Raw genomic sequence first — 65,334 nt, forward strand, 5'->3', positions numbered from 1 at the left:
GTTGTCTTAATTTGCATTTCTCTGATTAATAATGACTTGAAACATTTTTTCATATGGCTAGAAAGAGCTTCAATGTCTTCATCTGAGAACTGTCTGTTCATATCCTTTGATCATTTATCAATTGGAGAATGGCTTGATTTCTTATAAATTAGAGTCAATTCTCTATATATTTTGGAAATGAGGCCTTTATCAGAACCTTTGTGAAAATGTTTTCCAAGTTTATTGCATCCTTCTAATCTTGTCTGCATTAGTTTTGTTTGGACAAAAACTTTTCAATTTGATATAATCAAAATTTTCTGTTTTGTGATCAATAATGATCTCTAGTTCTTCTTTGGTCATAAATTCCTTCCTCTTCCACAGGTCTGAGAAGTAAACTATCCTATGTTCTTCTAATTTATTTATAATCTCATTCTTTATGCCTAGGTCATGAACCCATCTTGACCTTATTTTGGTGTACAGTATTAAGTATGGGTCAATACCTAGTTTCTGCCATACTAATTTCCAATTTTTCCAGCAATTTTTGTCAAACAGTGAGTGCTTATCCCAAAAGCTGGGGTCTTTGGGTTTGTCAAACACCAGATTATTAAAGTTATTGACTGTTTTGTTCTTTGAACCTAATCTATTCCACTGATCAACTAGTCTATTTCTTAGCCAATACCAAATGGTTTTGGTAACCACTGCTTTATAATATAATTTTGCATCTGGTACAGCTAGTATACCTTCATTTGATTTTTTTTTTCATTAATTTCCTTGAAATTCTTGACCTTTTGTTTTCCATATGAATTTTGTTGTTATTTTTCCTAGGTCATTAAAATAGTTTTTTGGGAGTCTGATTGGTATAGTGCTAAATAAATAGATTAGTTTAGGTAGTATTGTCATCTTTATTACATTTGTTCGCCCTATCCAAGAGCATTTGATATTTTTCCAATTGGTTAGATCAGACTTAATTTGTATGGAAAGTGTTTTGTAGTTTTGCTCATATAGTTCCTGATTTTCCCTTGGTAGATAGATTCCTAAATGGTTTATACTATCGGTAGTTACTTTAAATGGAATTTCTCTTTGTAACTCTAAATATTGGATTTTGTTAGTGATATATAAGAATGCTGATGACTTATGTGGATTTATTTTGTATCCTGTAAATACTCAGCTTTTAGAACTGAATCTTAGCTGGTCTGGTTATTTTCAAGATGACCTAAAATTATGATTTTGGTTAGTAGCTGTTATACCTTAGAAACATAAAATTTTAGAAAAAACAATAACGTTTCAGTGCATGGAATCTTAAAGCCATGAAATTTTAGAATCACAGATCCATATGTAAAGAGTATTCTGTAACTCCCTCTCCTAAAGTTAAGCATGTTACAAATCCTACCCACAGGGTCTTCCCAAATGACAAGACTATGTCTTACTCCTTCCCTCCCCTCCCACTCAGGCCCCCTGCAATTTATTGCTTTCTGGTGAATTGTTGGTTTGTATCAAAGAAAATTTCTACATTGAGTGTTCTATATACTTTGAATGAAGTCACAGATCCAAAATCCACAGATCCAAAATCCCACCCTAACAAAAAATCTTGCAACATGATACAGTGAATAGGGCTTTAGACTTAAAGGAAGGAAACAAGTTCTTATTAAGTACCTATTATGTGCAAAGCACCATATAAATATTATCTCATTTAATCCTCACAATAACCCTGGGGAGTAGGTATTATTATTTTCCCCAATTTACAGTTGGAGAAACTGAGGCAGATAGAGATTAAATGATTTGTCTGGGGTCACACAGCTAGGAACTATCCGAGTCTACATCTGAACTCAATTCTTCCTAACTCTAGTCCTAGAGCTCTATATTGTTCTGCCTGAGTTCAAATTCTGCTTCAAACAGTAATTGTTTGATTTCACAAGGGAAGCTATTTAATCTTTGTTTTAGTTTCCAACTATATAAAATGAAGGAGTTAAAACTGTATGGTCTCTAAGGTCCTTCCAAGTTTTAAATCTATGATGCTCTGATCCATTGTTACTATGAGTCATGAAACAAATCATCTCTGGGTATTGGCTAAGGAATAGATTAGTTGATCAGTGGAATAGATTAGGTTCAAGGGATAAAACAGTCAACAAATATAGCAACCTAGTCTTTGACAAACCCAAAGATCCCAGCTTTTGGGATAAGAACTTACTGTTTGATAAAAATTGCTGGGAAAATTGGAAACTAATATGGCAGAAACTAGGCATTGATCCATACTTAACGCCGTATACCAAGATAAGGTCAAAATGGGTTCATGACCTAGGCATAAAGAATGAAATTATTAATAAATTAGAGGAACATAGGATAGTTTACCTCTCAGACCTGTGGAAGGGGAAGGTTTTTATGACCAAAGCAGAACTAGAGATCATTACTGACCACAAAATAGAAAATTTCGATTATACCAAACTGAAAAGTTTTTGTACAAACAAAACTAATGCAGACAAGATTAGAAGGGAAGCAATAAACTGGGAAAATATTTTTACAGTCAAAGGTTCTGATAAAGGCCTCATTTCCAAAATATATAGAGAATTAACTCTAATTTATAAAAAATCAAGCCATTCTCCAATTGAAAAATGGTCAAAGGATATGAACAGACAATTCTCAGATGAAGAAATTGAAACTATTTCTAGTCATATGAAAAGATGCTCCAAGTCATTATTAATCAGAGAAATGCAAATTAAGACAACTCTAAGATACCACTACACACCTGTCAGATTGGCTAAGATGACAGGAAAAAATAATGATGATTGTTGGAGGGGATGCGGGAAAACTGGGACATTGATGCATTGTTGGTGGAGTTGTGAACGAATCCAACCATTTTGGAGAGTAGTTTGGAACTATGCTCAAAAAGTTATCAAACTGTGCATACCCTTTGATCCAGCAGTGTTACTACTGGGATTATATCCCAAAGAGATTATAAAGAAGGGAAAGGGACCTGTATGTGCACGAATGTTTGTGGCAGCCCTTTATGTAGTGGCTAGAAACTGGAAACTGAATGGATGTCCATCAGTTGGAGAATGGCTGAATAAATTGTGGTATATGAAAATTATGGAATATTACTGTTCTGTAAGAAATGACCAACAGGATGATTTCAGAAAGGCCTGGAGAGACTTACACGAACTGATGCTAAGTGAAATGAGCAGGACCAGGAGATCATTATATACTTCAACAACAATACTAGATGATGACCAGTCCTGATAGATCAGGCCATCCTCAGCAACGAGATCAACCAAATCATTTCTAATGGAGCAGTAATGAACTGAACTAGCTATACCCAGAAAAAGAACTCTGGGAGATGACTAAAAACCATTACATTGAATTCCCAGTCCCTATATTTATGCACACCTGCATCTTTGATTTCCTTCACAAGCTAATTGTACAATAATTCAGAGTCTGATTCTTTTTGTACAGCAAAATAATGTTTTGGTCATGTATACTTATTGTGTATCTAAGTTATATTTTAATATATTTAACATCTACTGGTCATCCTGCCATTTAGGGGAGGGGGGGGTAAGAGGTGAAAAATTGGAACAAGAGGTTTGGCAATTGTTAATGCTGTAAAGTTACCCATGTATATATCCTGTAAATTAAAGGCTATTAAATAAAAAAAAACAAAAAAACAAAAAAAAAACAAATCATCTCTGAAATCTTGAAAATGATCACACAAATGGCAGTGGATAGATGACTGGAAGAAATGGCATAAAGCATATAATCAAAGAAATATATGAATGCAAAAAAAGGGGAGCTGGTTACATATTGAGGGTAAGGGATGATAGTGGATAGCCCATGTGCCCCATTAGTTTCCTCATAAAGTTAAGAGAAAACAAAAAAATTCCCCAGAATAGTGGCTTAACTTCTACTATGACCTTATGGTAGTACATGAGCAAAAATGGCACAGAATACGTAAGCAGGGATAAATTGTGATTGTCAGAGGGATGAGATCTATTGTTAGAGTTGAGTCTTGCTACCCTGGGATAATCCACTTTTGGTTACTGCTAGTCACTGCTTTGCTCAAAACCTTAGCCACTCTTGTGACTCTTCTTTCCTTCACCTCTACCCTCAACACACACACACACACAAACACACACACACACACACACACACACACACACACACACACACACATACCTCTAGAATCACAGCCTTATCGATTATGCCTTCAAACATCACTGACATCTGCCCCATTCTCTTTGTTAACATTGCATTCTAATTCAGGCTCTTATCCCCTCTCACCTGATCTCCTAATTAGTCTTCCTCTCTCCAACTGAGCCATCACACATCTGACATAGTACCCATTCTAAAACATGTGTCTGACTGTGGGACTCTACTGCTCAAAAAGCTTCACTGACTCCCTACTGTCTATAAATTATAACAGTCGGGCTTTTAAGGTTTTATGTGGTCTGACTGTACCTTAGCTGGTTTACTTTATTTCTCATTAGTGCCCTTCACTCTTCCTTTGTTCTAGCCAAGCAGAATTTAGCATAACATCTCCTATGATCTCACTTTTGGCCTTCCATTCCAGGCTTGCCTTGCCTTTTTCTCCCCTTCTCTTTTTCTTGTAGGATCAAGTCAGTGTACTCTACTCAGTAAAACAGTCCCTGATCCTCCCAGCTGAAGTACCCCTTCTGACCCTATAGTTCTGGGGACACTTGATCTCGAATTTCTCTTCATCCCTAGAACATTCTATCTTGTACCACAATTGTCTGTGTACTATTTTTTTCTTTTCTTTGAAGGAAAACAGGGTCATAGGCAGCAAGTGACTGGTCAAATCTGGAAGAAGTTGCGTAATTAAAACATTTTATTTGCCTATTTGTTGTTTTTCAGTTCATTGAGTTTCACCTCATTAAAAGCTATGACTTTGTCCATTGTTTTGCATGTTTCTTTAGGAGTTTTCTGTCAATAGTTTTATAGTTTATGATTTTAAAAAATAAGGTCCTTGAGGGTGGAGATTGGTCACAATCAGAACTCTAACTGACATTCACAGAGCACTTTAAGGTTTGCAAAACATTTTTCCAGGCATTATTCTTGTTTGATTGTTACAACAAACCAGGAGGGTAGGTGCTATAGTGATTATTATCCTGATTTTATATATGAAAAAATATACTCAGATATTAAATGACCAGGCCAGAGTTAGACAATTGTCAGTGCATAGAATGTAGACTTGGAGTCAGAAATAGCTGAATTCAAATCCAAACTTCTGATCTTTTTGAGCAATTGATGTCCTCTGGGTGGTATCATCAAGTGAACAACTGCCTCTCCTAAAAGGGAATCCATCTATTTGCACTAATCTGTCTATAGGAAGTCTCCACTGCTAGATATTTCTCCTATGTAGCCTCTAGACTTTTGCAATTTTCTATCATCTTTCCCCAAAACAGAAAGGAAGCCATCTTCAGGAACTCAATCCTTTCATGCCTGAAATTCTTACCTGAGGACTCACCAGAAGTAATTTCTTATACCAATGGAATCATAGGTGCTAGGACTACTCCCTTCCAACCTGCTAAATGAGAATAATGATACTGACACTATCTAGAGTGTTATAAGAAAAGTCAGCCATGTGAGGTGATAACCTAAAGAACTAAGGATTAGTGATGCTACCTTCAAAAAAGAAACATAGAGTATCTAGGGGAAAAAAGGGAAAGTAACAGCGCTGTCATACTTTGCCCTGGCCAAGCCATATCTGACATATCATATCTGCAAACCACATTTTAGGAAGAACATTGATAGGACAGTGAATGCACCAGGATGGTGAAAGGTCTTGAGATTATGCCAAAATAGGATCAAGTCATATTGAATGAGAGTTGGAATTGAAGGTGTTTAACCTGGAAAGAGAAGCCTTAGGGAGACTGTGACAGCTGGCTTCAATGATTGAAAAGGCTGTCAAATATCTGCCATATCATTTAGAATAATTGTGATCCCATAAGAGGCAGGGGCCTGGACTCGGGGAAACTTGAATTCAAATCCAGCCTTAGACACTTAAAAGCCATGTGAGCCTAAGCAAATCATTTAACATCAGGTCTGCTTCAGTTTCTTCATTTGTAAAATGAAAATAAAAATAATATTTGCTTTCCCAGGTTTTAATGAGATATTTGAAAAGTGTTTTTCAAATTTCAAAATGCTATATGAATGTCATTATTTATTATTAATATCATTATTACTTAAAGTCAGTGTACCCACAGTATATAGAGAACTGGCTGCAGAGACAATAAGACCTGGATACAAGTCCAATCTCTAACACACCATGTTCAGGTCATTTCACCTCAACACCCCAGGTAATTCCCCAAGACTGCAAGCTGTAGAGAAAGTATTGTTCTTCCTTTGCAAAGGAAGTTTCTGGTATAGAGTTCCTTACAACAACAAAATAATAAGTTTGATTAAAATGAAGAATTACTGTTATTATCCATATATACAAGGGTATGATGCAGGGACCTGCTGGAGATATCTCAGACTGGCTGGGTCCAATTGTGCAATTTTTAGTGGGAGCATTTACATCTCAGAAATTGGCAAACACAACAAATCAGGGTTTGATTGTTTTGTTAATTGTCTAGGTTTAAGAAGGTGATAGAGAGAATGTCAATAATGCAGATTAAAGTTAAAAGTACTACATGAATACATTTTTCTTTTCTGTTAAACATATACCAGAACAATGGTCTTATTTGCTCCTTGCAACAATTCTCTGAGGTAGTCAATAATCTTCATCATCATCATTAGTCCCTTTTTATAGATGAGAAAAATGAAGCTAAAAAAGGTTCAGTCACTTTTCCCAGGGGCAAACATCTAAGTAAGAGACTGAGGCAGAATTTGAACACCACAGTTTACCAAGAGACCTCTAGACTGTGATGTAAGGGAAAGAGCATTGCATAAGATAGGAGACTATGGAAGTGGAATTTAGCAAATAATGCCAGACTTTTTTAATATATTAATTTTGCTTATCTGTTTTCTTTTTCCTTTTTTTAAAATGATATTTTGTAATAATGAACAGCTCTCTGGAAGGAAAAGGGATGAGGGAATGTTGAAAATATAAAATAAAATATATCATTTATATTTTAAATGAAAGATGACAAAAAAATTTATTAAGCACTTGCTATGTGACAAGCACTGTGCTAAGCACTGGGATAAAATAGCAAAGCAAAATCAGTCCCTGTCTTCAAGGAGTTTACATTAATAGGGTAGTTCTTACATATAAAGGAGTTAAAGGGAATTTTTTCTGGAAAATTGCAAGGGCAGGTAGGTAGCACAGAGGATAGAATGGCTAACCTGGAATCAGGAAGAATTATTGTCCTGTGTTCAAATGTGGTCTCAGATATTAGATATGTAACCCTGGGAACTTAACCCTATTTGCCTCAGTTTCCTCATTTGTCAAATGAGTTGCAAACCATTCCAGTATCTTTGCCAAGAAAACTTCAAATGGGATCGTGAAGAGTTAGAAGTGACTGAAACAATTGAACACAAGGATGATGAGAGACTTAAGTCCTCTACTGAATTAATATTCCAAGTTTCCTGTACTCTGTTGGACTAAAATCCTAAAATTATAATTCATTAACTATAACTGATCCATTTGCTTTTCAACTGTCAGCCAGAGGTTACAATTACCTTAGGACAAAAACATTTATTGGTGTAAAATAGTAAAAATATTTGCAATATAGCATTTCCCCCAAACCCAAGGTAAGGCACTTCACAAATGTATATGGCCAATAGGGAGAATAAAAAAATACCAAGATCATTGAGGAGGGTCAACATGTGAGGAAAGCAGAAAATGGCAGCTTTTGCCTCGAGTGCTACAGACCTTGTGATTTTTTTCTTGCTGCTCTTCATGAAACAAGATGCTTCGTTTAAGTAGAGATGTTTTTTCAGGTTCAAAGCTTCTACTTGCCATTGTTCTCTATGAGGTCCTTGCTTCAATGGTTGATTCTGGTCTGCTATCTCACTGTCAAGCTCACTGACAAACTCTTTCCTGTACAACTAGAGGGAGGCCACTCGGTTCTTCAGAATCTCAGCAGCATCCTTCTCCAGATGCTGATCTCTCTTTAATCAAATCTCTATCTCCTTAAAAAGGAAACAATATCCATGAATCTTTCTCTCAGTCTTTCTCCTTTCTCTCAGTCTCAGTCTCCTTGCAAACCTTGTACTGCAGAAAGCCACAGCTGATAAGGAGAACAAAAATCTCCCTCCTATTCAACCTATAAGATGCATTTTGCAGTCAGAACTTCCTCTGTAGTTTATTTTCCTGACTTGCTACCCCAGGGTCAATTCTTCTCAAAGTGTAGTCAGAGGAATCCTGGGAATATCCAAGATACTTTCATGGGGGCTAAGAGGTCAAAATTATTTTCATAATAATATTAAAATATTTACTTATTAAAATCCTGCCTTTTCAGGCCTTTTCAAATGACATGTCTGTGTGAGGTCAGTTTTTCTTCAAACCAACATGTGGCAAGAGATTGAAGAAAGAAACAGGTATGAGAATCCAGCTGTGTACTAGGAAGCCAAACATTTAAGAGATTTAAAAAAATAGGCAAAACAATGCTATTCTAACTAGTTTTTTAAAATAGTTATTTTTTCATAAAAATATATTATTTGTGTTACATGTGATAGGTTTATTATTATTTTGACTAATTCATAAATAATTATTTTTTGAAATATATTAGTGTTAATTTCTAATATGGTACACTAGTTGTAACCCATATAACACAAAACTCCCTGGGGTCCTCAATAACTTTTAAAAGTGTAAAAAAGTCCTGAGAACAAAAAGTTTGAGAATCAAAAATCTAGTTGACTATCCCAAGTAACTCAACTATTTTTTTTTACCATTTCATGTGCATATGAAATATTTCATGTGAGAAATATGAAATATTTTCATATGAAAAAACTCAAAACCTCATTCCCTTCATAAGCAGTAAAAATGGACCACTCAAGGCCTAATGCTTGAAAAATGTTTGGAAGTCCTCTATTTCATTAAATATTCAATTTTCCTCCTACAGGATTATATTTAGTTTTTCACGGCCTTCTGAAATGTTCTATTCCAAGTTCTTTCCTCTTACATAATAGTGGCTGCTAAGTCATATATGAGAGCAGCTAGGTGATGAGGTGGATAGTGTGCCAGGTCTGAAGTAAGGAAGACTCATCTTTCTGAGTTTAAATTTGGCTTCATAAAAAACAAACAAACAAACAAACAAATAAATAAGTAAATAGATTTAGCTTCAGCCAATTATTAGCTTGTAACCCTGGGTAAGTCACTTAACTCTGTTTACCTCAGTTTTCTCATCTGTAAAATGAGCTAGAGAAGGAAATGGCAAATGACTAGTATCCTTGCCAAAAAAACTCCAAAAGGGGTAACAAAAAATCAGACATGACTGAAATGACTCAACAACAAAAAAGTCCTGTTTGATCCTGACTGTGGCACCTAAGTTATCAGAATTCTTCTTTTAGCCTACTTGTAGTATTTTTTTCCTTTGACCTAGAAATTCTGGATTTTGACTATAATCTTCTTGAAACTTTAATTTTGGAGATTCTTTGGGGTGATTGGTGGATTCTTTATATTTCTACTTTGTACTCTAGTTCTAAGAAATATGAGGTTTCTTTCTTGAAATTTAATATTTCTTGATTTTACTTCTTTAAATATGATGTCTAGGTTTTTGTCTGGTTTTTGATCATGACTTTCAGTCCATGCGATTCTTAATTTTTTTCTCCTCAATCTATTTTCCAAGCCAGCTGTTTTTACTATTAAATACTTTGTTTATAATATTTCATATTGTCTCCTGTGGTGTTTTTTCTTCTTTAAAATAATAATGGTTCTTTCTGGAAGAGAGGTTTCTCAGGGAGGTTTTCTGGAGGCAGCCTAAGTTTCAGTTAAAAGTAATAATCACTCAAATGCAGCCAGGTGTTAAAAGTTCAGATCTTTTATTGCTTCCTCCAAAATAGCCCGGTTAGTTTTCTTAGAGGCCTATCTTTCTGCTTGGTTCTAAGAGCTCTTGCAAATTGTCCCTTGCTTCTGCCTTTGCTTTCTTCAGCCTCCAGCCAGCATCTCCTTGCCTGGGGCTGGGCAGCTTTCTGGAGAGCCTTTCAGACCAGCATTGGTCTCAGTGGGAGAAGTGCAGGAGCCCAGCTACCACAGCTGTGTGAGATGAAGTGAATCTGGTTGCACCTCCGAGAGTGGGCTTCTGCTGAACCGAAGCTCCCTTATTCAATCTAATTCAGCTGAACTCTCCACCGAGCCTCTGTCCACTTCTTGTATATCATCTCCCAAAGGCTGACTCCTCCTTCTGGAGGCAGGGAGTGTGAATTCAGATATCTCATGCTAAACCCTTAAATCTCCCAAACATATGAACTCCAATGAGTACTTAAATACTTCTTACTTATATGAGCTCTCTAAAGGTGGGAAGACAAGCATTGTTTCTATCAGTTGTACTTAATACCTTGTTTCAAGTTCTGGCCCTTAACATCTCGTAGGATCAGATCAATCATACTGAACCACGCTAAATTAGATAATTATTGTCTCTATCAACTCTAATGGCTTAACACTTTGTAAAGATTCCAACAGTCTCCATGGAGTCTTTATCTTCTATTTAGTTAATTCTAATTTTTACTAAGTTTGTTGATTGAGTAAACTTTGGTAGCTCTTCTGTCAACCTCTTACTTCCCTTTCCAATTCTTTCTTTCATAGCTCTCATTTTCCCCCAATTTTTTGTTTAGTTCTTTCATTTAATTTATTAAAAATGTCTAATCCTTTTTTTTTTTTTAACTCTTGCTATATCTTCTCCAGGAATTCTGGATGAATTTATGCCCAACTTGTGAATTTCTTTAAGGGTTTGCTTAGAAAGGTATTTTGAAATCCTGCTTTTTTTTCTCTAGACTTGTTTTTTGACATCCCTGACAAAACAATAGCTTTTGGTGACAGGATTTTTTTTTCTATTTGTTCATTTTTTTCAAGTTTCTTTATACTTCCTGATTTTAGATTTTATGTTAGGGCCAAGCTTCCCACACTGATAGAGAAAATATATGAGCTAATCTTGATGGTGCTTTCTTAAATCTTTGAATCTTGAATTATTCTTCGGTTTTAGAAATACCTTAGGCTTAGGACCTTTAAGCCTTCACTGCTCCCAAAGTAGTTAATGGCAATGTCTGATTGTTTCTCCATACCCAATCTGATTTCTGCAGGTTCCTGACTTTGGTTTGGGGCTGAGCAATATACCTGTGAGCTCACCCTGTTTTAAGTTTCAGTAGACTACTACTAAACTACTGACTACTACTTCAGTAGACTTAGCTACTATCCCTCAGCTGGAAAGTTCTGCTGATCCAGAAGGACAGAAATGTAGATTTGCTTTTAGTCTGGAATTCCTGCCCTGATTATTCCACTACAGTCTTTAGACTGGGCTGAAGGCTGGAAGTGAGACTCTGATTTGTTGCTGGGATCAGAAACACACAGCTGCTGCTAACTTCTGAACTTGACCCTTATTCAGTATACAGCCAAAAGCCTGAGACTGTTCTTTACCCTGGAATGCTATCCCTAGGCATAGTCCCCTAAGTCTTCCTGGGATCCAGAGCTAGGAAGTAAACTATAAGAACTGCCAGTTGAGATCTATGCTGCACCAAGTACAATTTTAAGCTCTTCTGTGCTTTGACCTTCTTTCACCCTGGTGTACAGCCTTTTCCCATGCTGAATTACTCCTTGTGGATGCTTCCAGCCAGACCCAGTCCCAAGTAACTTCAGACTTCTCTGTTTCCCTATGCTGACTTAGGCTGGAAAAATAACTCGTGATTTTTTTTCTCTTGGATTTCCTGATGAGGATTTAATTTGACTGATTTTCTATACTGGTTAGGAAGAAGTGTTTTTGTTTGTTTGTTTTTTTAAGGGAAAGCTCACTGTACTTTTTCCTCTGCCATCTTGACAATGCCTTAAAATTTCTTTTTTTTATATATAAAGCTTTTTTATTTTCAAAGCACATACATAGTTTTCAACATTCACCCTGTAAAACCTTATGTTCCATTTTTTTTCTCCTTCCTTTCTTCCCATTCCCTCTCCTATATAGCAAATAATACAATATAGTTAAATATGTGCAATTCTTCTGTACATATTTCCACAATTATCATGCTGCACAAGAAAAATCAGATCAAAAAGGGAAAAAATGAGAAAAATCAGATCAAAAAGGGAAAAAATGAGAAAGAAAACAAAAACAAACAAACAACAACAAAAAGAAGTGAAAATATAATGTTGTGATCCACACTCAGTCCTCATAATCTCTCTGGGTGCAAATGGCTCTCTTCATCATAATATCATTGGAATTGGCCTGAATCACCTCACTGTTGAAGAGCCATGTCCATCAGAATTGATCATCGTATAATCTTGTTGTTACCATGTAACATGTTACCATGTCTCTTGGTTCCACTCACTTTACTTAGCATCAGTTCATGTCCTTTCCAGGTCTCTCTCAAATCATTCTGCTGATCATTTCTTATAAAACAATAATATTCCATAATATTCATATACCATAATTTATTCAGCCATTCTCTGATGGACATCCAATCAGTTGCTAGTTTCTTGCCACTACAAAAAGGGCTACTAGAAACATTTTTGCACATGTGGATCCTTTTCCCTTTTTTTTTTTTTTTTTTTAAATAATTTCTTTGAAATACAATAGAGACAGTGCTGGATCAAAGGATATGCACAGTTTGATAGCTTTTTGGGCATAGTTCCATACTGCTCTCCAGCATGGTTGGATCAGTTCACAACTCAAATCAACAATGTATTAGTGTCCCAGTTTTCCCATATCCCCTCCTACATTCATCATTATCTTTTCCTGTCATCTTAGCTAATTTGAGAGGCGGTGGTACCTTGAAATTGTCTTAATTTGTATTTCTCTAATCAATAGTGATTGGGGGGGGGGGAGGGAGCTGAAGCAATTGGGATTAAGTGATTTGCCCTGGTTCACATTGGTAGGAAGTATTAAGTGTTTGAGGCCAGATTTGAATTCAGGTCCTCCTGAATTCAGGTGCTCTATCTACTGCACCATCTAGCTGCCCCAATCAATGGTGATTTAGAGCATTTTTTTCATATGACTAGAAATGGTTTTAATTTCTTCATCTGAAATTTTTTTGTTTATATCCTTTGACCATTTATCAACTGGAGAATATCTGCCTTATAATTTCAATAATTGAACTGGGAGACTGTTAAAGGGAACCTTGAACCCCTGAACTCTAATCAACATCCTCCTCTAACAAGTTTGTTTTGAATTTGTCTGTGTGGGAAACTTCTGCTGTGGAAACTCCTTATATATATATATATCAGCAACTTATTTGTTATTTAGAGTTTTGAAGAATAATGTAGGGACACTAAGAGATTAGGTTACTGCTTATGGTCACAGTTAGTGTGCCTCAAATATAGAACATGAACCCAAAGCCTTTCTGATTCACAGAGCAGCACTTTCTTCACTATACTCTGATTTCTTATTCTAATTTTCTGAAACTTAGAAAATAATAAGGGAAAGAGAAGGTAAGGAAAAAATATTTTAGAAAAAGCAAAAAAGAAATTGTCTGGCTGACTGGACTAGTCTAAATGATTTTGTTGAATTTAATTGTTTCTCAAATTGAAGCACCATATTTACATCTAGTGGTAACCATTTGATTATCTGAAGAAAATTTTAAAAAAATAGAAAAAGAAGTTAGAACTTAATATGTTTTTGTGTCCAGGAAGGAGTGGATCTACTTTAAGAAGAAATCAAAGTTGAAAAATGGTCTATGAAAAAGGGGAAATTATGTAGAAATATGGCCATTTCATATCTTCTGATCTAATAGCCAAATTATGCAACAAATATAAAAAATATTGCAGAAAGCATAAGTCACATGGAATTAAGAAGGAAGCATATATAGTTGGAGCCTTATAGACATATTTAGATATGGAAAAGTTGCTAGAGCTACAAAAAGATAAATATGCTGGATTGCAAGTAGGAACAGAAAAACAAGGCTTTCAAAATAGAATTAAATATAATTTAGAAACTGAAAAATATAAGATTAAAACCTTGCCAGTCATCTATCAAAAAGAAAATGAAATATGGAAACGTTGAGAAAGATTGACTAACTTGCAACAGAGCCATTATAGGTCAGAAAAAATACTGAAGACAATTGGAGTTTCAAAAAAAAACAAAAAAAAAAACAATCAGTTAGTGAAAATTGGCAATTAGAAGGGTTTGAATTAGCAAGCAAACATTTATTAAACTTCTACTATAAGATTACATATAATGAATGTCCAGGCACTGGGTTAGATATCCCTAGATATCCCTTCTTATGAACTTATATTCTAATGGGGGTAACAAGTACATGCAAAAATATATGCAGTATAAATATAAAGTTGACAAATATAAATAGATACAAATATGTGAGATACAAGGTAATTTGGGAGAGAGAGTATCAGCAATAGAGGTGAGATGGAATCCAGCTTTGTACAAAAAAAAAAATATTTGAGCACAGCATGGATTAGAAGCTAAATTAAATATTATGTGGGCGGTAATGGGGGGAAAGGATGGATCAGAAAAATGCAAAATTAATTTGCTGAGCTACCTAATCAACCTGAGATTACAGAGTGGGGGCCTTTGTTTGGAGGCAGTTGAGGGACACCTCCCCATGGAGTGTGGGCATATGCCCTGGAAGGACATAGGGATTTCCTATGGACTAGCTGATTTGAACATCTCAATAGCATATAAAAAGGCAGAATCATACTTTCCCAATATGTACTTATATTACCAGGGCAAGTTTTCAAAAGTGCAAATACTGCTACTCTAAGAGCTCCAGAAGTAATCCTTAGGGACTGTATTTCTAGTATGATTTCCCCCCCTTCCCACACTAGGATGTCTCCATTAACAATTAGTCAGACTACATTAGCTTTTAGGAAAGGGATTTGTTGAGAAGGTATAACAAGATCAAAGGGTACAAAACATTTTCCCTAAACCTGGAGTGCAAGCTCTCCCTATACACATGAAGTTCCTAGGTCAAGTGGGCTCACACCTAACATTACAATAATGAGGCACCGGTTCTGAGAATACCTGTAATAAAGGAGTACATGCTGCCTCCTGAACCTGGGAATCTTTTTCCCTTTTCTTAAAGTCTTCATGAAGTTTCTCTAAGTGGCACATCAAACAGACTGCTGGACTGCAGTCAGGAAGACTTGAAATCAAATCCAGTCTCAGACACTTACTAGTTTTGTGACTCTGGGCAAGTCTCAGTTTCCTCATCTGAAATATGGGGGTAAGCATAGCACCTATCTCCCAGGGTTATTGGAAGGATCAAATGAGACAATATTAGTAAATTTTGTAATTTTGTAAATTTGTAAAAAAATTTGTAAAAAAAATTTGTAAAAAAAAAAAAAAAATTGTAAAAATTAGTAATTTTGTGGACCTCAAAGCGTTATATAAATTCCAGTCACTAATTATCACACCATTATTTTAAAACATGAAGCACAATATCTGGCATATTTAAGCACTCTATAAATGTTAGCCACGATGATGGAGCTTCCTCCTAGACAAGTAGCCCAGCTGGCCTCTAAGGGTTTGCACTTCAGTTAGGAGGTGGCAATGTTCTTTACCCTGCCCCAATGCAGACCCTTTCATAGGTCACTATCATTTTGGTGGACACCTTCGTTTCCATTCAGCTTCAATTACTTAGCAGAGTGCCTGACATATAGAAGGAATTTAATAAATACTGGTTTACTAACTGACCAACCAGTAGTGGAATTTCTAGATTTCTCAAATGTACTCCATTTTTTAGAATACTTGCTTGCCTAAGGTCAGAAGGGAATACAGGTACCATTGGTTGGGGGAGGGGGGAGCAAGGCAATCAGCTCTCCCCTATTTAGTAGGCAAACCAAAATAGCCCTCCCTCATCCAAGCCAAGAAAGAGGAGGTCACCTCCTCTATCAGAGTACAGTGAGTTCCAGTTAAGCAGCCAAGTCCAGTCCTCTAAGCAATAGTTATCCATGTCCAACAGGAAATATTCTCTACCCAAGTGTCTTCCTCATGGTTGGACTGGAAGTAGGCAGGAAATATTTGCACATGCTAGACCACTCTACCTCCATTACACAAACAAGTTGATGAACTGGCTCATTCTTGTTCTTCCTCTTGCCTTCCTCACACTCGTTGAGGAAGTATCACTTAGTTGCCTTCAAACAAAGATCCACACCCTGTAATTTCATCAAGTTCATTGGTACCTAGTAACATTGATCAGAAATTTCCCTGATCAATTCTCTTACAGTTAATAAGAAATTCATGGAGAATAAATATGAAAAAGAAATAGAAAAAAGTTAAAAAGAACAATAATAATTATTAACATTTATATAGAATGTCAAAGTTTGTAAACTGCTATACACACAGAAATGTGTTCAAAACTAGCTCAACCAGGAGCTGATAGTAAAATTTTTAGTGTGAGTATTTATCCCTTGGAAGTTGCCAGACACTCCATATCACAAAACATTGGTTCAATTTTGAGGCAACTAGGTAGCACAGTGGATATAATATTGATATTGGAATTAGGAAGACCTAAATTCAAATATAATCTCAGCTATTTACTAGCTATGTGATCTGGGAAGTCACTCTGCTTTAAAATGAGATGGAGATCCTTCTCCAAATTGCTGATTCCAAGTGAAATCATAATGAGTTAGACACAACTAAAATAACAACAAAAAAATCACAAACTGAGTTATTGTTTTGTTGTTTGTATAGAATTTTTAAAGTGATAAAAAAATTATAATGGTGTAGATTAAAAGTATACCATGCATACATTAAAAAAAAAACACATTTTCCAAAACACCACTGATTACCGTTCACGAGTCTCTACTATTGTGTTTTCCAATTAACAATCATCCAGTAAATTAAATCAGCTTTTAGCAGACATTAAGATAATATAGTAAGAACATTTGCTATAAAACATTTCCTCCCAAAACCACACTCTCTCATTAATAAACATAGTACTCACGGAAAGAAAGGAATTAGAATATGATATATTAATAACCCACTTGTGTAAAATACATATGTGGCAAAGATATCTTACAACTTAAGATCTGCAGAGTTTTGAAGTCCTTTTGTACTTTCTAAAGACCTCACAAAGTTCAATAATGTTCATAGCATCAGTGCTTACCTTAGTAAGTTCTTCATAGGACATGGCATCTTTGCTGGACAAATCTATCCATTGAAATCTTTGGACTAGTTTCTCAACAGGGAGCTCTTGTTTCTTCTACTTCCAGCTTCAGGCTCGGTTAAAATACTCAGCTGGTAGATTATATGATGATCAGTTCTGATGGACGTAGCTCTTCTCAACAGTGAGACAATTCAGGGCAATTCCAATGATCTTATGATGATGAGGGCCATCTACACCCAGAGAAAGGACTGTGGGAACTGAGTTTAGAATATAATATAGCATTTTCACTTCTTTTGTTGTTGTTTGCTTGAATTTTATTTTCTTTCTCATTTTTTCCCTTTTTGATCTGATTTTTCTTTTGCAGCAAGATAATTGTAAAAAATTGTAAAAAAATTAAAACATTTTAAAAAAGAATGTCAAAAGGGGAAAATAAATATTTGTGGTCTAAAAAAAAATAAAATAAACATTAAAAAACTATGATAAAAAAAGAAAGAAAAAGAAAAGAAAAGAAAAGAAAATACTCGAGTGGGCTACTGCTTACAGTTATTCAGAAAGAGTGAAGAAAGTCTAGGACCAGAAGAAGCCACTCTAATTCTGCTTCATCAAGAACTTGGCTCTGAGGCTTCATGTCTCCCAGGTAGGAAGTAGAAATGCAGAAATAAAGCCTTTCCTTTGGACAAGGCTTCCTGATTCAGGACAGGAATCCTATCAATGAGAAATCCTGACACTTGCAACATTCTCCAAATCTTCAGCTCTATTGGGCTGGACCAAAATCTAGCTACTTGCCCCATAATTATTGAACACTAGGAATATATACAATATATATTCTCTATATATATTGAAATATATACTCTAGCTATACCATAAGAATTATCATTATTATTAGATCAACAAGTCTGACATTCAAGTTTCTCTTGTTGATTTATAATAATGATGATCCTTATAATAGTATTTATTAGCATTTTAAAGTTTGCAAAGTATTTTGCACATATTATCTCACTTAATAGTAATATCTGAGTACTGAATATTAGGCATATTTGTCTAAGGAGTTCAGTATCACTCTAATTAATGCCTAATTTGATTTTATATTTGCCATTTTGTGTTTGATTAACTTAGATTCAGATTTGAAATAGGCTAAATATATTGATCTAATTTGATCTAATCTATTATTTGAAAAAGTATCTAAGTCATATTAGTTGGGGACAATTCTTATCCTAGGCATATTTGATCTTTGCTGAAGTTGGTAACAGATAGGTAATAACACCATCCATATCTTTGAAGTTGCGACAATAATGTGGCTAATTATACCCATTTGACTGTGAATTCCTTTAGGAAAAGTACTGTTTTTTATCCTTCTTTATATCCCTGATACTTAGTACATGGTACATGGTACATAGTAGATGCTTATTAAATGTTTATTGATTAACTTTAGTGTGATTTCTGAATTCAGCCAACATAGCATGCTAAAACTGATAGAAACAGGCATAGATTGTTTAACTAGATAATCTGTTTTTGTGAAAAATAAATTGTTAGGAAGAAGCTTTTGTTTTGTAATCAAATAAAAATGCATGTAAAGCACTGGGTAAATATTTAAAACTTAAGAAGGCCACTTCTAGAGATGATGTCATGAAGATCATAGAGACCCAAGGGGCTAGACTGTGCATAGACACAGAATAGAGTTTTCAAGGATTTGTTTTCCTTAAAGGGAACTTCCACTCAGGACTTACATGAGGCTGAAAGGAAAAGAAGGGGCATAGTTCTGAAATTTCATGCTTGCTGGGACTTGAGGGGTGGAATGAAATAATGATGGGTGCTGTCCCACTTGTTACAACCAGGGAACAGTGAGAAGAGAGAGAGAGCAGACATGAAATGCTGACCAGACAAAAAAATGAGATGCTCTTGGAACATCTGACAATTAACAAAAGGTACTCTGCCATAACAGGAAAAGGATATCCAGTAAGGATTCTGCACTTCAGCTAAGTACAGGCTGCCTGAGCTGAAGATGATTATACTTCTAGTCTGTTGCTGATCAGAAGCCTGAGGGAGGAGCTAGGCAACTACTCAAATACTGGCTTTTATACTCAGTGCGCCAAGAGTCTGTATCAACTGTCCTGAGCCAATTAGGCATCAAATACACTTTCAGTAGCTACAAAAAATAAAAATAAAGAGTGGATGCCTATCTGTTGAGGAATGTGTGAATAAGTTATGGTATATGAATGGAATATGACTTTTAAAAGAAATGATGAGCAGACTGATTTGAGAAAAGTCTGGAAAGACCTACATGAACAGATGCTAAATGAAATAAGCAGAACCAACAATTCAAGGTAATGCCATCCATATCTAGAGAGAGAGAACTATGGAGATTGAATATGGATAGAAGTATAATATTTTCACCTTTTTTGTTTGTTTTTTTCTTTCTTATGGTTTTTTTCCCCTTTTGGTCTGATTTTTCTTGCCAACATGAAAAATATGGAAATATATTTTAAAGAATTATACATATTTAACCTAATCAGATTGCTTGCTGTCTTGAGGAGATGGGAGATGAAGGAGGGAGGGAGAAAATTTTGGAACAGTCTTAGAAAAATGAATGTGGATAATTATCTTTATATGCATTTGGAAAAATCAAATGGGTTTTAATAGTATTATTTAAACTAGAAGATGCTACAGTAGCTATCCCTTTTTCTAAGACTGACTTGTTTGTTATCTATTTGGATTTTGTGCCTGTTTATATTCAATTTCAATTGTGGCATTCTTTGAATAAAGTGAGAGTAATGATAAATAAGAAATAGGAATTCTCTCCCATTTTGAACTTCAAGACTGAGGAGAGCACCTTTGTAAGACACTCTTAAATAAGAAAAACCCCAACCTGCAAAAGATTCTCAAAGGTTTTCAAAGATTCAGTTCATAAAGAAGAAACTGAGCCACCAGATAAATTTCTAAAGGACTATTTAAAAACTGAGACTGTTGTAATGTACTATTTGTAATAACAAGTTAAGAATACTATTAATGAAAGAGATGAGATGACAAAGTGGAAAGAATGCTGAGTCTGAAAACAGGAAGGCTCCTCTTTCTCTGAGTTCAGATTGACCTAAAACATCTACTAGCTGTGTAATCCTGAGTAAGTCACTTAACTTTACCTCAGTTTCCTCATCTGTAAAATGAGCTGGAGCAAGAAATAGCAAACCATTCCAGTATCTCTACTAAGAAAACCCCAAACGAACTCACAAGGAGTTTGGAATGAAAAATGACTGAACAGTATCAGAGCGTGAAGCTAGCTGTCACCTGGGACTATTTGAAGATTGTACTGGAGAAACATGGAGACAGAAGTTCCTGGACAATCTCCCTCTCGCTAAACCACCCCTTAAACTAATGGGATCTCTGGACTTTATTAGAGTCTCAATAGTAGACAAGCCAGTTCCTCATGGAGACCTGTTCAAAGGAATGTAGATGAGGCAGAAGTACTCCAGTGCTTAGAGGGACAGTGGAAACATCCCTATAGAGAGCAAAGATGGGAAAATGTGTCAGATTGAACCAAGTACAAAGAGAAGTTAGTGTTGCAGTCAAAACGATTACGAAGGCAATGAAAGATATACAAGGTATCTGAAAGAAGGAAAGACACAAAAGGCATGGAAACATTTTTTCTGACCTTATTAACTTCTCTCCCCAAATGACCAAATTTTTTTTTTCAGTGAACCAAGATATTCATCAGATGATGAAATTGAAACTATTTCCACTCATATGATCTATTGATCAAAGAAATGCAAATTAAGACAACTCTGAGATACCACTACACACCTGTCAGATTGGCTAAGATGACAGGAAAAAAATAATGATGAATGTTGAAGGGGATGTGGGAAAACTGGGACACTGATGCATTGTTGGTGGAGTTGTGAATGAATCCAACCATTCTGGAGAGCAATCTGGAATTATGCCCAAAAAGTTATCAAACTGCGTATACCCTTTGACCCAGTAGTGCTACTACTGGGCTTATACCCCAAAGAGATACTAAAGAAGGGAAAGGAACCTGTATGTGCCAGAATGTTTGTGACAGCCCTTTTTGTAGTGGCTAGAAACTGGAAACTGAGTGGATGCCCATCAATTGGAGAATGGTTGGGTAAATTGTGTTATATGAATGTTATGGAATATTATTGTTCTATAAGAAACGACCAGCAAGATGAATATAGAGAAGCTTGGAGAGACTTACATGAACTGATGCTGAGTAAAATGAGCAGAGCCAGGAGATCATTATATACCTAAACAACGATATTGTATGAGGATGTATTCTGATGGAAGTGGATTTCTTAAACAAAGAGAAGACCTAATTCAGTTCCAATTAATCAATGATGGACAGAATCAGGTACACCCAGATAAGGAACACTGGGAAATGAATGTAAACTGTTTGCATATTTGTTTTTCTTCCCAGGCTATTTTTACCTTCTGAATCCAATTCTTCCTGTGCAACAAGAGAACTGTTTGGTTCTGCACACATATATCATATCTAGGATATATTGTGACATATTCAACATGTATAAAACTGCTTGCCATCTAGGGGAGGGGGTGGAGGGAGGGAAGGGAAAAGTCGGAACAGAAGTGAGTGCAAGGGATAATGTAAAAAAATTACCCATGCATAGGTTCTGTCAATAAAAAGTTATAATTTAAAAAAAAAAAGTGAACCAAGTAATGTGATTATCTCCCACTTATCATGTATACATCTCGTTTGTACATAATTCGAACAAAGTACATAGGAAATTGTTTGCGTGTTGTCTCCCCATATCAGAAGGGAGCTCATTGAGAACAGGAACTACTTTTGCCTTTCTTTTTATCCCCAGCGCTTAGCAGTGCTTGTAAACACAGTAAGGGCTTAATAAAAGCTCATTGAATAACTGAATTGCCCTGTGGCAATTTACGAGGGTTAACTACACAGGAATAAAGCGCATCCTTGATCAAAGGTGGGTATCAGTAGAAAAGGAGGCCAGCTTTCACGAGCCTTATTAATGAGGAGCACAGCGGGTAGAAGGCTGAACCCCGAGTTGAGGGATTCTGCTCCGATCTGTATTGGTTGTGTAACCCTAGGCAAGTCACTACCCTGCTGTGCCTCAGTTTCCTCATTTGTAAAATGGGGATAATAGCACCTACCTCTCAGGGCAGTTGTGAGGCTCAAATGGTATCATTTGTAAAGCGTTTTGGAAGTCTCTCAGGACTACGCGAATTCCCGTGGTTAACAACAACCCCATTAGTCCCTATTGCTCACTATGCGTCCCCTCCGGCTCCTGGGGCTGGAAGTCGGGGACGTTTCACGGGCACCGGCACTTTAGGAGAGCACTTTCTCCGGAGGGAGCCCCGCGCCGGCGGGTCCGAAGCAGGACTTGCCTCGGGCCCGCGCCGGCTCCGCGGGGTCTCCCAGTCCGCCGAGCCACGCTGGCCTCGCCCTACCGCGGCACCCAAAGAGCAGCATTCCCAAGGTGCTCGGACGCCGCCTCTCCGGAAGGTCCCGCGCTAGGTCGGCGAACGAGAGGGGCGGGGCGGGGCGGGGCTTCCGAGAGTCCCGCCCCTTGCTCGTTGCGGGGCCGCCGCGAGCCGGGAGCTGAGCCGAGACCCGGAATCGGAACCGGAACCCGGAGCCGAGTCCAGGCCCCGAATCGGAGCCGGCCGCATGGGGCCGCGCGTGCTGCTAGTGCGCATGGGCCGGCTGCCGTACGCCGACGCGCTGGCCCTGCAGGAGCGCTGGCTGCGGCGGCTGCAGGCGGCGCAGGGGCCGGGCGCCGAGGCCGGCGCGCTGCTGCTCGGGGAGCCCGCGGGGCCAGTCTACACGGCCGGCCTGCGGGGCGGGCTGCGGCCCGGCGAGGAGACGCGGCTGCGGGCGCTGGGCGCCGACGTGCGGCGCACGGGCCGCGGCGGGCTCGCCACCTTCCACGGGCCCGGGCAGCTGTTGGCCCACCCGGTGCTGGACCTGCGGCCCCTGGGCCTCCGGCTCCGGACGCACGTGGCGGCGCTGGAGTCCTGTGCCGTGGGCCTGTGTCGCCGCTTGGGCCTCCCGGACGCGCACGCGCGGCCCGCGCCCTACACCGGCGTCTGGCGGGCCGAGCGCAAGATCTGCGCCATCGGTGGGTGCGCGGGGAGGGGGAGCGTGGGTGGGCGATGGGCGGGAACGCCCCCAGCATCGTCATTTTTACATGGAAGAAAATGAGGCCTAGAGTAGGGGTAGCTGAGTGAGGCCTGCGTGGTGTTTTATACCACCTGGGGACCTTGGAGGCCCATTGGGGGATGCCCTGGGGGTGCGTGATAGACAGGGGGCCAGGCCAGGGACATGAGGGGCACTTGGCCTGATCTAGGGGCCTTTAGGGGGCATCTGAGCCCACCCGAGGCATCACCTGGGGATAACATGCAGAAGTGAGCAGAGAACCCGGTAACTAAAACCTCCTTCCTGATTTCCATTATGAGGACTTAATTAATTCTCACTTTAATGTATTGCAGCTTGACTTAATGGACAGAGAGGGAGCTGGCCTTCAAAGCAGAAAGATCCGTTTCCAGGTCCCCAAGGTCCTGGGGCAGCTAGGTGGCAAAGTGGCATTCTATAATGCCAGCCCTGAAATCAGGCAGAGCTGAGTTCCAATTCGGCTTCAGACACTTTTTTTAGCTATGGGACTTTGAACAAGTCACTTAATCCTGTTTGCCTCAGTTTTCCTCATCTGTCCAATGAGCTGGAGAAGGAAATGACAAATGACTCTGGTACCTTTGCCAAGAAAACTCCAAATTCAGTTTTAGAGAGTCAGAAACTGAGTAACTAAAGAACAACTAAGGTGACACATAATTGGCTTTGCTCTAGTTTCAGAGCAGCTTTGGGCATTAGTAAGAGGAGTTTTCTCATCTAAAGCAATGAAAATCAGTCCCTATCTTCATCCTCATAATTTTGTAGATACCAGTGGCTGAGATTTAAGGGACTTGGACAGATCATAAGTGTCTTGAAGGCAAATTTGAACCTGATTTCTTTTTGAAATTTATTTATTTTTATTTTAATTTATTTTAAATTTATTTTTAATACACATTGGTTTATGAATCATGTTGGGAAAGAAAATCAGAGCAAACAAGAAAAATCATAGAAGAAAAAAACAGAAAAAAGAAATGAACATATTGTATATTAATTTATATTCAATCTCCATAGTTTTTTCTCTGGTTGCAGATGGCATTTTCTGGCCAAAATCTATTGAGATTGCTTTGGATCATTGAATTACTGAGAAGAACCAAGTCTTTCATAATTAATCATACAATGTATTCCTGGTTCTGCTTGTTTTGCTCAGCATCAGTTCATGTAAATTTTTCTTGGCCTTTCTAAAATTAACTTGTTCATTTTTTATATAGCAATCATAATCCATTATCTTCCTATACCATAACTTATTCAGCCATTTCCCAATTGATGGGCATCTACTTATTTTCCAATTCTTTGCTACCACAAAGAGAGCTGCTACAAACATTTTTGCACATGTGTGAACCCAGTTTTTAAAGTCCATCACTCCATCTACCTTGCTACAAGGCAGGATTTGGGAGCTCCTTGAGTATGTAGAATAAGAGAAATAGTTGCAAACCATTTTTTTGTAAGTCAGGCAGAATTCTTGTCACATATTTCCTCAGAACTGATAATATAAAAAAGGGATTGCTTCCTCAGGAAAACCCCCTAACGACCAATTATTTATTAGCCTATGGTACACTTGAACTATAGAACTAACATTATTGTCAAGAGCACATATTGAGGAGTCAAAACCTGGATAATAACCCATATTATCATTGGAAAGTCAGATTCTCTCTCTGAACCTCAGTTTTCACTGAAATGGATAGGCCATATTTGAAATAAGATACATTCTACCCTCTCCCATAAGAGTTGGGGATTAGGATATATTAACAGCCATAAATTCAACTCTCTTCATCTTTCTAGGAGACCCAGAGAGCCATAAAAAAACCTTAGAACATAGGTGTCAGATCTGAAAACACTTACCACACAAAACTCAATTTCACAGGGATGCTATGTCTATGATTGGCTTCCTATTATCTGGGAGAGGAAGATGGATCACTGTTTTCTTTCACCTCCTGATATATACATACACCTAAAGCTGGGAAGGTTTACCAACAAGCAGGATAATAGAACTGAATAGACCAGGTAACAACAAAATTTAATAGAAATCAATATAAAGTCCTGTGCTTAAGTTCAAGAAATCAATTGCAAAAATGCAAGATGAGCAAAGAGTGGCTGAGGAGCAGTTCATATGAAGAAAACCTGAGGGTTTTCATAGTCTTCAAGGCTAATAAGAGCAAAGAGATATGTCAGTCTAAAGGGCCATATGAATAGAGATGTGGTGTCCAAGATGAGGGACCCAATCAGTGATCATTCTGCTATCTTCCACCCTGATCAAATTCTAAATGGAGTATTTTTTGTTGCTATTTCTTGGCATTACATTTTAGGAAAGAAATTTACTAATTCTGAAGCAGGGTGATCAGAAAGGAGCTAGGGATCATGCCATTCAAGGGCTGGTTGAAGGAACTATGGGTGAATCTTGCAAAAGAAAAGGAGAGGGTCCCCATGTGAATAAGGAATTATTCTTTTTCTATTTGTTCTCAGAGTGCATATCCCATGGCAATGAGTTTAAGTTGAGGAAGGGCAGATTTCTGCTTAAACTAAGGAAAATCTTCCTAAAAACTAGAGCTGTCCTAAAATGGAATAAATTACTTTAGGAGGCAGTGAATTCCCTGTCATTGGAAAGCTGAATCATCAGTTGTGGAGAAGCTGATGAGAGCATTTCTACATTGGCTAAAGTGTTACACTAGAACCCTAATGAAGCTTGGATTCTTTGATTTCAGGAGTCCGATGTGGAAGGCATATCACATCCCATGGCCTGGCTCTGAACTGCTGCACAGATCTGGCGTGGTTTGAACACATTGTACCCTGTGGCCTGGCAGGAATGGGAGTCACCTCCCTCAGTGAAGAGCTCCAGAGGCAGATCACTGTGGAAGAGGCCATGGAACCCTTTCTGGAAGCCTTTGAAGAAGCCTTCAAATGCACATTGACATTGCATGAAGAGAATAGTGACTGACAGACCTTTCCCAAGGGACCAGCCTCAGGAACCCAGCATCAATCAAACTCTTGGCCAGCCTGAGAAATGGTCTGGGAATGGACAAAGATTCTATGTAATGAACATTGGACGTGGGAGTCAGAAGGTCAAGATTCAGATCTGAACACTGATACTTAACCAGTCATTATCTTAGACAAGTCACTTCTTCCCTTTGGGTCTTAGTTTCTCCATGGATAAAATGGGGAATGTCATATTTGCACTATCTACCTCACAAGGCTGTTGTGAGGAAAGAGTTTAATTTTAGGGAAAGGAATTGAGAGATGGTTTCATATCCCTGTTCTAACCCATGTCCACTGGGTGGACTAGACGCTTCATCTTGAGCTTTCATTCTCTTGAATGAGGTAATAACAGTTGTACTACCTACCTCACCAGATAATTGTGAAGAAAGTGCTTTGTAAGTCTTAAAGGACTATAAAATGAGATTTTATATATATAAATATATATTCAAAACCTAAAAGTGAGAGATCTTTATTTAACAACCTCATAGTGGTATATGTCATACTAATAAGGGAAGACAGACCAAAAAGAGTGGGTAACCCTCATATTTACCCAGGGTCAAGACACCTGGTAGGAAGATAGTGCAGTCAAGAGAGAAACATTTAGTAAGTGGCTCTTAATTTATTAGAATAATGGGAAGAGACCTTGGAAGTCAAATGGTCCTTTTACAGATGGGAAAAGCTAAGCCCAAATAGATTACAGGATTTTTCCAAGGCTACATAAGTAGTCACTGGGAAATCTAGAATTTAGTAGTATTTCACCTGACTTCCAATTCAGAGATGTCTTTTCTGTTTCTTAATACCAACTTCAAATTTCCAACAGAGTTGAGTACTGAGCCTTGTTAAGTAAGTATTTGTTGGCTAAATGATTGTAGGTGAATTTCAGGCATATCCCCTGGGCCACATCTTCTATCTAAATAGCTAGTACCATTCTCCTATCTCATAAAGCTGTTTATCATATTACAGCATCATGATTGCATAGCCAAGAAACTGTTTTCATTGAATCCTGAACTTGTGAAGGCCTTTAAAAGTCTGATCCTGTTCCCAAATCCAGGACTGTTCAGGAGTGTTCACAATAATCCTTCACAGGTTTGGTATCTGTCTTAACTTAGCATTTAGTCTCTTCAACACAATAACTCTCCTGTAAAATGTAAAGTTTAGATCTTTAAAATTTACTCCAGTCCCTGATCTTTGTTCTTTAATAACATTTCTAACACTCTGTGGTCTGTGCTCTAAAGACTATTCTTCACAAGTCCAGGGCGTGGTGACTGAGTTCATTGGTTCAGGAATTCACTTTTACCAGGTAAGAAGCATAAAAGCCATTGATACACTGAAATATCAAGTAATTCAAATGAAAGTGATGATTTAAGAAGTATTAGGAAAGAGAATTGGTCTTGGGAGTCAGGAAAACAGCCCAAGAGCTGTATAATATGACTCAGGACATACTATAACTTAACCCCTCAGTTCTTTCTAAGACTATAATTTGTAAATCAATTGTTGATCATAACTGTTAGAGGGGATTTCCTCAAGAGTTCCCTATGTCTGTCAATCAGTTACTGATCTTAATTGATAGAGTTACTTCCTTGAGACTCCTTTTTATGTCAGTTATCAAGACTTTAGTAAACATCTATTCTGTGTCAGGGTCTGTTGTCTATTAGCAGAAAACAAGTCCTGTCCTCCTCACTTAAAGAAAAAAAGCATTGATCTATAATTCAAAAAACCCAGACTCAGCTACAACACCTACTAGCAATTCAAACACTCTAGGCAAGTCATATTACCTCTTAGTTGATGCATTTGCAAACTGAGGGTTACATGCTGCACTTTCCACCTTAATTGTTGTCCTTTGTTCTCAAAAAGGACCAGAATGGCATCACTATGTAAGAATCAAGTTAGGGTGTCTGACTGGCTGGTCAGACTGATATGAGCTCAGAATGCTCTGTCCCTGTGAACATTTGGGATGACTTCCCTAACTTTGCACATCTCACATTTCTGAGCCTAATTCAATTCTGCTTTGCTCATAGAGTACGGTACCTTTTGTGATGAGGGCACACTATGCTGAGTGGTCCTGTGTCGATATCTTCCATCTCATACAATCAGTTTTAAAGTTCTTAAGAGACACTTTGAGAGGGTCCTTCTATCATTTTTTTCTGACCACCTTGTGAGTACTTGCCCTGTGTGAGTTCTCCATAAAACTGACTTTTGGGCAAGCAAACATTTGGCATTCATACAATGTAGCCAGCCCATCGGAGTTGTGCTGTCTGCAGTGAAGTTGAATACTTGCAAGTTTAGTTGGAAAAAGGACCTCAATATTTTACCTTGCCAGGTAATCTTCAAATCTTCGTAAAGCATCAATTGGAAAAGATTCCATTTCCTGGCATTGTGCTCCTATACTGTCCAGGTTTCTCATGTATACAACAATGAAATCAGCACAATGGCTCTGGAGACCTTCAGTTTGGTAGTCAGTCTAATCCCCCTTTCCCACACTTTACTTTGGAAGTTCCCAAACACTGAGTTAGCTCTGGAAATGTGTATATCAATTTCCTTATCAATGTGGACATCCCTGGAAAGTATACTATCAAGGTAAGTGAGCTTACCCGCGGCATTCAGAACTCTCCATTTGTGTAACCTGTAATTCCACATACAGATGATGTGGTGCCAGCCTGATTGAAGGAACTGGCCAAGGATTAAGAAAAGATTAGAAGCAATGAAAGATATCATGAGATAGCATGTAACTAACTGCCCAATGTCTCAGAGAAACAGTTGGTAAATCCTGGAATCACGAGGTTTCTGAGCTGTTTGAGAGGATGTGCTTCCTTAGATATGCTTTTCATCTTTATAAACCAGTATAGTCTAAAGAGAGCTTTCATGGAAACCATCTTGTGAGGGAACAGAGAGGAAGCTCAGAGAACTTCAGAGAGTTGTATGATCATCAGATTTAGAAGGGGAAGGAGTCCTAAGAAGTCTCATTTCAATCTCATTCACTTTCATCCTGCACAAGCCCAAGGAAGAAAGAGAACCTTATAGTTGGAACCTGAAAGACTATATATATCTGGGCTGCCCATTCCTTAACATTCTCCTCTGCCCAACCCAGCACATTACTTCTAATTATCTTCTATTCCCTTTTTATATTCTCTCTCAACTCATGTAATATAGAATGTATGTGTGACACATTACACACACACATGTAGCCCTAGTGTCATCCCTCATCCCCAAAGAACATAAGCTGTTTGAGAGCAGACATTTTTTATCTTTGTTGCTTTAGCACCTAAACTGATACAAAATAGTTACTTAATAGATAATTGTTACAAATTATTAAATAAATAGTGGAATAAAGCATATTCCACTACCATATTCCCAACAAGTGACCTTTTAAGCTGCAAGATCTTGGGAATGGGAAACTTACTATCTCTTGAAAGATACTGAGGCAGCTGGATGCTACAATGGATAGAAGGATTGGACCTGAAGCCAGAAAGATCTGGGTTCAAATTCTGCTTCAGACACACTGTAGCTGTGTGACTCTAGATAAGCCTCTTAAACCTTCAAAATGTAAAATGGGGATAATAATCTAGGCAATTAGGTCATTTAGTGGCTTGAGCATGGGGCCTGCCCAATGGAAGATCAAAAGTCAAATTTGGCCTCAGATACTAGCTGTGTGACCCTGGGCAAGTCACTTAACCTATGCTTATATGTTTAATACATTGGAGAAGGAATTGGCCCACCACTCCAGTATCTTTTCCAAGAAAACTTTGTGGACAACATTAGCATTCATAATCTATGAGATCATGTAGAATCAGCCACAGTGAAAGACAATTACAGAGCTGTGAGAATCCATTGAGATAACATATATAGAGAGTTTGCAAAGTTGAAAGTGTGGTAAATGCTAAATATTGTTATTATTATATGTGGGAACTCAAAGACTTAGGTCCCACCTAGTGCAAGAATCTTCTTGACCTGCTGCTGCCCCGTGAAAAAGGATCTTCTAATCTCTAACACTAAGGGGCTTACTAAATCCCAAAGCAGCCTGTTTCACTGTGGAATACTCTGACATGTTGAGACTCCTTATATTGAGACAAAATGTGCCTCACACCTCCACCTCTCAAAAAAAAAAAATCAGAGATAATTAATCAACCCACCTGTACTTAGCTAATACCCATATTTGTGCCAGGCACTGTGCCTAAATCCTGGAAATACAAAGACAACATAGAAAACTCCAAAACCTTGAAGGGAGGGGAGAAGGACAAGGGGAGAAACAACAAAAATATTGTGGGTTCTTGCATGAAATAGGAAAGGAATCTTTTTCTCCCTATTCTTCCCACCAATAAAGACTGCAGTAAAACATTTAACCATTTCTTATTCCAAACATAATCACAAATTCCTAATCTAAAAGGGAGGTAGCCCTTGCCCTTGGATCAAAATATGTGAAAACTGCTAGATACCAGAGGACTTTCAAAAGTGACTCCACCACTTGCAATTGGATTAACTGACCCCCAAGGTCCTTTACTGCCCTAAGTCTATGAGCCAACTTAGGTCATGCTGAGTAGATGGTCCCCCAGGATAAGGTCAGAAGTTGTCAGCACAAAATAGTCAATAACTATAGCAATCTAGTGTTTGACAAACCCAAAGACCCCAACTTTGGGGATAAGAATTCATCATTTGACAAAAACTGCTGGGAAAATTGGAAATTAGTATGGCAGAAACTAGGCACTGACCCACACTTAATACCGTACACCAAGATAAGATCAAAATGGGTTCATGACCTAGGCATAAAGGCATAAAGAATGAGATTATAAATACATTAGAAGAACATAGGATAGTTTACATAGGAGGAAGAAGGAATTTGTGACCAAAGAACTCGAGATCATTATTGATCACAAAATAGAAAATTTTGATTATATCAAGTTAAAAAGCTTTTGTACAAACAAAACTAATTCAGATAATATTAGAAAGGAAGCAATAAAATAAGAAAACATCTTTACAGTTAAAGGTTCTGATAAAGCCTCATTTCCAAAACATATAGAGAATTGACTCAAATTTATAAGAAATCAAGCCCTTCTCCAATTGATAAATGGTCAAAGGATATGAACAGATAATTTTCACATGATGAAATTGAAACTATTTCTACCCATATGAAAAGGTGTTCCAAATCACTGTTGATCAGAGAAATAGAAATTAAGATAACTCTGAGATACGCATCTGTCAAATTGGCTAAGATGATAAGAAAAGATAATGACAGTGTTGGAGGGGATATGGGGAAATTGGGACACTGATGCATTGTTGGTGAATGAATCCAACCATTCTGGAGAACAATTTGGAACTATACTCAAAAAGTTATCAAACTGTGCATACCCTTTGATCCAGCAGTGCTACTACTGGGCTTATATCCCAAAGAGATCTTAAAGAAGGGAAAGGGACCTGTATGTGCAAAAATGTTTGTGGCAGCCCTTTTTGTGGTGGCCAGAAACCGGAAACCGAGTGGATGCTCATCAATTGGAGAATGACTGAATAAATTGTGGTATATGAATATTATGGAATATTATTGTTCTGTAAAAAAGGAACAGCAGGATGATTTCAGAGAGGCCTGGGGATACTTACATCAACTGATGCTAGTGAAATGAGCAGAACCAGGAGATCATTATATACTTCAACAACAATACTATATGAGGATCAATTCTGATGGATGTGGCTATCTTCAACATTGAGAGAATCCAAATCAGTTCCAATTGATCAGTAATGAACAGAACCAGCTACACCTAACGAGAGAACTCTGAGAAATGAGTGTGGACCACAATATAACATTTATACTCTTTCTGTTGTTGTTTGCTTGCATTTTTGTTTTCCTTTCCGTTATTTTTACCTTCTTTCTAAATCTGATTTTTCTTGTACAGCAAGACAGCTGTATAAATATGTATACATATATTGTATTTAACATATACTCTAATTTATTTTATTAAACAAGTTGTCAACTATTTCAGATTTCCAGGTTAGCCTGAGAGAGCTGATCTGAAGTAGAACTTCTTACCCCTCTGCACTGAGAAATCTGGGCTAATGCCCTACTGGATAATCTTTCATTCCTATCAGCACCAATGTCAGTCCCCAGGTGCCCTGCTATCACTGGGAAGAATTATGGAAGGCTACATTCTTTTCCAAAAAGGAAATGTCCCCCAACAAAGACACCCGGATTAATGGCTCAGTTTCCAAACCTTTGTTGACTCTGGCAGGCTCCAGATTTGCACTCCATTTACTAACTGACTTTTGTTGACTCATAGACCATTGTAGCTGAAAGGATTCTTTGAACACAGAACATGGTATGTTAAGGTTAGAAGGGACTTTAGGGTGGGGAATGTTTGACCAGTGAGCAGAAACCACCTAGTCACAGATTTTAAGTAAGTCACAGATCTAATTAAGAAGGAACCAACCCTATTATGTTTAAAATTACAAACTGGAGCATCATTAAACAAGATCATTCCCACATGTAATGGCCAGAAGAAAAGCATTGTCTGTGAAAACATGAGTCCATTATTATTATATACAGCATGGTATATGTAGATATGCATATATATTATATTCTATGTATAGAGATTGTATATGAAAATGAATTTATATACAGCTTCAAGTGCATGTTTATGGATTATATATCCACATTATATGCAGCTTGATTTATGTGTGTATGTATATATAAATGAGAATAATCACAGAATCACAGAAAGGAATGATTATTAAGCACCAACCCTGTCCTAGGCTGTATGCTAAGTACTTAAAAATATACCACTTCATCCTCATAGCAACTCTGAGAGGTAGGGACTATGATAATCCCATTTGAGGGGAATTCCATGTTGAGGAAATTGAGACAAAGGTTAAATGACTTGCCCAAGATGACACAGCTACTAATTGTCAGATCTTCCTGACTCTAGGCCCTGTAAACAACCTGCAGTACCACTTAGCTGCTGCATATATTCACATTCTTACATGTACATGTGTATAGATGTATGTCTTCCCAGTGTATATGTGTGTAGCACATGGATATACATACATATACATGTGTATATGTATGTACCAAATACAAATTTAACTTAATAATACAAATAGTGCTTGTGACTACACACCTGACTGTTACTGCATTGATCAGATTTCTCACATTTTTCAAAAATGCTTTCATTTACAGTATTGTAGTCATTGTGTAAAGAGTCCTATTTCTTGATTCACTCTGTCATTTCATATGATAGTAACCCTTTCTACCAAGATGGCTGCCCAAGTAGGAGTGCCTACTTCCCACATATCTATCTATGCAACAAAACTCTGATAGTTCATAGCCAACTGAATAATGATCAAGAAATTCAGTGGAAAACTATGGCATCTAACTTCTTCCACGCCAGAAATCCTGCCAAAAGGCAGCTAGAATCCCACAGGCAAAGGGAAAAGGATTCCTTCTAGCCAATTCAACCCCAAAGCAGGGTGGCCTCCCAGACTGATCAAAGTCTGTAGAACTTTGAGGCCGAGGCAACAAGAATAGAGGATTCCGCTGAGAAAGCACTGGGGATGCTCAGAAAGCCCCACTACAAGGATGGGAAACCCTGGAGAATGACAATGGGAAGGACAACAATCAGACCAGGACACCCAATGCCCAGGAGCTCTGAGGTTCTTAACACTGTTCCAAGACTCCAGAGACAGCCCTGAGGATCCAATACCCTCGATCTAAAAGATTGGGGAGAGGAGGAGAATATAACCCTGGAAGGTGGAGGTCAGTGCAAGATGCTAGGAAATTTTCTAGGGTGAAGGTTGACTACTCACCTAGAAGTGCAGAAGAGTCTGGCCCCAGAACAAAAGCCCCAATGCTAAAGCAAGAGAAATAAGTAAATCTAAGATAACACTGGTCAATATCAAAAATAATTGAAAAACTAGAGCTCCCCAGTAACAATAACTTACATTTCAAGACTTGCAAAACTCTTTATATATGTTACCTAAACCATCCCTTATAAGAAAACTCTATAAAATAAATGCTATTATAATCTCCACTTTACTGAATCAGGTTAAAATGGTCACTTAACTAGGAAGTATCTAAGGCAGTATTTGAATTCACAACTATCTGGACTCCAAATTTTGCATTTAATTTACTATGCCATCTAACTGTCTCTAATTTGATTAACAGTGTCATTTTACAGCTGAAAAAACTAAGGCCCAAATAGGAGAGTAAAAGACATTTTTTAAAATGGGATTAAAAGAACTGTGAAAATAGGAAGAACTGGAAGGCAGAGATTGAAAGTAGATGAGTGAGAAAGTAGAAAAATAGGGAGAATCAGAAGGAAGAAGTCAGATGGGAAAATGAGAAACTGAGCAGAAAAAGAGAGATATGAGAGATATAAATGGAATCATTAGAGAGAGATAAGAATTTTTAAAATGAACCTGAAAGAAGGGCTAGTGAGAAAAAGTTAGATCTGGGTGAATGAGAGAGATGTGAAAGGCAGAGGTGAAATGATGCAGCAAAGCAGCCAGGGTTAGAGTGAGAGCCAAGGCTGGGGAGAGAATCGAGAAAGAAAAAGAGAAGGAAGAAAGAATCAGAGACAGAACTAAAGGCAGGGCAAGGAGAAAATGAAAGACAGAAGGAAGAGAGGGAGAGTAGAGAGAAAAGAGGAAGAGTAGAGAGAAAAGAGGGAGACAGAGACAGACAGACAGAGAGAGACACAGAGACACACACACACACAGACACATAGAGACAGACAGAGATGGAGGAATGATTGATACCAATAGACCAAGTTCAAGATGGGGTTAGACTGGGTGAGAACAGAAAGATGAGAGGGTTATAGACTCCCACTGAATCGCAGTTATAAATAAACAGAGCTGGCCCTGCTTCCTCTCATGAGTCATTTTTCACCTCCTAGGGAGAGCCAGGCTAAAGCCTCCAATCTCAATGGTTCTTACTCGGGTATCACTTGCAATGGACCAACTGTCCTTCTAATCCTATCACAAGTCCCACCTTTTCCAGGAAGACTTATCTGATCATTTCAACTCACACCCATTTCTCCCCCTTATCACGTACCTTAACACTTGTACAAACATACCTTGAGGCATTTGATGGTATTAAGTTTTTATAAAATCTCAGCCTCATCCATCATAATCAGTTCCCCCTTTCAGAATGATCATGTTTACATAACTCTTGTGACTTTCTTGCTGTTGTTCCTCATACATAATACTCCCATTTCTCATTTGTACTGTCTGACTCATATGTCTTCACCTCTACCTCTTATAATTCTTTGTTTCTTTCCAAGGTCAGCTCCAGCTTCACTCTACATTGGTTAATGTAGAGTGAATTTCCGCCCCCCTAGCTACCAGTGTCTGCCCTAACTCAATGATTTTGTATTTATTTTGTATATTCTTCTCCATATATAAATATATAATTAATATGTATGTATACACATACATCTTACTTCCCCCAGTGGAATGTAAGCTCCTTGAGACTAGAGACTGGTTTTTTGTCCTTCATATCTCTAACATCTAAGAGAGTACCAGACACATCTTAGATACTTAATAAAAGCTTATTGATTTCTTTAATCTCAGTTTTATAGAGGAAGAACTGAGGTTCAGAGAAGGCAAGTAAAACAGTAAACAAGAGCAGGGATTCACTCCCCAATCTTGGGTTGGTAGCAGATTCTCGTTGCCTTCCAATGTTAGTAGAAGATTCCAATCTAGTCCTTTTTTGCTGTCCCCTGTCCCCTGCCTCTCATACCTCCAAGTGGCCTCAGATCATCTGTGCTAATGGAGTAGAAACAATGGAACCATTAGAGAGAATGGAACAAGGACATGCTGGAACCAGCTCAAACTACCTCGGCAGAGCCCATTGTTAAATTTTTCATGTATTTAAAACCCAGAATCTGCAAGTGCTACAAAGCAGGACTTGATTTATTATTTTATTAATTATATATACTTAACAAGGTAATGGAAAATGTTAATAACACAAATTAAACTTAAAAGTGTCTTGCCAGGAAAAGATAATGATGAATGCTGGAGGGAATGTGGGGAAACTAGGACACTGATGCATTGTTGGTGGAGTTGTGAACGGATCCAACCATTCTGGAGAACAATTTGGAACTATGCTCAAAAAGTTATCAAACTGTGCATACCCTTTGATCCAGCAGTGTTACTACTGGGCTTATACCCCAAAGAGATACTAAAGAAGGAAAAGGGACCTGTATGTGCAAAAATGCTTGTGGCAGTCCTCTTTGTAGTGGCCAGAAACTGGAAAAGGAATGGATACCCATCACTTGGAGAATGGCTAAGTAAATTGTGGTATATGAATGCTATGGGATATTATTGTTCTATAAGAAATGACCAGCAGGATGATTTCAGAAAGGCCTGGAGAGACTTACATGAACTGATGCTGAGTGAAATGAGCAGGACCAGGTGATCATGATAAACTTCAACAACAATACTATAGGATGATCAATTCTGATGGACGTGGCCCTCTTCAGCAATGAGATGAACCAAATCAGTTCCAATAGAGCAGTAATGAACTGAACCAGCTACACCCAGGGAAAGAACTCTGGGAAATGAGTGTGGACCACAACATAGCATTTACACTCTTTCTGTTGTTGTTTGCTTGCATTTTTGTTTTTCTTCCCAGGTTATTTTTGCCTTCTTTCTAAATCCAATTTTTCTTGTGCAACAAGATAACTATAAAAATATGTATGCATATATTGTATTTAACATATACTTAAACATGTTTAACATGTATGGGACTGCCTGCCATCTAGGAGAAGGGGTGGAGGGAAGGAGGGGCAAAGTTGGAACAGAAGTGTTTGCAAGGGTCAATGTTGAAAAATTACCCATGCAGATGTTTTGTCAATAAAAAGCTATAATAATAAAAAAGCATCTTGCATACCTTTTTTTGGGGGGAAGGTATTAAACATTTACCAGCATACCCCTGTAGGAAAGTTGATTAATCCCACTACTCCCTTAAATGCCTACCATTACAGGACTCTGGATAATAGTGCCCAGTTGAGATGTATTCCAATTCTCTTATTTAACCCAGAAAGGAAAAAGCACAGAAAGACTAAGTGACACCTAACATCACACAGCTAATAAAGAGCAAAATCATGATTTGAATTAAGGTTGGGTGACTTTAAATCAAGTACACTTTCCATTGTACTATGTCCTTTATCCCAATCAAGCTCCCATAACTTTCTGCCTTCTGTTTCTTCTCTGCCTATTCACTTCTCAATCTATTGCAACCCACTCCACTAACATTGCCTGCTATCCAATATTGCCAATAGACTTTTTTTTTCCAATTTCCAATTCTCCTCACTTCAGTCCTTCCCCCACTTACTAAGAAGGATAATTACCACTTTATCAATGGGCTGTTTTTAAAGTTTTTATTTTATTTTTAATTTATGGAATAAAAGAAGCATTTCCATAATATAGTATAATAAAAACATGATTATAAATGAAACTCCAAATCTTCACGCACAACTTGCTATTCCTTTCAAATATGCTACAAAATTATCAGATAAATTTCTTTTTTCCCATTATTTCTTCCCTCCCCTGCTAGAGATGAGTAACCATTAGATACAGATAGACAGATATGTGTATATACATATGTGAAATTATTCTATACATACTTCTATTTATCAGTTTTTTCTCTGGAGGCAGATAGCATTTTTCTTCCTATGTCCTTTATAGTTAATTTGGGTATTTATATTTATTTACTCAAAATAATTTATTTGCTCAAAGTCACTCTTAAATCAATAATACTATTACCATATATATTCTTTTGATATTGCTCATTTTATTCTTCATTATTTTATATGAGTCTTTTTCCATGTTTTTCTAAAAATCATTGGGCTCATCATTTCCTATAGCTTAGTAGTATTCCATCACAATCATATGCTTTGTCTAGTCATTTTTTGTCGATGGGCTCTTTTTAAGAAAAAAACATTATTTATGCCTTTTGTTTTTACATCACCTGCATTTTTCAATGGATCCCACTTTTTTTCTTTCTCTTATAGAACCATGCCTTATAACAAAGAATAAAAAGAAGAAGGAAATAGGGGCAGCTAGATGGCGCAGTGGATAGAGCATGAGCCCTGAAGTCAGGAGGACCTGAGTTCAAAATAGGTCTCAGACTTAACACTTAACACTTCCTAGCTGTGTGACCCTGGGCAAGTTGCTTAACCCCAGTTGCCTCAGAAAAAAATAAAGAAGGGAAAAAAATCCAGGTCACCAAAACTAAAAACATCATAAAATATACACTTAAAGTTTGCATTATACCCATAGTTCCCTGCTAGCTAGTTGCCTCAGTGTGTAAAGCATGAGACTTGGAATCAGGAAAATATGAGTTAAATCCTTCAGACATTCATCAAATATGTAACTCTGGAAGCTCCCCTAATTTCTTTGACTGTATCAATTTCCTCATCTGTAAAATGAATATAATAATAGCACCTATGTCCCAGGGTTATTGCAAAAATAAAACAAAATGATAATTGTAAAGCACTATGAAAACCCCTAAGTCCCAGTCATTGTTATTATCTCTGGAAGGTGCCGTTTTATGCCAGTGAACTCCTATTTGCCAAATCCAATATCTTTTTTTTAAAAACAAGTTTTCTTCAGTCAGCAAAAAAGCACTTTCTCTTCTTCCCACCCTACCTCTTACAAACACGTATAGTAAAGTATAATTTCCTCTTTGGTCATGTCCAAAAGAAGGTCTTGTTTGAAACTGAATCTTTAATTCTCTGTCCTGAGCAGCATGTTTCATAATTAGTCCTCTGAAATCGTATTTGGTCATCGTGTTGATCAGAGTCACCAGGTCTTTCAATCCCAATATATTCTTGTCTAATAGACTTCATCCTTCTTGACTTCTCTGTACTTTTTGTCAGTTCTAAATGTTCTTTACATTACCCTTATCTTTCCAAACAGCTCTTCCACCTGTCTTCCTCCAAGGCTGATCATTTTCTTCCCATCTGTGATCATCTGTGATTGGTCATGTCCTAATCCCTGGTCATAGATGTACCCCAGAAAGTTGTAGGCTTTCTTATTTTTCCTGCTTCTTTTCTACTAAGAATGGCATCACCTCTCACTTGTTCAATTTTTGCAGATGAGTGCCAGATAATACAATACAAATGTTCCCATACACAAGTCAAACATGTCTAAAACTGAACTGAACTCCAGATATGCTCCCCCTCCATACTTCCCTGTTTCTGTTGAGGGCAACACTTACCTTCCAGTAATTCAAGATCACAATGGAAATTGTCATCTTTGACTCTTCCCATTTCTTTACCCACCCCCACATTCAGTTGTCAGGGTTTTATCGAGTCTCCCTCTATAAAAATCCCGAATCTATTCTCTTTTCTGTATTCACTCAGAATACTCTAGAGTAGATCCTCTTTATTTCTTTTCTGAACAATTTTAAAAGCCTCCTAGCCCAGTCTCCTAGCTTTTACTATCTAGTCTTTGTAATCCTCAAGCTCCCAATCAAAAATATCTCCTACTTCCAACACATAGCATTTAGTTTTTGCTTTATGCTCTCATTATAGGCTCGTCTTTCCAATAATTATTTAGCTAGTGTAAGCTTTAAGGTTTGTAAAGCACTTTATTTATAACGCATTTGATCCTCACAATTTCCCAGCTGAGAGAGATTAAGCAGTTTGCCCAGCATCACATAGCTAGTGTCTGAGGCAGCATTAGAATTCAGGCCTTCCTGACTCCAAGTCCAGTGCTCTACATTCTATGCTATTCTAGCAACTGCTCTATGAGTCATTCCATGCTTCTTCCCTCATCCCTCAACACTTCCAGACTATTAGCTCTAGGAAGGCAGGTGCTGTGTCACATCTAAACTTTGGGTCCTAAACTCTGCACCAAGTAGCCACTTAATTTGGTTGTTGAATGGATGAATGAAGCAGATTTGCAAACAGTCCTGAAGTGTGTGTGTGTGTAGGGGAGGGGGGGTGTTAACATTGTGCCTATTTATAAATCATGTCTCTTTAATATGATTGTAAGTTCCTTCAAAGATAGAAAATGGGTCTTCCCTTAGTGTCTCCACAGGAATCCCCTCCTTCCTTACCTCATCTAGCACAGGAATAGCCACATCATTAGTGTTCTATGAAAGCTTGCTGGAGTGAGTTGAAATGTCCCGTAGAAGATGGAAAAAGTCAGGAATTGGAGATGAAAAAAAAAGTTCATTTTGCGTTCCTCAGGAAGGCAAACACTTGACCAGATTCACTACAAGAACTAAAGGAATAGGGAATGAAAAACCCAAAGGAAGGGGCAAAGGATCCTAGGCTTCTCCACTTGACAATGAGTAACAATTTAATGATGATGATCTGTCTGGCTATAAAAGAAGGAACAGATAGAAGAAGAAAGCAATACTAGGTATACTGTAGTAATGTAAAAATAATTATTGGTTGATTTAAATTAACCATATTTTCCCTTTGGATTGGGGGTTTCCTGAGTGCAGAGAACTTTTTCCCCTCAAACAAAAGGCTCAGAGAGGCTGAGGATTCAGTGTTCTGCCCAGAACAGGACTTTGCCCAGGCTTTCTCAGTCCATTCTCCCCGAATGGGTTTCTTTCTCTGCTTAGTTTCTCTCCGTGGATCTTAGTGATTAAGATATATAGAATATTAAGTATTAGGGAAAAGGGTATTTCTAAGCCTGTTCTTAATGACATGAAAAAGGCATGTCCCTGAGTGAACCATGGAGGCATCGAAGGTTTTCTTATTATCAACACTTGACAATTTCTACCAGGCAAATGACACAGCTTCTCATTCCTGCCTGCCTCCAGTTTCCTGACCTAGTCTCCGGAGGATCCCCTAGATATCCCAGATGCCCCAGTCTCTGGAGCCAAGCCAAATGAGAGGGAGAATGACTTTCAACCTCTAAGAAGTTATTTCGAGCAAGATTTTGATCTAGCTGACCCTCACCTCCAATCAGTATAGTGGAAAATTAGAGCTAAGATCCTTCTTTGGATACAAAACATAGAATGTCAGAGCTGGAAGGGACTTTAGGGATCATCTAATCCAACCACTTCATCATTATATAAATGGAGAAACTGGAATTTGCCCAAGGTCAAAGATAGAACCAGGATAGGACTTGTCTACCCACTTTTGATTCAGAGCCTTTTCCACTATCCCATCACCTTGGTCTGGAAATCAGGTTTGGGACATCAGGAGGCACTTGTGATAGATTTCAAGCAGAATTCTTGAATAAAAAAGATTGTAAGATACTAGAGTGGGGGAAGCCTTTGGGAATCTGAGAAACCTAATATAATTTGGGGCTTCATTAAGGAAAGCATAGAGGGAATTACTAGCCACTTGGCAACTCATCACCTGGTGCTAATTAACATTTTTATCTTCTTTTTTTTAAAAAAAAAAAAAAAGGCATAGTATCCAGAACAAAGGAAGTAGATTTAAGGTCAGTGGAAACTGATTTTGAGTCAAAGAGCCTGGTTCTAAATTCAAACTTTGCCACTTACTAGTTGTGTAATGGACAGATTACTTCTCTGGACTTCAGTTTCTTTTTGGCAATCTGTGAAATATTGTAGGTGGACTAGATATTTGAGGCCTCTTTCAGCTGCAAATCTTCAATCCTATGTTAGTCACACCTTGTCTGGCCTGATCAGAACACATCTGGAGTATTGTGTGGAGTAATTGTGTCTGGGGGCACATTTTGCCACATTGACAAGCTGGGAGTATGTCCAGAAGGAAGTGAATGGATCGTGAGGAGACATGGGGCCATGCCATAAAAGGACAGGAATGAGGATATTTATCCTAGAAAAAAGAGGATTTAGGAGAAACATGATAGCTTTCTTCAAGTATTTGAAGTCTCATGGAGAAAAGGGATCAGACTTGTTTTGTCTGGCCCTGGAGGCCAGAAATAGGAGACATAAGTGAAGGGTGCAGAGGCAGATTTAGTTGGATGTAAGAAAGATCAAGTGTAATGGTCTGCTTTGGTAAGTAGTGGAGTCCCCAGGAACGGAGAGATTCCAGAAGAGGTTGGAGGATTTATCAGGGATGATGTAAAGTGGAATCCTGACCACTTGCTTTGAAAAGGGGGTGGAGAGAAAGGGAACAAGCTTTTATTAAGTGTCTACAATGTGTCAGGCATTGTATCAAGCACTTTACATATTTTGCCTCATTTGGTACTCTCAACAGCCCTGGGATTGACCCCATTTTTTCAACTGAGGAAATGAAAGCAAATAGGGTTAAATGACTTGTCCAGGGTCATGCAGCTAGAAAGTGTTTGAGGCTGGATTTGAATACAGGTATTTCATACCTCCAAATCTAGGACTTCATTTACTCTGCCACAGCTGTCTCAGGTACCTATAGGTTGGATTAAATGATCTCTGAGGTCCCTTGAAGCCCCAAAATGCTGAGTCTAAAAGAAAACAAGTGTTTATTAAAAGAAGTACTGTGCTAAGCACTTTGCAATTATTTCATCTGATGCTCACAATAACCCCTTGAGGTGAGTGTTATTATTATCTTTATTTTACAGTTGAAGGAACTGAGGCACTCAGAGGTTAAATGACTTGCCCAGGATCACAGGGCTAGTAAGTATCTGAGAGCAAATCTAAGATTCAATGGCTGCCTTCCTGAAAGAGTTATGATCTCCTGACTCTCCTAGTCTTTCTCAATAATGTGCCAGAAACCTCTACACTCTGGAGTTCACTCCACCCTTGTACTTCACATAAGTACCCCTCTCCCCTGTTGCCTCTCCCTCTGATTAGCTGTTTCTTCCAGAACCTTTACTGTAAAACTGCTTAGCACAATGCCTTGCATGTAGTAGCCACTATACTAATGTTAGGTAGCATTATTACTGATATTAGTATTATTTCAAGGAGGAGCCCAGGACCCATAACTTTCCTGGACACATAACTAACTCCCAGACTTTCTCTACAATACCTCCACACCAAATACCTTCACTTCTCTACCGCCTCCCCTTTTTTCATCTCCTTTTATGTATTATCTCCCCTTCACCCCCTTAGAATGTGAGCTCCCTGAAGTCAAGGACTACTTGCTTTCTCTCTGCTCTATTGTATTTTACTTAGTCCAGTACCTAGCATTTAGTAAACTATTAATATCTGTTGATTTGACTTAAGATTGAGAAACATTCTTCTGTTCGAGATGACTAAAGAGGCTATGGATGCCAGAAACCTTACCAGGAAGACGTATCAACCTATTACAGGGCTTGACAAGCTTTGAAAAGTGTTTAGAGCCATTTCCCTTTAAATAGTGTGACATTTACTTCTAACTTACTTGGGAGTGGGAAAAATTAATATATGTATTGAAGAAGAAAGAACCTGGCAATCCTGAAATGAGTTCTAATTCTGACTCTAATATCATTTTCCTGAAGGAGTTTGTGAAAATCATTTTCCTTCTACTGAAACTCAGTGTAATTTGTAAAATAGAAATAGATTATTTCAAAAATGTAGATAGAGATAGATACATAGATACACAATTGGATGGGTGGGCGGATAAAAGATAGACAGAGTTCCCTTCTGGCTTTGGTGCTTGTTTCCTATTCTCTCCTATCCTGACCCTGCACTGGCCTCTAGTCCCGTGGAGTGGGAAGGCGGCAGGGGAGAGAAGGAAGGGGAGGACCGGAGGTTACTCGCTCTACTATTACCCTAAAAATGGCCAGGGAAGCTGAGGCCCAGATGAGAGGCTGAGAAGGGAATGGATTGAGTGCTAAGCTTTCTGGCTCTGGCCAGAAAACAAACCCAGTCTTGTACTTCTCCCCCATCCCACCCCACCCTCCACTCGCCAACCCCCAACAAACCCATTGCCTTCTCCGGGAAATGGGCGCTGGTTCTCTTTGAGATTGGCACTGGGGAACCAGCGGGCGACTTGAAGGGAGGAGGGTGTGAGCAAGGGGCCCAGAGGGACGGGCGGGGCGGGGCGGTCAAGAAACCAGAGAAAAAAAAAGTCAGCTCTGAAGAGACAAGCCCAGATCAGCAGGGTGAAGCTGGGGGACTTAAGAGAAGGCAGAGGATCGTGCTTAGAGATGCGCTGGAGAGAGCTCTGAGCGATCTGCAGTGAAAGAGTCCTGAGGAGCGCTCAGGGAGCGGGGGCCGAGAGTTCTGGGGGAGTGAGGTGGGGTCCGGCGCAGAGAACCCCAGGGTGGGGAGCAGATCGAGAGAAGCGATGGTGAGATAGCTGAGCGGAGATCCGCCTATCAGAAACACAGCGGTGGATCACATTCGAGACACCCCGGAGGGCGATCACTTGGAACTTAGCCGGAGAGGTATGGCACCGGGAGAACTCTGAAGGCGATCCGTGGGGGAGAGAACCTTAACTGGGGGACGTGGAAGAGTGTGGAAGAGAGAAGCTCGTGGAGAGCAACTAGAGGGGTATTTCGCGGGGACCTAGCTGCTTTGGGAACGCATGGGGTTCCCGAGGGCAGCCGGCACAGAGGAGCACCTTGAATTGAAAAACAGCGAAGAAAGGGTTAGAAGAGGCTGTCCCAAGTGAGCCGGGGGGCGCAGTAAGGCTACAGTCTGCTATCTATCTGTGTGTCTGTCTACCTGTCTGTCTACCTGTTTGTTTGTCTCTATGTTTCTTTCTATTTGTTATGTTTATCTATCTTTATATCTGTCTTTCTGTCCTACCTACCTACCATGTTTGTATATATGTATATATTCTCACATATATACATACATACACACACACATACACTTTTGAAATAATGAACCTGGCTCCTGAACTGACAGTGCTTATGAATCCTCTATGAACTCCTGTCAGCTCCGGTGCATGTGTGCCGGTCACCCAAGGTCAGGGGCTGGGACACAGGCATAGGCACACAGATGGGCACAGGAAAACTGAGGTTGATCTGGAGAAGTCTCTCCTGATTTCTGCTTCCCCCTTCCGTTTCTTGGCCCTCTACTGCAAGCCCAGGCTACAGCGGAGATGGTTTCCCCTCTCCTTGCTGTGGCCACAGAGATCTGGGCTAGAAGCCAGGAGACCTAGGTTCCTCCACTAATTTGTTCTATGATCTTGAGTAAGTTGCTTGAACCCTTTAAGGAGAAGGATTTGGGGAGAGAATAAAAGTATTTACATAGAGCCTGCTATATATGCTAAGTCCTTTTTAATGTATGTATATATATATACATTGTATATGTATATATATATACATGCATTAATATATATAGATATATAGATATATAACACATATTGCTTCATTTGATCCTCACAATGCGCTGAGGTAGCTGCTATATCCCCACTTTAAAGTTAAGGAAACTGAAGCAGAGGTTACAGTTTCCTTAAGACTTTCAGATCTGGCCTCAGACAGTAGCTATGCAACCCTGGTGAAATCATAGCCTCAGTTTCCTCAATTGTAAATATACAATAGTACCTACTTCCCACAGTTGTGAGGATCAGATGAGAATATTTGTTAAAAGCTTACCACAGTGCTTGGCACATAGTAGGCACTATATCTTCTCCTTTATTAGTTGCTGTAATATGGTATTATTTATATGACTAATAAGTGTCTGAGGCTGAATTTGAATGCATCTTTCTATCTTCAGGCTGAATGTTCTATCTATAAAGCTGCTCTTTGAATATCTTCCTTTTTCCTTTCCTAGACAGAAAAAAGGATTCCTAATTCTGACTTGTTTCCTGGGAGGAAGCGTATGAAGAGAAAGCAGAAATTGAATATCTATCTACTAGCAGAAATTAGGAAGTGTCAAAGCTAGAAGGGATCATAGAACATATTTAGTCCACTTCTTCCACCTACATTTTCATTTTACAAATGGAGAAACTAAGGCCCTAAAATAGAAAATGGTCTTGCTCTAGCAAACCAGTGACAATCAAGATTTAGGTTTCCTGACAGCCAGGCCAGTCCACTAATGCTGTCCAGCTCTGGGATGTTTAAACTCATTAAATCACTAACCTAAATTCTTTAGCACACCCTTACCCCATCCCATAGAACTCCATCCAGTCTGATGTCTTTGAAAGAGTTAAAGCACAGATGTGGGGAAGGAGGGGAAGTGATAGTGGAGGTTGGAAGGAAGGTATTGACTGAGAAAAACAAAACAACTTGAGATTCTCTGGGCCTCTTTGACTTGGGTAGATATTTCTACTCCTTAAAGCTCTTTCCCAATATCTCTTCTTGTTTGATTTTCGCCACAGCCCTACATTATTGCCTCCATTAAGCTATCAAATCATTTAATGTCCTGAACCTCAGTTTTCTCAAGAAGGAGGAAGAAGGAGTCTTAGTGGCATTAAGTGTCTTATCCAAGGTCACAAACCCATTAAGAGGCAGGGCTGGGGTTTAAACCCAGATCTTTACATACAAAGTCCAGCTCAGAATTTTTTCCACTAAACACCTTGCTGTTCCTCAAAACTGACTGTCCCCATTTTAAAGGCAAGGCTATAGTGCCCGAGGGAGAGCTGGAAGGGTTCAAAGGGAGTTTTTGGCTCAACCCCTAACTTAACAAGACAAATCACACAGCTGCCTCTTGAAGTGATTGTTCTAAAATTCTGCACACACAGCAAGTCAGGAACAGAACTAATATTAGGACGCACATCTTCTTACTTTTAAGATCCTTTACACTGAACCAAATTGTATGAGGAATTTAACTATATGATCATATTAGGCAGTATGACTGTGAGGAGGAAATATGAGGAGGAAAACAGGTGCTGTCACTTGGGGAGCCCAAGGTCCTCTATTAATTGGAAGGAAAAGGGAGCTCAGGACAGAATGACAAGACTGTGGAAATTAACCTGAGAAAGGAGAAAACATGGTATGAAAGGAAAGCTGTGTTAAGGAGTAGTTTGAGATGGATGGGTGAGTTTGTCTGTCCACACACTGGAGGGTGTTATTGGTGACTTGGACCCAGGAATGTTTACTTTTTGCATTTAGTGTCTGAGGCATATCACTGCCCTACTGGAACCTCAAAGATCACTTAAAATTCATTTCCTGGCATTAATCCCGCCTCTTTTTTTTTTTTTTTTCCAAACATCTCACTAACTTTTTCTGATATCTAACAATCAATCACCAAGCATTTATTAAACACTCTGAATCTGGCAATGCTAGAGCACTGGACAAAGACCAAAATAGCTTGTTATCAAAGAAACACATACACACCCCTATACATACATATATACATATGTGTGTAAATATAATATACACACGTATATATATGTGTGTGTATATACACACACATGTACATACACATTATATATTGTAAACATTTTGTTATCATTCAATCATGTCCCCCTCTTAGTGACCCCATTTGGGATTTTCTTGGCAAAGATACTAGAATGATTTGCCATTTCCTTCATCAGCTCATTTTACAGATGAGGAAACAGAGACAAGCATGGTTAAATAAATAACTTATCCAGGATCACAAAGCTACTAAGGTCTTTCTTACTCTTGCCATTCCCTTCTCCAATTCATTTATATAGATGAAGAAACTGAGATAAACAGGATTAAGTGACTTGCCCTGGTTCACATAGCTTACATACAGCTTACTTCCTTATTTCCTTACCCTATCTACTGTACTACCTAGCTGCCTCAATTTTTAAACATATATATATATATATATATATATATATACACACACATTTGTTTTTTGACTAAACCTGGAATTCACTGGTATAGGGAACTCCCTGGAACTCCCAGGTGAGAAAACTTCCTCCACCAATGCAAATAAGCATCTTCTTTACAACTCATAGGCTTGGGAAATTGCCTAGAGAACTAAGAGTAACCTCTTAGGTTCTTGTCCAAGGTCATGCAAACAGTATGTCAGAGGCAGGACTTGCACCTATACTCCCCTGGCTTTAATTTTTTTTTAATTCAATTTTATTCTATTTTCAGTTCCAGATTCTCTTGCTCTCCCACCTATTAAAAAATAAAAAATATAAAACCCATGAAATCATGCAAAACAAATCAACACACTATCTTTTTTTAATGAAAGAAAGAGAAAAAGTATATCTCATCCATTCATTCTAAGTCCATCAGTTCTCTCTCTGGAGATGGATAACATTTTTATCATGAGCTCTTTGGAAATGTGGTAAGTCATTTTTAATTAGTGATCAGAGTTAAGTCTTTCACAGCTGATTATTGTTAAAAATACTGTTACTATGTGAATTGTTCTCCTAATCCTGTTTATATTACTCTGCATTGATTCATACAAGTCTTCCCCAGTTTTTCAGAAACCCTCTCCATCATTTCTGAGAGTATAGTAATATCCCACTAAAATCATATACCTCAACTTGCTCAGCCATTCCCCAATTGACAGGCATTCCTTCAGTTTCCAATTCTTTGCTACTGAAAAAAGAGCTGCTATAAATATTTGTATATTCCTTTTCTCTTTCCCTCTTTGGGGACAAATATACTTTACAGAAGAATTACTGGATTAAAGAATATATAGAATTTAGTAACTTTGGGGGCACAGTTCCAAATTGCATTCCAGAATGTTTGTGCTAGTTCACAACTTCACCAACAATGTATTAGCGTACTTATTTTCTCACATTTCCCTCCACTGTTTGTCATTTTCCTTTTCTCTATTACCTCAGCCAATTTGATGACTGTGGAATGGTACCTTATAATTGTTTTAATTTAATTTTTCTAATTATTAATGACAGAACAATTTTTCATATAATTAATGATGTTTGATTTTTTTTCTCTCTAAAAAGTGCAAATTTATATGCTTTGATTACCATTTAGGGAATGGCTCTTAGTCTTATAAATTTGGCTCTTTTCTTTATATATTTGAGAAATCAGATTTTATCAGAGAAATTTCTTGCAATGATTCCCCCCAATTTCCTAATTTTCTTTTAATTTTAGTTGCACTGATTTTGTTTGTGCAAAAACTTCAACTTCATATAATCAAAATTATCCATTTTAAGTCCTATGAACCTCTATCTCTTAAGGTCAACTTTCTATTTACTATTTTACCATGATAATCTGGCATCTACCTCTATAGATAGATACTATATAGTGTAGTTACTTCCCCAATCCACCAATAACTACTTATGATTAAATACAAATGAATTAAAAGATAAGTTCCATGGAGTCTCAAAATGACCTCCCCTCTCTACCCCTCTTTCCCTGTTGAATTCCTTTTAGTCTTTAAACCTCAGCTCAGAAGCTACTTCCTCCAGGAACCTTTCTCTGTCCTTCTTAGTTAGTTATGACCTTTCTCTTTCTTGGATCACTTTGCACCTCCCTAATATGCTTATCCTGCATAAGTTTTATCTATGTCTATGTTTGATTCCATAGCACAGACTGAGCTTCATCTTATTAACACTTCTCTCTCTCCACTCCTCTTCCCCACAGCTTATCTATTTGTCTTCTTCCCTTAAATCTCTTTCCAATTTAGTCCATTCTCTACTTCCTTTCCTAGTCTTCCTTAAACTTAGTACATTCACTATAAGATTATCCCGAGTGTATTCGGTATATTCCTTATTTGTGCATAGTTGTTTGCATGTTGTCTCCCCTATTGGATTGTAAGCTGCTTGAGGACAAGAATTATATTTTGCCTTTCTTTTCACAGTTCCTGGCATATAGCAGGTGCTTAATAAATGCTGTTCCCTGCTAACCCAGTGCTTTGTACACAGTAAGTGCATTATTTGAATTGGTTCCAACAGTAAGAGCTCAAAGAAAAGGAATGGGAGAGCAGAGTGTGATATAGTGGAAAGAACCCAAGTCAGAAGATTTCAAGCTGGGTCTCAGCTTTGCTGTTGCCTTGTTGTGTGAGACTAAGTATGTCCCTTCTCGGTGGCCTTGCTATACCAGGTATAAAATTATATTATAAAGCAGCAATTACCAAAACTATTTGGTATTGGCTAAGAAATAGACTAGTTGATCAATGGAATAGGTTAGGTTCAAAGGACAAAACAGCCAATAACTTTAATAATCTAGTGTTTGACAACCCCAAAGACCCCAGTTTTGGGGATAAGAACTCATTATTTGGCAAAAATTGCTTGGAAAATTGGAAATTAGTATAGCATGTCCCTTCTCTTTATTGGCCTTCACTTTCCCCATTTGTGAAAACAGAGGTTTAGATTAGATGTAATCCTAGGGTAAGATAAGACTTGATTGTGTCTTGAAGGTTTATGAAACTTTGGGTATAGTATCAGGAGTAGGGAAGAACGCCTGGGAGATCAGTCCAGGCATGGGGCATTTTGTGAGCAAAGATATTGGAGTGACCCTGGGAGGTTTAAGGGACAGTGAATAGGGGTGTAGCAATAAGGAGGAAGGGAAAGAGGGAAGTCTTGGTTCCTTCATGTTAGATCAAGACTAGAAAGAAGCCTCAGAAAAGAGAAGTAGGATGGGGATGAGAGGCCTTGTGAAGGATCACAGGACTGCTTCCTTCCTGACATGGGACACGTTATTCTTGGGCCCCCACAGCTGGGGTAGGGCTGGATAGAGAACAATAGAACTGGACACACTGATGCCTTGACTTTAAATAGAACACCCCAAATTACAGACCCTCTTCCAGACTAACCCTATGAGGCCCCATAGTTTTTCTCCCCTGATTCTGGCTCTCAATATCATAGAAATCCTCATTACAAAGAAGGCTTGGTAACCCTTTCCACTTTCATGCTGATAATTCCAGAATTAAGTTACAATTCTCCTTGAATTTTTATCTTGAGGTCTCTTTCAGGAGCTGATTAGTATATTCTTTCAATAACTATTTTACCCTCTAGTTCTATGATATCAGGGCAGTTTTCCTTGATAATCCTTCATGCTTCTTTCTCCCTCATGCTAGGGAAAAAGCTGACTCCCCAGAATGGGCTGTGGGGATCCCTAAGCACAGAGGACATGTCAGACCCTTAGGCTCTCTGAAAACAGAGGCTATCTCCCTGTTCAGACTGGGGTTTCCTGAAAGCAAAGTCTGTGTCTTCTTTAATAGAGCAGGGAGAGGAAGGTCCCTATCAGCAAAAGAGTGTTTAAAAAAAAAAAAAAAAAAGCAATCTTTGTTTTCAGAGAGGTAGCCTTGGCTGCCCAACTGAACTGTGCAGTGAGTGAGTAACATGCTTGACTTCTAGGAAGCAAGATCTGAGTTCACAGCTTTCCTTGGACAGTTCCTAGCTGTGTGACCCTCAGAAAGTCACTTCACCTGTCTCAGCCTCAGTTTCCTCATCTGTAAAAAGGAGATAATAATATCACTGACTTCCCAGGGTGATTGTAAAAATCACATGAGATAATGTGTAAAATACTATATAAATGCCAGCTATTGCTACAGCAGTATCATTGAGGATGGGTTCTCAGTGTAGAGCTTGTATACCTATAGTTCTTTACTCCTTGTCATTCAATAAGGAAGTCAGGTTCTGTAATTTTAACCTTTTTTTTACTAATTGGGAGTCACAAACACAATTGCCTGGCTGAAGAGAGAGGTTCAGATGTTTTGCAGTTGGGGGTGGGGAGGGAGGAGAGCACAGATGTGAAAACAGGAACCAGAACCAGTCTGAAGCCACCGAGCTGGAAGCGGGTTTCATAGATAGATCATTTAGCTCAGAGTTTCATAAACTGTGGGATATGGAGTTGTGCAACTGAATGTGGGGGGTCACAAAAATTTGGCAGCAGTAAAAGATTTCTGAATGTATGTAGAGCGTTCAGAAATGCTGTGTCTGCTTCAGTGTCAAATATTTCAACAAGACAATTCTTTATGTAAAAATAAACAGTCATCTCATTAGTAGACAAATTTGCTTTCATCTTTAATATATGGTAACTTTATATGAATACCAAAGAATTGTTTTTAAATAATTTTCTTTAAGATTTATTATCAGTAAATGTTTAATTTGTATACCTATTTTATATACCTATATACCTGAGGTCACATGAAAATTTCCCAGGTGAATGGGGTCAAGAATAGAAAAAGTTTAAGAAGCCCTGATGTAGCCTACCCTTTTGTTTTACAGAAAAAGAACCAGAGCAGGAAAAGGACTAGCTCAACAACACCAAAACTTGTAAGTATCAGGCAGGTTACTTTAATATAATAATTTGAAATGATTTGGCATAATAATAAGGCCCTGATAGAGTGTCTTTGAGATTTGCAAAGAGCTTGATATATTAACTCATTTGATACTCATTGCGATCCTGGGAGGTAAGTGCTCTTACTATCCCAATTTCATAGATGAGAAAAACAAGGCAGATAGAAATTAAATGACATACCCAGAGTTACACAGCTAATAAATGTTTGAGTGGAATTTGAACTCAGGCCTTTCTATCTACCATAACTACCTAATTGCCTCCTTTTTGACCCAGATCTCCCAATTTGGAGCCCAATGCTGTTTGCATTTTCATAATCTTCTATTTGGGTCTGGAGTAGAAGACAATTTTAGAGAGCCCCAGGACTCCTTGTGGAGTTCTCATCCCTCCTCAGTCTCCATCCCTCTGTTTGACTCATGTCCTGATATTCTCTGAGTTCTCCTTTCCCTAGCCCTTAGTTTCTTCAACTATAAAATGAGGGAGTTGGTCTAAATTAAAGCTTCTTAAACTATGGGTCATGACCCCACAAGAGGTCTCATAATTGAATGTGGAGGTTGTGAAATTATGATTTATTATCAGTACATGTTTGATTTATATACCTATTTTATGTACCTAAGTACTCAGGATCACATAAATATTTCTTGGATAAAAAAGGGTCACAAGTGGGAAAAGTTTAAGAAGCCCTCATCTAAGGGAGAGAAGTCTGTGTAAGATCACTGCCTCATTTTCCCCTGCAGAACCATCTGGGTCCAGTGGCCAGATATACATCAGAATGACTAGAGATGGCTCTGGATATGTTGGTCTTTTAAAACTAAAATCTCTAACAGTCTCAGTTTGACTATCTATTCAGTGATTAAGGCTAGGTAATAAATGAGGCAAAAAGCCTCAGAATAAGAGGCAGGCCAGTTTCCTCCTTGATACCACTAGCAATTGTTCCCTTCCAGCCCAAACATCTCAATTTTCCTAGGTCCTCAACTGTAGTAACAGGAGAAGGAGCAGTTAGGAAGGTCTTTCTGGAGGAGGGGAGCTTGGGAGATGGGAGATTTGAAGGAAGGGAAAACACATGGTTGCCAGATACTTTGCCGACAGGACATGAGGGTGTCCCAAGAACGGAGAGTTTTCTCTTTAAGTCTTATGGGCTGAGAAATTGAGAAGAACCCCTCTTTTTGGAACTCTTTTGGCAGGTACCATTGTGGGTGAGAGTAGAGACCAGGACCTTCTCCACTGAGCAGGTAAAACCCAAGCTGAGACAATGTCTTCTTCCTTTCCATATCTCTTCAGGCCTCCACTTCTCTCATTACCTAACAACAAACTCTTACATTGGTGATCACAAAGCTCTTTGACCGCCATTATTTCATGTCATCCTTACAGCAGCATTGTAAGATTATTGTCTCCATTTTATAGGTGAGGGAAAGTGACTTGTCCATATTATTAGCAAAAGTAGGATAGGTAGCAGGAAGGCTCAGATTATATGTACTAGCCCTCCCTTTCCACAAAATCAGAGGGAAGCTTGCAGGTCCATTTCCCAGTTAAGGAAACTGAGGCACAGAGAAAGAAAAGTACCCCAAGATAGTGGGGGGGGTTGTACAACTATTATCCATTCTCGGGATGTCCAGGAAAGTTGGGGTTCTTCAGGAACATTTCTCCACAGTCAACATGAATATTCCTACAAGGATGTAACCTTTTCTCTGCAGAAGAGAAAAGGAGGAATGCCTTCTTTGGCCTAGACTCTTTCTGCTCAATGGACAATTCCACTGAACAAACGGTACTTTGTGTAGAACACTACTTAGTGCTGGGTCAGATGAAAGTTTAGACAAAGCCAGGTCCCTGCCCTAGTGGAGCTTATTACACTGCAAGATATTACATGGAAAGAGAGGTCCAGCAGAGTGTTTTGTGAGGTCTGGGAGGAGAGAGAAGTCTTTACTAACTGGGGGATGGAAGTGAGGGAGGAAATTAGGGAAAGCTTCCTGGTATTTTGAACTTTAAAAGATGGGTGAGAATTTAATGGTCAGAAAAGGTGAATTAACATTCCAGACACAGAGAATGACCTGGACAAAGGTATAGAGGCTAAAAATTATGGGGTGGATTTGGAGACAGAACCAATCATTTTGATTTGGATATAAAGGAATAGATTGTAACAAGGCTAGAAAGGTAGGTAAAGTGATACCAGGATGTGAAAGGCTTTAGACGTCAGAAAAAGATAACAAGGAGTCACTAGAGATTCTATATGACCAAATTTATGCATAAGAAAGATTATGCTGGGAATAGATACAGGATGGATTGGAGAGGGGAGAAAACAAAGGTGAGAAGACCTCTATGTTATTGTAATAATGACAATTATTATTATCATTATTATCCTATCCAGGATAATTATAATTATGAAGTCATATCATATCTCAAGTTTGATCAGAAAAGTGGAAATATTTGAGAGAGATAAGGAACCTCGCCTTAGGCCTTGAATCACTTAGAGCTAATCTAAGTCCCTTGGCATGTGGCCATGACTTTTACCTTTCACTGTTGTTCATTCAGTTCTGTCATATCCAATTCTTTGTGACCTCTTGTAGGGTTTTCTTGGCAGAGATATTGGAGTGGTTTGCCATTTCCTTCTCTAGATGAGGAATTTTTACATTTTAGTAGATGAGGAAACTGAGGCAAACAGGGTTATGTGACTTGCTCAGGGTCACACAGCTGATAAATGTCTAAGCCTGATTTGAATTCAGCTCTTCCTGATTCCAGACCCAGCACTCTTTCCCCTGCTCCACCTAGTTGCCCCTAAAAATAAGAATACAATATCATTATTATTAATATATATTTAGCACTTTAGAGTTGTTGCAACTTTTTCCAGTCCTCTTTTTATTTCAGATGAGGAAACTGAAGTCCAGAGGGGTTGGTGATTTGGACAGTCACACAAATGAGACTCATACAGGAAGGATGTTTTATTGAAGATCATAAAAACTGACCATAGTCTGGAAATTAGATCTATAGTCCCTGACCACAAGGAGTTTACATTCTAATAGGGAAAGACCACATATAAAAGGAAAAGCAGAGTGGGGTGGGGAGAAGGCGAGAAGTTACCTTTGGGCCTGGTAGAGGTGAGAGGAGAGGAAAGAAGGAGGAAATCTGGGCAATTTCTTTAAAATAGAGATACTCAGAAAAATAAAAATGGTTAGCAACCCCCAGTCTAGGAGATGTAAAAGGCAATGAAAACAGAGAGTTCTGTGGGTTTAAGAAGGCTTCCTGTGTCTCTCTCTCTCTCTCTCTCTCTCTCTCTCTCTCTCTCTCTCTCTCTCTCTCTCCTGCTCTGTCTCTTTGTCTCTCTTTTTCTCTCTCACTCTCTCTCTTCCCCTTTCTCAGTGAGCTCAACATCCTCTACTACGACGTCCTCTATGGCCATGGAGACTCCCAACGGAACAGAGCCATGGTATGAAAGCCTGCAGGCGGTTCTGAAAGCACTGAATGCCACATTACACAGGAGCCTTCCTTGCCACCCAGGACCCGTGCCAGGATCACTGCTGGGTAACCAGACCCGTGCTCTCCACACTGGTCGAGATGATAATTCCTACATGTACATCCTTTTTGTCATGTTTCTTTTTGCTGCCACAGTGGGCAGCCTCATCCTGGGCTACACACGCTCCCGCAAAGTGGACAAGCGCAGTGATCCCTACCATGTCTACATCAAGAATCGTGTGTCAATGATCTGAAGCTGTATGTTTGGCAAGGGAGTGACCTTGGGCCCCCTGAGGCTGGCAGAGACCCAGAGTTCCAGCCTTTCAGATGTCTGGGGTTGAATCTGGCTGTACCCAAGATCATCCTAGAATTTAGTGCCAGGTCCACACCAGGTCTCAACCCTCTCAAAAACTGAAGTCTAAAGAGAGAAAATGATCTGCCTTATGTGACACAGGTGACTCAGCCCCTCAGTGCTCCCATGTGTCATTCAGTTCACCAAACATTCACGGCTCTGCTCACAGTGCTATGGTCAGACCTGTGGGACATACATCAAAAAATAAAAGTCTGTGTTCTCATGCACCTTATATTCAGGTAAAGGAGACATGTGCACAGGTAATCAATACAAAGTAGATCATGCTAAGGACCAGAATGATTGAATAGACATAGGGCTGGATGGACAGAGTGCTTAAAAGGAGAGAATATTTCTAGCTGCGGGTGGTGAGCAAGGTTGACATCTGGATGGAGATGGAAGACCAAGGAAGTCTTCCTGGAAGAGGAGGCAGTCTTTGAATTGTGGGTGTGTCAGGCAAAGCAATATAAAAAGTAAGGTCTGGTCTTCAGGAAGCAAATGTGCCTTAATGTTGCCACCTAGGGGACTCAGAAAAGCCAATTGAAAGACCTGATAGCAGTCAACCCTGGGAATCAACTGCTGCCTTCCAATATTTTCCTAGCAGTAAATGAGTAAAAATAGGTCTGTGAAAGACAGTGAAATTGAGAGCAAACAAATCTGCACTAGCAGGCCCAGAGTCATGGCACCACATGGTGGATTGTGGGCAAAGAAGGTAGAAACAAGACTGAGGAATCTGGGCATCTCCCCAGCTGTAGCTGTGTTAGGCTCTGGGATCAACTCCTTGTGAGTGAATGTGAAGTCCCTGCGGTTTCCTTCTGTGACTTTCCCAACTCAGGGTTTGGATACATCTGGGTGTCCTAGGAGAATGGGGGTACCTCGCAGTGGCTCTATTTGTCTGTCCAGATCTCATTAGCAGGAGCGAGCCGGGGGCACGGACCTTGCCGCTCTGATAACAATGAATGACCTCTGCTGATTTAGCTGACTGAGAATGTCGGTCTCAAGCTTTCCCTCTCTTTCATGATGAAGGGCTGATTTAAAGGAAAAAGCCTGACATTTATAGAGGATTTAAAACAGAGTTATGGAGAGAGGTGAAGGAATTACAGGTAAAGGAAGAGTTGGTGAGCAAAGCATGGGGAAGGAAGGAATTGTGGGTCATCCAACTGGCTAAGACAGAGAGTTCATGATGGGGAGATACTAGAAAGCACTGGTGAGGGATTCAAGGCCTGGAAGGCTTTGAATGCTACATTGAGGAGTCTGAACTTTGCCCTGTGGGTTACTTGGAGCTATAGGGGAAATGTGGTTTGAAAAGATGACAATTGAGGGGAAGAAGGACAATAGACAATTATATACCTCACTCCAGACCTAGGACTTTAGAAATCCTAGCACACGTCTCAGGAACAAGTAGCTGAGATAATCATTAGGCACACTGAGCTTGGCCACCCCCTCCACCGTTCCATCCTATGGAATGGAAAGACCTCTACTCCTACCCATCAGGCTTTCAGATGTCGCCTTTGACCATCCAGGAACAAATCAGTCAGAAGGACAAGGCATAATATCAATGACAGAAAAGAGAAGACTGGGGGAAGATGGGGAAACAGAGGGGAGACAGTGTACTGAGTTACTGGAATGTCCTTTTCTGTTTAAAATAATAACAATCCCTCAAGTTTGTGTAATGCTTCTTTCTTTTTGAATCTCTTTTCGTATTCCTTATCATTGGATCCATAGAAACTCCTTGCAAGTGCTAAGGAATTATTATTCCTGATAGACAAACTGTGTCAAAATGAATATCCAAGATTGTCTACCAGGAATATGGTAGAACTAGGATTAGAATCTGGATCCCCTGATTCCTAGGAAGAATTTAGGCTGCATGAAGAGAAGTCCAGTCTATTATTCAAGGAGGTAACCGTTTTACTGACCTCTGTCCAACTCAGGATCCCATTCTGCAGTATAGTTTTCAGATGCAGCTCACTTTTTAAGAACATTGATAAACTGGAGCATGTACAGAAGAGGGCCACCATGGAAAGGGAATTAGAGACAACTGTACCTTTTGAGCATTAATAGATATTTCTCCAAGAAGTGATGTGCTATGGGGGATAAAGCACAAAACTTGGAGTATGCAAAACCTGGTTCAAATCCTGACTCTGATATATACCTAACTATGTGACTTCTCTCTTCAGTTTTTAAAATTTTGATATTTCTCATCTTTAAAATGGGAAACTCTCACTGGTTGTTATAAGGCTCAAATGAAATGTCTGTACAATACTACTAATTTTAAAGTACTATACATGGTGTCTAAATTTTTTAATACGATTAAGATTTTTAAAATGCACTAAAATGTTTTGGGACATCCTATAAATGTGAGTTTACAGTATCATAGATTGAGGGTTGATAGGAACCTTGGACAGCATCTAGTCCAAGTCCCTCTTGTTACAGACAAATTGAGTCTTAGAGACATCAAATCTTTATATTCAGTCTAAAGAAGAGTTAGGGGAACATGATAACTGTCTTCAGTGCTTAACAGAGTCTCACATTTAAGAGATGCGTAAGACATACTTTCTGATTTGACTACAAGTGTTTGAGAAGTCATCATAGGGCAGAGGGAGAAGTCCTGTTCTACGTAGTCCCAAAGAGCAGAACTTGGGGAATTACAAGGAGACAAATTTCTACCCCAACATAAGGGTAAGTGGAGCTGGGAGACCATCACCAAACAGCTTTCAGCTCCTACCATGTCCCCACACCTGGCAAATATGTAATTAGATATACAGAAAGTTACAATTTCAGATTTTAATAGCATTTTAAGGCTTGAAAAGCACTTTCTGCAAATTATCCCTATGAAAAATTAAAACTGCTTACTAAGCTCATTTTATAGAAGTTAAATGACTTTGCCCAAGATCATATGCCTAAAAAATGGCAGAGCTGGAATACATAATCTAAAGAGTTCTTGAAGCAAAGTCTAGTGTTCTTATACTTTATTCAATTACAGAATTTAGAAGTAGCAGGGAACTTAAACTCATCTAATTGAACCCCTCATTTCCCTAATGAGGAACCAGAGATTAATAATAGTTAGCAGTTATGTAGCACTTTAAGACAAGCATATCATTTTACATATGTTAACTCGCTTTATCCTGGGATAGCCTGGGAGGTAGGTACTGTTACCATTCCCATTGTACAGTTGAAGAAACTGAGGTGAGAAGTGATGTGATTTGCACAGGCTCACACAGCTAGTAAGTACCTGAGTCTGGACAAATCACTAAGGCCCACCTAGCAGCCACAGAGATTGATGGCATGACTTCACCAAGTTACACAGGTAAATATCACAACAAGGATTCAATCTCAGAAGATATATGAACAAAACTCATTCTTAATAGCTAAGTAGTCAAAGGATATGAACAAATTTCAAAAGAAATTGCAAACTATTAGCAACCACATGAAAAAATGTTCCAATTCACTAATTGCAAATCAAAACAATGCTGAAGTTTCATTTTACAACCTTCAAATTGGCAAAAATGACAGGAGATAAGAAGTCATTGATGGAGGCATGTGGCAAAATTGGCCCACAAATGTATTACCTTATCTGTATGTATAGTCAGTATAACCAATCTGGAAAGCAATTTGGAATTATGCAAGTAAAGTGGCTAAAATGCCTATGACCTTTGACTCAGAAATTCATTACTAGGCTTATACTCCAAAGGAGCCATTGGTAAGAAGGACGTCCCATATATTTTATAGCAGCACTTATTTTTGTGATAGCAAGAGAATTAGAAACAAAGTAGATGCCCTTGACTAGGGAATACCTAAACAAATTGTGGTACATGAATGTAATGGAATATTAGTGTGCTGTAAGAAGTGTGATGAATAGAGAGAAGTATGAAAAGATCTTTATGAATTAATGAAAATGAAATAAAAAAGAGCCAAGAAAATAATATACATAATAATTATAACAATTAACTTGGAAAGAATGATCACAAAATAATAAAAAGCAAATGGTACAAAATTACAAAGAACTTGTATGGCTCAAAAGAAGTGTTGAGACGCTCCCACTTTAGAAGTGGAAGGTCTTTTGTAGAAGTAGAAGAGATATGAGTATGATTATTGCACATTTTTCAGATTTTTTAAATGTATTGATCAATTTTGCTGATTTTTTTAGTTTAAAATTTTATTTCTTATATGAGATGGTTCTTGGGGAGAAAAAGAAATATTGGGGGAAATCTTGGTAATTTTCAAAAAGACATCAATTAAATTTTTCAAATTTTAAAATGGCATCTCAATTTTTAAAATAGATGTTTTATATTTGATTCTGGGAGTAATAGAGAGCCAATAAAATGTATTGAGAAGGAGAAGTAGATGGGAAGAGAAAGAGCAGGGTGAGGAGGATATTCGACCTGGTTAAAACTACCATTTAAGAAATTCATCTTTTTTGAGGAAGCAGAGAGACCAACCAGAAGGCTATTGAAATAATCTAAGCCAATGGCAGACAACTCCCTGGTTATTAGTCTCTCAGTTTTAACTCAGACACTAAATTTTTTGCTGAACTTGTATGTGAATCCCTTCCAATATGAGTTGACTGACCAGCACTTGTGCTCTGCTGTCATAACTTACAAAAGTGTAAAACAGGCTTCAGGTCCTAAGGGAGCATTTGTACCATTCTTAGGTTCAGAATAAAATTGATCTGACCTTGAGAAAATAGAGTTGAAAGACCATCATTACACATATTCCTCCAGTCCCAGTTATGACACATATCCATGTTTGATAATATGTTTACAAATCAGTTTTATGTTATTTAATGCCATTAATCATCAATATTAAGTCAACAGGAGTACATTCTTCCTCTAAAAGATAAAGAGTCACTCTAACCAAGGGAAAGAAGCAGAAAATGGGGAGGGGTTGCTGGAAAGAGAGAAGAAAAGAAAAGAAGAAAGAAAAGACGAAAAGGTTGGTGTGTGTGCTGGAACCAACAAGAACTGGCTCATTAGAGCCAATTCTTAAATTTTCAGTGCTAGCATTTATACCTTGGAAATCAGAAAGGCTACAAGTAAAGATTTTATTTGTCTTATTGGTTTCTAGACTTTAAGAAAGTGATGCTGACAAGATGATTTTAATTTTATCCTTATTTTGTTCCAATCAGTTTTAATCAGTTTGGTGTGATTCCACGGGAATAATGCTTGCTAGCAAATATTAGTGATATGTTCATCTAGTGATGTATATTTAGTCAGTTTAGTCAACTAAAATTAATATAAGAGAAATATGTATTAATGTATATTTTATGTATATCACATAGGAATAATTTGATAAGATAGATTCTTTCTTATAGAAGTCCTCAAACTTTAAAACCTATGAATTCACTCTTTACTATTTATTTACTAATTATGAAGTTAATTTGTATACCACAAGATGGCTGATGAGTAAACTCAGTATGAGTTTGATGTCTTGACATGATATGGAAAGTCCCCCAACTTATTTTTATACCTCTGGACCACTCTCTCTAACCTAATTTGAGCAAGGGACCCATATTATAATCACTTAGTGGAGATGACCCTTGCCTTACCCATTCTGTGACCATCCATACTAGTGCATCATTTCTGGCTCTTCCAAAGGGTCAGAAACTATATCTATTAACCATTATAATTCTACATTTTACTTTTCCTCTTCTAAGTGTCTGGATATCACGACCAAAGTTAGGTCCCAGGGAAAGGAAACATCTCAGATCTTGAGAAAGATCTGACCTCATTGAAGGAGTCCACTCCCTTTAATAAATGGTTAATGGCTTGAAACTCTACCTTATCAGTTTTTCTTGCATGTTGGACAATTCTGGACTCCACAATGGAGAAAGTGTTATCATAATGCAGATTAAATTGAAAAGTATATCAAGCATGCATGCTCTTCAGAGAGCTTATTGTTAAACTTTTACTAGCACACTCTTAATCCCAGCCACCATTAATAAATTAGCTAAAATGTTATTGAATTAGCTTTAAACTCAAACTGATCTCACTCCTTCCCCAAGTCTTGGAGATTCTACAGTTTCTCTTGTCAAAGATAGAATCTCTAACCATTAAGCCTAATGATCCAGCTAAGCTCTAATAAGCCAGTTCTAACTGATTCCAGCACACACCAACCTGGGTCTTTTCTTTTCTCTTTCGGGTTTCTACTTCTACCCCTTTCCCTATGTTAAGAGTTGCTCTTTATCTTCCAAAGGATGAAGGCACTATCACTGAGCTAATATAGATGACAAATGTCATTAAATAATATAAAACTGATTTAGAAAAATATTATGGAACAGGGAGATGTCCCTGTCATGGCTGGGGCAGAAGAAATATGTGTAGTGAAGGTCTTTCAGTTCTGCTTCTCATGTGTCAGATCAATTTTATTCTGAACCCAATAGTAGTACAAATGCTCCCTTAGGATGTGAAATTCACATTATCTCACAATTCTATCAAGATTTAATAGTTGAAATGAATGAGGAGCAGCAATCTGGTGTAGTAGATAGAGAGTAGACCTTGGACTTAGCAAGCCCTGAGTTCATCCCACCTGTGATATATGCAAAACTATGTGACCCTTGGGTGAGTTACTTAACTTCTATTTTCTACGAAATCTTTAAGATGACAAGTTATGGACTACTCACTGGTCTCCATAGGTGAGACAGTTTCCATGCAGGGGATTCCTCATATTTCCTTCACAAGTCTAGATTCTTAAAAAAGAAAGAAAGAAAGAAAGAAAATTAACATGATTCAAATAATATATGTAGTCAAAAGAGTACTGAGTTTGAAGTCAGAAGATCTGAGCTATAATCTTGGCTCTGTTACATAGAGCAAGGCATCTAATATCTCTTTTTAGAGGACTGGACTAAATCAGGGTTTTTTTGGACTCTTTTGTCTATCTGGTAAAGCTTATGGATCCTTTCTCAGAATTATGTTTTTAAGTATATACAGTATGAAGGATTGCAAAGAAAACTAATTATATTGAAATACAATTATAATTTTTTTTAAAACCAGGGAAAGGACGCTGGTTTAGATGATCTTTCATAAAAGTTCTTTTCCACACAATAACTCTGTGAAATAGGTAACTGCAAATATTATTAATCAAATCAATCAATAAACATTTATTAAGTACCCACTATGAGCCAGGCACTGTGCTAAAGTTGGGGATACAAAAAAGGGGAAAAAATAGTCCCTGTCCTCAGGGAATTTATAGCCTAATCTTAGTAAGGTAATTTTAGGAGAAAACTGAGGCTCAGAGATATTTAGTGACTTTCAAAGTTGAAAGGACAGAGTTAGAATGAAAGGAATCACAATTAACTTCTGAGTATGGGGGATTGGAGATATGTTGGGCCTACCAACAGAAATAAGGAAGTCAGAAAGATGAATAAGAAGGGGGTGAGTGTTCTATGAACCCAGATTATGGAGGGGGAGAGAACTAAGTAGGGCTCCTTCCTTTATCTACATATCTCACTATGATCAGGACCCTGACTCCTATGAAGGCTCCTAGTTTGGAAATAGATTCTGAATTCATTTAGGGAGGGGTGAGACACTCTCCTTTCCGGGCTCAGGAAATGTGGGTTCATCATTCCCCACTTCCTTCATCTTCATTCCTAAACGGTTTGAGATGAGTGGTCTTTTTGTCTGATCTCAGAGTGCCCTCTTCTGGTCTATTCTGGGAATGTGGTTTATGGGGCTTAGGTGCTAGTGAAGGTCAGGAACTGGGCAGGCTGGAGTTGCCAGGGTGAGTCCATACCCTAAGAGGATGAGTTGAAGGAGCTAGGTAGGTTTAGCTTGTATTAGAAAACATTTAGGAGGGTTATGATTTCTGTAGCCTAGAGAAGAGTCAAGGATGACAAAGTAGTTGTCTTCAAGTACCTGAAGAACTATCATGCAGAAAACAGTGTGTTAGATTTGTAATTGAGATCTCATTTTTAAAATTCTGCCTCTATCATTTTCCATCCATGTGATCTTAGGCAAGTCACTCAGTAACACTGGGTCTCAGTTTCCTCATCTGTAAACTAGATGTTCTCTGAAGGCATGTCTCCTCCATGATGAGAATGTCAACTACTTCAGGGCAGGGATTGAGAATTTTATCTTCTTGGTATCCTCTGTACAATGCTTGACACATTTTAAGTGCTTAATAAATGCTTGTAGATTGTTGACTGACAATTGATTCTAAAGTCAAGGTCACTTGATCCCACAATCTGTGATTAGGATTATTCCATTTGATCCCATAAGGCAGAGTTAGAAACAATGAGTAGAAATTACAAGAGACAAATTTTGATTCAATAAAACAAGAACTCCCTAACCATTAGAGGAATATCCAGTAGTGGAATGAGATGTTTGGAGAGATGGTGAAGTTACCACTTGTTTACTTTGTTATAATGGGAATACCTTTTTTAGATATGAGTTGAACTAGATGGACGTTAGTATACTTTCCAAGTCTCAAATTCTGTTTTCAAATACGTAAGAGCCTATCATGTGAATGTGGGATTAGCCTTCATTTATTTATTTATTTATTTATTTACCTGTTTGTTTATTTATTTATCCATTTAGACATCCATTCATTCATTCTTTAGTTCATTTGTTTGTTTTGCTAATTTTCCAGAACTAGTTGCTATGGATGAAAGTTACAGAGGCAGATGCTTGCTCAGTGCAAACAGTTCTAACAGGGAGAGCTATCCAAAAGGAAGGTGGGATTTCTTGGGAGGCAGCAAGTGCCTCTTCATTGGAGATCTATCTACAAAGGGAGGAAAGGACGATCATTTGTATTTCTAACATCTGCATTTGCATTTCTAGTAAATGAAGTAGATTTCATTCTAAGACATTGACCTAATTGGCTTCTAAGATCCCTTTCAATTTTGTGATTTTATGACACTCATTTCTCTACGGGAAGCCTGGGAATCTGTCTAATACTAAACAGAACTTGTTTCTCACTGGAGGTATTCAAGCAGCAGACCTGAGAATTTGAGAACTAGAAGGATCAGATAGTCCCCTTATTTTACAGGTAAGGAAACTAAAATCTAGAAAAAGGGAAGTTACTGCTCAAAGTCACACAGGTGTTACTTGTGCATGGTGGGTCTGGGATTTAAACTTCCTTCTTCATACTCCAAATCCAGGCTTTCAAGATGGCTCCCTTACAGGGAGTGCATGGAGAGGATTCCTAAAATGAGAAGGAGGTTGAGCATGCTGTAGGGACATCTCTGACATTCTTGGATGGCATGAGTTCATTCAGTCTGCAGACACTGACCAGAGCCCCTGCTTGCCCTGGCCAGGATTTGGTGCTCTTGTCAGGAAGACGGGACAAGACTCAGGCTCTGACCTCTGGGAAGTTTCTTTCTGAGCTCATACAAGGCAGCCTCTCCTCCACATTCAGTAGTAACTTCAGATGGACTTTG

At 38.5% G+C, this 65,334-nt stretch overlaps 2 protein-coding genes across 3 annotated transcripts; both read left to right on the forward strand.

The window, feature by feature from the left end:
• The first annotated feature begins 22,696 nt into the window (after positions 1 to 22,696).
• On the forward strand, positions 22,697 to 27,502 carry LIPT2 (lipoyl(octanoyl) transferase 2). Its single transcript, XM_023499715.2, has 2 exons — positions 22,697 to 23,234; positions 25,981 to 27,502. The coding sequence occupies exons 1-2, from the start codon at positions 22,784 to 22,786 to the stop codon at positions 26,211 to 26,213; spliced, it is 684 nt and encodes a 227-aa protein (XP_023355483.2). The 5' UTR covers positions 22,697 to 22,783; the 3' UTR covers positions 26,214 to 27,502.
• Positions 27,503 to 44,159: 16,657 nt separating this feature from the next.
• KCNE3 (potassium voltage-gated channel subfamily E regulatory subunit 3) lies at positions 44,160 to 57,629 on the forward strand. 2 transcript variants are annotated; one of them, XM_003764663.4, is made up of 5 exons: positions 44,160 to 44,470; positions 49,725 to 49,787; positions 52,096 to 52,143; positions 53,350 to 53,397; positions 55,520 to 57,629. In XM_003764663.4, the coding sequence occupies exon 5, from the start codon at positions 55,552 to 55,554 to the stop codon at positions 55,864 to 55,866; it is 315 nt and encodes a 104-aa protein (XP_003764711.2). In that variant the 5' UTR covers positions 44,160 to 44,470; positions 49,725 to 49,787; positions 52,096 to 52,143; positions 53,350 to 53,397; positions 55,520 to 55,551; the 3' UTR covers positions 55,867 to 57,629. The 2 variants fall into 2 exon arrangements, with proteins under 2 accessions (XP_003764711.2, XP_031817275.1); XM_031961415.1 differs by lacking the exon at positions 49,725 to 49,787.
• The last annotated feature ends 7,705 nt before the right edge of the window (positions 57,630 to 65,334 follow it).

Source organism: Sarcophilus harrisii, chromosome 3 (assembly GCF_902635505.1).
Source record: "Sarcophilus harrisii chromosome 3, mSarHar1.11, whole genome shotgun sequence".
NCBI lineage: Eukaryota > Metazoa > Chordata > Mammalia > Dasyuromorphia > Dasyuridae > Sarcophilus > Sarcophilus harrisii.

What these genes read in the sequence shown, in the direction of transcription:
- LIPT2 (XM_023499715.2), top strand. Translation starts at nt 22,784, where the DNA reads ATGGGGCCGCGCGTGCTGCTAGTGCGCATGGGCCGGCTGCCGTACGCC. An exon ending in GCGCAAGATCTGCGCCATCG is followed by an intron (nt 23,235 to 25,980) that starts GTGGGTGCGCGG and finishes CTTTGATTTCAG; the next exon opens with GAGTCCGATGTGGAAGGCAT.
- KCNE3 (XM_003764663.4), top strand. Translation starts at nt 55,552, where the DNA reads ATGGCCATGGAGACTCCCAACGGAACAGAGCCATGGTATGAAAGCCTG.